Consider the following 71,320-nt stretch of genomic DNA (forward strand, 5'->3'; position numbering starts at 1 on the left):
CAGTGTAAAAACATGCACTCTCAAACAAAGTCACCCCTTTGTGCTGAATTTTGTATATCCCTTCATTATACATGAAAAGAAGATTGTGGTTTTATTGATAGAAGTTGGTAAATTTGATGGAGATAAACATTGTGAATCATAAAAACCAACATATTTGTTATCAACAAACCATCGATGATCACATGTCTATTCATTTAAGCATTGAAAGATATCACAATAACTAGGTACATCAAATATCCTAAGACAATAAGACTAATAAAGAGGCTAAGATAGGGTGGAGAATCATAATAAAGGAATGACAATAAGGATAAGGTGGGAAATGACATGGAAATAATGATAGCCACGGTAACATACAACTCTATAGTCTTGTCAAACAAAGATATAGATTTAGTCTCGACTGATATTGCCAAATATGGAATGAAATGAATGAATAGTAACGGAAAAGCATAGAATCTAATAGGTGTGTTATCACTGAGTATTTTTGGTATTCTTCTTCAACAAACAAACCTAAAAAAATCAAAGTGCGACCTAAAAAGAGAGATAATAGAATCTAATAGATGTGTTATCACCTACTACTTTTGGAATTCTTCTTCTACACACACAACTAAAAAACCAAGGTGTAAGGGAGGGCACGTGGATTTAAGCGGTTGGTTCAATGTGATGTGCTCTAGCTGATGATGGATCTTAATCATTTTAAAGACAACTCTTGTATAGTCCCGAACCAGATAAACACCAGAAACTCCTCTATAGATAACTAATTGAGTTTTCTTGAGAACCTTTACCATGTTTAATTAAAGTGGCTTTTCAACCTTGGGTAGTCGATGAACTTGTAGCAAATTACGAGCAATGCCACTGGCGGTGCCTTCTAGTAGAGATGAAAACGGTACGGATATTTTCCGACCGTATTCGAGACCGAATTCGTTTAGAGAGGTTTAGATCTGTGCGTATCCGAGTCCGAATGTTTAACATTCGATACCGTATCCGTATCCGAATATTTAAATCGTATATTTATGATGTCGACATCCAATTATATTTTATCCGACATAATTGATATTATCCGTATTCGAATCCGAATCCGACCAAAAATATAAAAACAAATATAATATCGGTGATATCCGTTCGTATTTTCATCCCTACTTCTAGGAGACTGCACTAGGCCTTCAGAGGCATAACAGGTGGCAACCTTTCACGGTTCCACTTCCCGCATGCCCAAATCGGATGATCCGAGCCGCCCATTCGAGATCGACGGTCAGGCTTAGGCTCCTATCTCCAATTTCAGTTTCAGGAGAAAGGATATGCCCCCACACGTCATTGCAGCCAAAAACCAAAGCCGGTGCAGACCAACGACTCGGCAGAAGTCAGAAGCGAGCGAGCGGCACGCTGCACGCTGCACGCGCGGCAGGCAGTACCTCCAGCCCACCACCACCATTTCTCCCCGTGCGCGCGCGCGTGAGGCGCTGCTCCTTTTCTTTGCATGTGAAGGGGTGAGAGAGGGGGGGACTGAGTGGGAGAAGGGGAGCAATGCCGATCGTGTCCGAGTGCGGGCGACGGGGCGGCGGCGGCGGCGGCGGCGGCTGCTCCAGCTTCGGCCATCGGGGCCAGTGCAGCGCGCCGGCGACAAGCTACGGGTCGTTGTCGTCAGCGCGGCGGGGAAGTGACAGCAGAGCGGGGGTGCTGCAGTGCGGTGAGGTGGAGAGCGATGAGGAGGTGCAGAGCTCGTACAAGGGGCCCTTCGACACCATGGACGCGCTCCAGGACGCACTGCCAAACAAAAGGTCAGTCCAATCCGCCAAAGCTCGCGCCTTTGTCAATCTTGTTCCGGTAATCCGTAATCGTTCTGGATTTGATTTGTTATGGATTTTGAGGTGGATTATGTTGGCCTTTACCACTTCTTGTGCCATAAGGTGCACTGCAGATAGCAAGGGGCATGTACTCTCTCCCTTTAGAAGTTTAGTGTTATATGGAGTGATGTAGGTGTAAAAGTAGTTCTTTTTTTTCGATTCTGTACTCTGTAGTGTGCGTCTCTGGAGGATGTCCAGGGGTTTTGTTTGACTCGAAGAGTGCAGTGGAATTTGTATTGGTTGTGAAATTTTGTGGCATTTTGAGGTGTATCTGAAGCAATCTGTGGTCGAAGTGTTCTGTCAAAAAATCTGGGGATTTCTCTGGTGATCACCCCGTGCAAAGTGGTGGGGGCACTCGGTCTGGATCCTTTTGGTGGCTGCAATGTGCATACCAGCATAAGCGTTGTAGAGGAACTGCGACTCATGATTGTCTTAAAAGTTTATTTCTTGATCGCTCTGGTTGGTGGGTGCTATGGTACAGAGGCTGGACAAGGACAGTAGTGGATTTAGTATGTTTGTCTGGCTGCTCAATTGCATCTGACATAGGTGGGCCGCTTGTGGAGTTTTCATTTCTTAGTATGCCTATGGGTGCCATTGCCAGTGCCATAAAGATTTCTTAGTATGTTGGGAAGATTGGAATTTTGTTTAGAGCTGGTTATGGTTCTTCCATGTAAATTATGAGTAACTTTTTATGTGAAAAGTTATCATTTTCACTGAAGCCTTGCTCTTGGGTCTTGGCCATGCGTTTTGCTTGCGACAGTTTAGTTCCAGTGTGGAGCTCCTTGCAAATTTTCATACATTTGTATGATTTTGTCACAGTTCATGAATGCCTGAACATATGCCGATAAAATATTTTTTGCAGATATACTTCAGCCTTTGTGGTTTCTGATTTATTAGTAGTATAGGATAGATATGCCAAGAACCCAAAGGTCTTGAGTTGATGTTCAAATGTTCAATTATGATGAAGTTGGTTAGAATTGCTTAATAAGACTGATAGTCAAATGGACATGTGGCTGAGCTTTGGTTTCTGTTTGCTGTGTGTTTCTTGAATCTTTATTGAGCATTTTCATGTACATATGACTTGATATGGTGTTGTTCTATTTTTTTGTTTTCTCAGTATTATCTCTGCAGTCTTTAGTAACTGGAGACACCTTCCACATTACATAACAATGAGCTTCTTTGATCATTTTCAAAGACAACTGCAGCTTGCACGCCTTCTTTGCAGTTTTGCTTTTAGTAGGCTGTTGTGTATATGACCATGTTAATAGTGTAATAGACAGGTCTTATGCAATGTTTTTATATAGAGCAAAGTGAATTGTTATTCTTACTAAAAGCTGATGAGAAGGTTTGAAGTTTTTAGGGTTTAATAGCATAAGATAGTCACCACTCAGCGGTATCAGTGATCCTATATAGCTTCTTGAATTGATGTGCGAAGCTAAGTGCAAAAGTTGTAATGGTATAGAACGCTCATTTGGTTATAAGTGATAACAGTCTTTTTGCCAAGTGTGTTTAAACATAACTCTTTTTTTATCTAGCATGTATTTAATAATGTGGGCACATGATCAAAGGGGCATAACTCACATGCATTTGTTAGCTAGCTTTCAGAGTACAATTTATATATGGTATTAAGTATTTAGATACTTGTCTTATTTCTTGTCGCTACTCGTGCACATGCTATCTTTAAATATTTCTTTCTCGTAAACTGACTGGAAATTTTTTGTCTCTGTTCAGTGCTAGATCCTATATGGCTGCGTATTCAGATAATTTACTGTATATATACTTCTCTAGTTGTTTTCTGAGAGAACTACTTCTCTAGTTGTTCTAATCAATTTGAATTCTTACCTACAATAGGAAAGGAGTATTCAAGTTGTACAATGGCAAAACGAATTCTGTGGCAGATGCTGCTCAACCGTCAAAAGGCATTGCTAATCCTGTGAATCCATCCCCTAAGAAGCGTAAGGGTTTTCTTCCATTCGGTTTCAGCTGGACCAAGCCTTGGAGCAAAGGGTCAAGGAGCAGACGTGGTGCAACCAGCAGCTCAAAGAACTTCAGGAAGACGCTGTCTGCAGCTCTTACAGGCAGCAGTAGGGATGGTGGCAACGAGCACCAGGACAACCAAGAACCTGCTCGCCATTGCCTGCGTCTGCATAGGAGGCCCAACACACCTGCCGTCTCTGCTTCCCCACCTGGAGCTGGTACCCTTCGGTCTCAGGTGATCTCAGTGCAGATGCGGTCTGTCTCAGTGGCTGGTGTGGAGGACGTGGCGGAGTCGAACAGCGCCTCAGTGCAGAAGCGCAGGAAGAGCTTGCAGTAGTCACGGTCTCGTCTGTCCAGTTGCTCCACCCACTGGTGCCTGCTTTCAGACGGCGGAATCCAGTTGCCGGTGCTCCCAGATTCAGTGCGATGGATGCTTTGTAATGTTAAGGTTGAAGCTGCAATTGTGTATAGTGGTGCTAACTGCTAGGTTTCTTAATTACCCTTTATATATTATACATATATAGAATTATGGACTAATAATAGATATGCTGAACTTGGGAAAGTGATGCGTGATCTTATAGTTAGAGTACTTGCGTTGCTTGTTCTGATTGCCTTATCCGATGTTATTCTTGGGGACTTGGGGTTATGCTCCTGGCGGTTTGGTTGATTCAACCGTACGCAGGAATTGCAGAGCCTGAGCTTGGTACGTCCTGTTACTTAGGGAGCAACCTATTTAAAGTGGTCTATTAGTGTTGCCATTTCGTCATCACCAACCATTCCGAAGTCTGAACCTCTGTTCCCCTTTAAAAAAACGGTCAGAGCCTGTCAACTTAGAGCATGCATCTCGAGTCGACTACTAGATTATTTATATTTTGTGGTGTTAGGTAATTCAGGGTATCGCAGGTCAAAACGTGGAACTGCATCTGGTTGTTTTCCCTATATTCGCTTAAGCTTATCTATCAAAATCAGCTAGTCATAAAATAGTGTTTTTTTCCACAACAAATCAACATCAGCATCAAAATGTAGAGCCAGCCAAAAAAGCTAGAGTAAGTTAGAAGAGGTTGTTTTGGGTGCATAGACATGTGCTACATGATCATGCATTTTTAGGGGGTGCATTTGCATCCTCTAAGTCAAATGTAGCTTCGCCCTTGGGTGTCAGATTTTATGATCGCCTCTAATTGTAAGAGAGTAGCCGCTTCTAGTTAGGATCTGACATTCAATGGCAAGGAGGATGGCAAAGCAACGAGGAGGTTAGGATATGTGGTTGTCTCCCATCAAAAGAAATATCGGAATGGTGATGGTTTGTAACACACTACATTTAGGGTGGAAATGGGGTTCTCTTTCAAGGTTGCTAGAATTAATTGATAGTGGAGTTATGAAAGCTAGTCTGCCGAGAACTAAAAACTGCAAAAGTGGCAGTCATTTTGGCTCTTCAGATATGTATATAGACAGCATATAACTATAGGCACGTAGCAAAAACTATGTACTTTGTTCAATCAAAAATAAAAGCAAAAACTATACACCAAAAAACCCAAAAAAACTTATTTGGAGTAGGGGTATTTAGGATGCGATAGGTAGTTAGCTAAAGATGCTTAAGCGCAAAGGTGTGTGATCTTATAATTAGGTTGTATTGGCATGTGTATTTAAGTTGTTCCGTCCACCACAAAAATACACTACATGTATTTAAATTGTTGTAAATATTATGGCATTTGTTTTTTTTCCTTCAACTTGAAAGTCAAACATATCTTGACAATCTTTGATACACAATGTGTATCATCATTGAACTCTTGCTGCTTTAACCTGAACTAGGTTTATGGTCATGTGTTGCAACAACTGAACAAAGACTAAAGATACATTAAACCCAATGGTCCATGACACGCTCATGTTATTGAAAGAGACTTACAAATGGTGAAAGCATTTCCATGCGCCTATATTTTTAATATGGAACGGATAGGTGACTTAGGATGCTTCAAACCATAGAAGTGGTGGTCATCAAGGAAAAAAATTTGTGTCCGTGAAGAGCCTAACAGATTACATGCTCAAGGCTCGAGAAAGCCAAATTGGTTTAGTGCTCGGCTTAACTCACATCGATCATCAAGTAAAATTCCAATGGGTGGCTAAGGAAAAAAAACTGAAGACTGCAAATGCATGTCGCCATGTCCCATAATTTATCAGTAGACAGCATGTGAATAATAGTTATTGAAAGGAGATTTATGTTCAAAATGCAGTACAGAGTTACTTTTCCAATACCTTAAAAAAAAATTTCCAACGAGGATATTTGCTAAATATATAATAAAAATAAAACATTAAACATGCCAATACCAGATTTAAATCATATTGTAAGTTTATTGTATTTTGGGAAAGTACCATTGGTATTTCCAGGTACTTTTATTTTATTTATTTTACTGGTCATTTAATTGAGAAAGATTATTTATAAAAAATAAAAATTATTCTTTAGAGTGTAGTGGTAATTGGCTATTTGCACTCTCTCTATCTACCTTGAATCGAACTGGGAGCAGAGATTTGTCTTTCTATAGCTAGTGATCAAGGTATTAAAAAGTGCTACTCAAGACCTGACCCTACGTTGATATCTAATACTTTAAAACTACTTGGTTTTCTTCATCTTGATAACCAGTGTAATAAACTGATGAAAATGTAGGGATTGACGGGTCATCACATGAAGCTTGTAAAGTTGGGTGTGACCAGAAGGTGAACGCGATGCCAGTATGTGTTCAGAATCCCTTGTTTTGTTTGTGGAATGAGATAATCCATCGTCATCTCACTCTTTTTTTTTGTTTGGTTTACGAAATAAAATAAGTTGACCTATCATCACCTTATTGTAGGTATTGTCGTACATTTATTATCTTGCAGCATGATTGGCGAAAGCTACCACCATGAACCAATGCCGCAAGCTCTGTCCTAGTAACTAGCGGCAAGCGAAATGTGGCATTCATGGCTTTCAACTGGGTGTCACATCCTCTTGCATCCTATTTTTCGTAAAACATGTAATATTATCTTGAGCACACATTTGCGTCGTCATCAAGAAACTCCTCGTGCTACACGAGTGCAGTCCTTTACCAAGGACTATTTAGAGGGGTGGATTGGCCGGTCATTTGGTTGTTGTTTGGAGCTAAGAAAAATTGTTAGTGAGTTGAGGCTTATCTATTTGAGCTCTAGACACCAAAAGTACTTAAGAAAGATTAGGTGATTAGTGTTAGTTCTTAGTCTAATTAGGCATCCAATTAGCACTTGTTCTAGGCTTAGACTTAGTGCTTAGTGATGTTTGTTGAAGTGTTCCAAATTCAACGTGATGCTTTCTCTATGAATAGCATATGTGCGTGAAGGAATTGCATGCACATTGTATGGCTATGGTTGGCAAAAGAAATGTGGTTGCATGACATTCGCAAGGACATGGTCTTCAAAAGAGATGCGTGATCTTCGTCACACTCCTTGCGCACAGCCATGGAGTAATATTGTTGGATGACATGCATAGACTATGAATAGTCATTTACTCAGAATAGAGTTCCACCAAGATGACAATATATTTCATTCTCTTGTAAGCCACCGTATGATGTTGTAACTTGTAACCCGACACTTGAAAATAGTGAGAAGAGTTGTTGGCTGGCGCCCTGGTTTTTCCCCTTCGCATTGGAGGAGTTTTCCACGTAAATCGTGTGTCTCCACTGTGATTGATTTCGTTTACTTCATATTTCTATACGTCGATTCTCACAAGTGGTATCGGAGCTTTGGTTGCTGTTAGGGTTCATGTCGACGTCGATGAAGTTCGATCTTCCGCTGTTGAACTACGACACGCGGTTCTCGCTATGGCAAGTCAAGATGCGGGGGATTCTGGCGCAGACTCATGACTATGATGAGGCGCTGGATAATTTCGGCAAGAGGAAGGCCGAGTGGACTCCTGAGGAGACCCACAAGGATCAGAAGGCGCTCGCACTAATCCAGCAATATCTTCATAATGATATTTTGCAGGAGTGTTTGAAGGAGAAAACTTCTACAGAACTATGGCTGAAACTGGAATCGATCTGTATGTCCAAGGATCTAACCAGTAAGATGCAGATGAAGATGAAGTTGTTCACTCTAAAGATGAAGGAGGAGGATTCGGTGATGACCCACATCGCTGAATTCAAGAAGATCGTGGCTGATCTATTGTCGATGGAGGTGAAGTATGATGATGAGGACTTATGTCTTTTACTTCTATGTTTATTGCCAAATTCGTATGCAAATTTCCGTGACACCATACTTTTAAGTCGTGATGAACTAACCCTAAAGGAAGTTTATGAGGCTCTCTAGTCTAGGGAGAAGATGAAAGGCATGGTGCAGTATGACGGGTCGTCGTCCTCTAAGGGCGAAGCTTTGCATGTGAGAGGTAGATCTGAGCATAGATACTCCAATGACAGTCGTGACAAGAGCTACGATGGAAGAGGCCGTTCAAAGTCCAAGCCGCCTGGTAATAAAAAATTCTGTGTTTACTGCAAGTTGAAAAATTATAATGTTGAGAACTGCAGAAAACTAAATAATAAGGAGAAGAAAAACAACAAGTCGGCTGGTAAGGTCTCTGTTGTTGTTGCTGCTGCTTCTGATGATGATTCTGGAGATTGTCTGATAGTATTTGCTGGTTGTGTTGCAAGTCATGATGAATGGATTCTTGATTCCGCATGTTCATTTCATATTTGCACTAACAGAAATTGGTTTAGTTCATATGAGCCTGTGCAGAAAGGGAATGTTGTGCGGATGGGAGATGATAACGAGATCGTGGGAATAGGATCAGTTCAGATCAAGACTGATGATGGCATGACACGCACACTGAAGAATGTCAGGTATATTCCAAGGATGTCTAGAAATCTTATCTCATTAAGCACGCTAGATGCAGAAGGTTACAAATATTCCGGTTCAAATGGCGTTCTAAAGGTTCTCTTGTTTGCCTAAAAGGTGATGTGAATTCTGCACATTTATATGTCCTTAGAGGGTGTACTTTACCTGGTTCTGATTCTATTGCTTCCGCTGTTACTAATGATGAACCTAGTAAGATTAACCTTTGGCATATGCGTTTGGGACATATGAGTAAACTTGGTATGGCAGAATTGGTGAAGAGAAACTTGTTGAAGGGCTGCACTCCGAGTAACATGAAGTTTTGTGAGCATTGTATTTTTGGGAAGCATAAAAGGGTACACTTTAACACTTCGGTTCACACCACAAAAGGTACACTTGATTATGTTCATACTGATTTGTGGGGTCCTTCTAAGAAGCCCTCACTTGGTGGTGCTCGTTACATGCTTACAATTATTGATGATTACTCTAGAAGGGTTTGGCCTTATTTTCTGAAACATAAAGATGATACTTTTGATGCTTTTAAGAACTGAAAAGTAATGATAGAAAGGCAAACTGAAAGGAAGGTAAAATTGCTTCGTACCGATAATGGTGGAGAATTTTGTTCGCATGCCTTTAATGATTATTGCAGACAGGAAGGTATTGTTCGGCATCACACCATACCCCATACTCCACAACAGAATGGTGTGGCTGAACGTATGAACAGAACCATCATATCCAAGGCCTGTTGCATGTTGTCTAATGCCAGGATGAGCAAGCGGTTTTGGGCTGAAGCTACAAATACTGCCTGTTACTTGATAAACAGGTCGCCTTATATTCCACTTAATAAGAAAACTCTTAATGAGGTATGGTCTGGTACACCTGCAGATTATTCACAGTTGAAAGTTTTTGGATGCACTGCTTATGCTCATGTTGATAATGGAAAGTTAGAGCCTAGAGCTGTTAAGTGTATTTTTCTTGGTTATAGCTCGGGAGTCAAGGGTTATAAACTGTGGAATCCCGATACAGGAAAAACTTTTATGAGCAGAAGTGTTGTTTTCAACGAATCTGTGATGTTTACTGACAGTTTGCCCTCAGATCATGCTCTAGAAACAGAGCTGCAGTGTATGCGCATGCAGGTGGAGCATGTTGATGATGATACAGGTGTGCAGGTGGAGCCTATTGATGAGAATGATGACCATGCTAATGATGTTGCTGATGATGATGCTCATGATGATGTTCAGCAAACTCCTCCTATTTTGCAGCAAGAGGAGGATTTACCTATTGCTCAACGCAAGTCAAAAAGGACAGTTGTACCTCCCAAACGTCTCATTGAAGAATGTAATTTGTCTTACTATGCTTTGAGTTGTGCTGAACAGGTGGAGAATGTTCATGAGCCTGCAACCTACAAAGAGGCTATTCGTTGTGGTGATAGTGAGAATTGGATTTCTGCTATGCATGAGGAGATGCAGTCTCTTGAGAAGAACAGTACATGGGAGGTAGTACCTTTGCCTAAGAAAAAGAAGACCATCAACTGCAAATGGATCTTCAAGAGAAAGGAGGGTTTATCTCCAAGTGAGCCTCCAAAGTACAAGGCAAGGTTAGTAGCCAAAGGATATAGTCAAATTCTGGGTGTTGACTATAATGATGTATTCTCTCTAGTGGTAAAACATAGTTCAATTCGTACTTTCCTAAGTATTGTTGCTTCACATGATCTTGAGCCTGAGCAGTTAGATGTGAAGACTGCGTTTTTGCATGGAGAGCTTGAGGAGGACATATACATGGACCAACAGGAAGGGTTCATAGTGCCTGGCAAGGAGAAATATGTGTGCAAGTTGAAGCGATCCTTGTATGGTTTGAAACAGTCCCCTCGTCAGTGGAACAAGAGGTTTGATTCATTTATGTTGTCACACAGTTTTAAAAGATCTAAATATGATAGCTGTGTATACATCAAGCATGTTAATGGATCACCTATATATTAGTTGTTATATGTTGATGATATGTTGATTGCTGCCAAGAGTAAGATTAAAATCACTAAGTTAAAGAAGTTATTGAGTAGTGAGTTTGATATGAAAGATCTTGGTAGTGCTAAGAAAATTCTTGGTATGGAAATTAGTAGAGACAGAAAATCTGGTTTGCTATTTCTAAGTCAACAAAATTATATCAAGAAAGTTCTTCAGCGTTTCAACATGCAGAATGCTAAGGCTGTTAGTACCTCTATTGCACCTCACTTTAAGTTGCCAGCTGCTCAGTGTCCTAGTACAGATGCAGAGAGTGATTACACGTCAAGGGTTCCTTATTCTAGTGCTGCTGGGTCTTTGATGTATGCCATGGTTTGCTCTCGTCTAGATTTATCATATGCTATGAGTCTTGTTAGCAGATATATATCTAATCCTGGTAAAGAACATTGGAGGACAGTTCAGTGGATTTTCAGGTACCTCAGAGGCACAGCAGATTCCAGTTTGAAGTTTGGAAGAACTGATAAGGGTCTCATTGGTTATGTGGATTCAGATTATGCTGCTGATCTGGACAGGCGAAGAACACTTACAGGTTATGTGTTTACTGTTGGCAGTTGTGCTGTGAGTTGGAGGGCTACTTTACAGTCTGTTGTTGCTTTGTCTACTACTGAAGCAGAATATATGGCTATTTGTGAAGCGTGCAAGGAATTAATTTGGCTAAAAGGTTTGTACGCTGAGCTGTGTGGAGTTGAATCTTGCATAAGTTTGCATTGTGATAGTCAAAGTGCAATTTACCTCACTAAAGATCAGATGTTCCATGAGAGAACTAAGCACATAGATATCAAGTATCAATTTGTGCATGATGTGATTGAAGAAGGTAAGCTGAAGGTATGCAAGATCAGTACTCATGATAATCCTGCTGATATGATGACTAAACCTGTCCCTGTTGCTAAGTTTGAGCTGTGCTCAAGCTTAGTTGGTTTAGTGGATTAGCCTAAGAGGCTATTTGGCGCCAGCAATATTTTTCTCTGTTATGTTCAAGATGAAGGTGTTGATTTATGATACAAGATGAATTTGTCTCAAGGTGGAGTTTGTTGAAGTGTTCCAAATTCAACATGATGCTTTCTCTATGAATAGCATACGTGCGTGAAGGAATTGCATGCACATATGCTATTCATAAATTTGGAACACTTCAACAAAGGTATACCTCTTGGGTACTTGATGTTTGCGGGCACCATTACAGTACATGGAGGAGCTTTTAATCTTGCGAGATTACAGCAACTGTGTTTGTGATGTGTATATGGACTATGTACCAACTACCAAAGAACCCTGACATTTTTGCCAAAAAGCTTGATAGTTAAAACTTCCCCAAGAAAGCTACATGAAAATCCGTTACCGTGTGCTGTTTGTAATAATAAGGTGGTTTGATTCCTCCAAGATGATAAAGTAGATTTTTTCTATTATCTAAAAAAAAATTGAAATCCACTTGCACCTGGCAAAAACAAATCATGCAGACTCAGGGACTCACGGCACAGAAACCTCGAACGCAGTGAGTAATTATTCTGCATCGAACAAAGTTCCGGGCCAAATTTTAGATGGACTGAATACTGCTCAGCATGGGCCCAAGTAAAATGAAAGGGGGAGAAAAAAAACTTCTGATAGAAAAGCACCCATGCTGCATTATTGAAGGACCGTCAGAATTTAGCCCATGTAAACGTTTTTTTATTGAGAAAGAGGAAGAGGGGTGTGGGGGGAAGGAACTGGTGGTGGGAAGAGCAGCAGCAGTGGAGGACTGGAGCCCAGCCCATTGGCAACAGTGGACGACAAGGACGATAATAGTGGGCCCGTTTGCCGTGGTGAGACACAGACACAGACACTGCTTCTTCGGCTCGGCCAGCAGAACCCCTGCCGACGGTTTCCTGTGCGCTACCGCTACCATCATCTCCGACTCCGACGCTGGCCTACCACGGCAGGGCGAGCTCTAGCTCCTCGACTCGCCCGTCGTCCGTCCTCGGGTTCACGAGGATCGCGTTGCGCTGCCGCTGCACCGCCCCGTCCTCCCTCCTCGTCCTTGGACCTTGGCCCACGCATCAATCAGTCACCGCCACGCTCGGCCCCAGCAGAGCATCCTGCGCTGCAACCTCACCTCGCATCGCATCATTTACGACGCCTCCCTGACGACACGCTACGGCCCCGACGCGTCCGTCCATGGGGCTCGGCGACATCCGCACAACACGAGCACATGCCCGCTCTCCAGATGCCCCAGGGGCCACCACGGAATGGCAGCGGCAGCCGGCAGCCGTACGGCTCGGAGGAAAAGATCGCAGCAAATCCTGTGGTAAACTCTGCTCTTCGCTCGCCAATCTATGATCCCAGGAGAGAAAAAAAAAAGAGGGACTTCACCGGTTACAGAGGTCAGTAAAAAAAAGCAGGAGCTAGTGGCGGCTATATGCAGATCAAGAAAGTCACCTCCCATGATTCCAACACGGCAAAAGTCACACAAAAGATCATCAGGCACACAACTGTGAGAGATGACCAATACAGCCTCCTAACAAGTTAGAGACCACCAAGGAAAAATGGGGGGTGATAAAAAAAAGAAAGATGAGGAAGAAGCTCTACTGCTGCTCTAGAGGCACATGACTTTTTTTACAGTTAACCAACACCCTACTGAGTTCCCCATGTTAATCTCCTCCTGCATCCCGCAAAATGTCAGTCAGCTACTCCCACTACTCCCTGCATCCTTCAACTCCCCAGACCTCTCTCTCTTCCCTACTCCATGTTCTGCGAGATGGCCTCGCCGAACTTGAGGAACAGCTCGGCGTCCGAGGTGCTGGTCGAGTTGGCGCAGGAGAGAGCGCCGGTGCCCCGCAGGCTGACGTACTCGTTGATGTAGCTTGGCACGGCTGGCGACGGCTGCGGCAGCTGGTGCGCCGACGGCTTTGGCGGCGGGTCCGGGTTCACCAGGCAGTCCAGGACGCGCACCACCTCGTGCATCGTCGGTCGGTCCGAGGGTTGCCGCTTGGTGCAAAGGAGCGCCAGCTGGAACAGCTTCTTCACCTCGCCGAGGTCCTTGCAGGTGTCCCCGATGTCAGGGTCCACGGTATCCATGACCTCGTTGCTTGCCGTCTTCGATAGGATCTGCAATTGGAGGATACATTGATAACCTCATCAGAGTTAAGTACTGAAGTCTTTTTTTTCCTGTGTTTCAACAATATATGGAAAAAAAAGTTTCTTCCAAACAAGCAGCGCCACCAGCACATGTTATGATTTTATAAATGGATCAATTCTGGAACTACAAACTGACTCCTAATTTATCACACTGTTGCGCATACCTACTGTCAATTTTGAGTCATGTTCCACCTGTTTGAATCTGAGGTCACTTAAACTGTTGCGCATGGAAAGCTATAAGGCACATGATAAACCACTGACATCTTGTTAGTTCATTTTTTGCTTTCCATCTACATTATTTATGACAGGGGGACACCAACGGAAGGCTTTAGGGGACAGACACACAGCTACTTATAATGGAGCTTTCAGTCACCAAATCCAATGGATCAGCTCATCAGTCCACAGCTGGTCTACAGTGCAGATAGATCTACTCACATGCTAGGTTTCATGTCACTGGTCCCCTTGTAGGAACACAAGCCTAATGGTCATTGTTCAGCAATTATTGGGCACTATTGGAATCCAAAGCGATATAAGATGAAGGAAGCGACTTCTAATTGAATAAACGCAGGAGACTGAAGAATAGTTACCAAGTGATGGAGATTGCACTCGTTGTCCACTGGCTTCTTGCCAGTCAGCAGCTCCAGCAGAACAATGCCATAGCTGTAGACATCAGACTTTTCGTTGAGACGGGAAGTGCGGGCGTACTCAGGATCAATGTAGCCAATAGTTCCCATGACATAGGTTGATGTGTGAGTTTTTGAGACACATAAGCTCTTAGCAATTCCAAAGTCTGTAAGATGGGCCTCATAATCTTTGTCAAGGAGTATATTCTTTGATTTTACATCCCGATGAATTATCCGTGGACTGCAGTCATGGTGAAGGTAAGCAAGGCCTTGAGCTGCACCAAGAGCAATCCGTAGGCGAGTCTCCCAGTCAAGTTTTTTCTTCTTGGATGAACCTTCTGAAAGAAAATAGGTTTACATTAGTAGTTGCAGCCAATTATCCATGACCATTAAACAAACAAGCCTTTGTCAAAACATGAACTGTCATGAGAGCCCAACTGATGTTGTGTGACAGGTAAACAAACTAAGACTATTGAGATGAAACAAATAAAGACTATTGAAATGAAAAGCAGCATAGTGATGCTAGTTCCTGGTCGCTTTATAAACTGTTTTCATGATTCCTTGACCACAAAAAAAAAATGTCTGAACGAGTTTGGGAGCTGGACTTACCATGTAAAACATCCCATAAGCTGCCACATTCCATATAATCATAAAAGAGGAGGTTCCCAACAGGTGATAATGAGTACCCTTGAAGGCTGACTAGATTCCGGTGCTTGATGCTACCAACAGTCTCAAGCTCAGTTTCAAATTCCTTAAGGCTCTGTGGGTAGTGGGCATACAGCTTTTTTATTGCCACCGGTTTGCAATTCTTTAGGACACATTTATAAACTGTACTTGACGCCCCGTATCCAATGATGTATTTCTCACTCAAGTTCTCAGTCATCCTCATTATGTCATCGTATACATGAAGGGCCATGTTCATATGAAGGATCACCAGCTTGGGGGGAGCATTTCTCACTGCAAACAGAATGGATATCAATTACAGGATATCAATGTTGTTTCTAGCATCAACTGTTAGAGACCACTTATATAATATAACTTAAACTACTGGGTTGAATCCAGATAATATTATTATTTGACAAAAATTATTAGTACATCAACATTACAAGATAAGATACTAAATAAGGTGGGTGGACAATCATATTATTGTAAGAGGAGATTCCAAAGTTAGTAAATGCATTACCTGGCTTGCTTACAGTGACATCTTTAAAAGCAGGTGGACGATGTGGCCTGCAAACAGCTACTAAGATCATCAAGAGGATAACAAGTCCACCCACAGCAACACCAATTATGGCAGCCTTTGAGATAGGCGCTGAAATCCAGGGGAAGAAAAGATGTTGGTTTATAATGTATTGATAAAATTCAGGTAAAATAAATAGATGAATGCAACACTCTTCTTACGTTTCTCGTGGTGGCCAGTGGAACGACACGACGAACCAAGCCAGTATCCACAGAGTCCAGGATTACCTAAAAAGCTGAAGAAATAACAAGATCGCTAAACTACTATTTCCAAGTATAAGCAAAAAGATAGTCATGATGGAAATCATGGACACAATACCTGTCAGGTGAAAACCGTGTGAAGTTGTTGTCAGCAGGGACAACACCAGCCAAATTATTGTACGACACATTTCTGTCCAAAGATGCAAAAGGCCAACGTTAGAAAAATACAAAATTTTGTCCATCCTTCTAATATTCAGGTTATGAAATTACAAGATATTGAGGCTGAAGCAGTTCATCAGAGACGACAGATCACCAGTTATATTGTTATTTTCCAGTTTTCTACAAGAGTAAATGATGATTCAGAACAAAGCTGCACTTGAGAAACCAAACTTACAGACTAAAAACTTGGATATAACTTACAGCAACATCAGGTTTTGCAGCATTTCAAGTTCTTGAGGAATCAGGCCACCAAGGTGATTATAGGATAAATCACTAGAAACAAGAGTCAAGTCATTCAGAATATAATGCAAGGAATATTGGATAAAAGGATTCACATAAATAAGGTCAAGTACTTACATCTCCATGACACTCCTCAAATTACCAAACTCCGCGGGGATGAATCCAACTAGACCATTCTTGCTCAAGTTACTAGAGAAACATGTTTAATGTCAGGACATGAAGCAGGAAACATAACAAGAAACCGTAGCTCAAAAAACTTACAGTCTCAATAGATGCTCTAGGCTGCCAATTGATGATGGAATTGGACCAGTCATCATGTTACAGGATAAATCCCTGGAACATATATCTATGTTATATATAGCATTAGCATGAAATGGATACTCTTGATACATGTGAGCTGATGAAGGCTTACAGCGTGTCCAAATTGTTGATCCTTGATAACTCAATAGGAATAGAGCCACTTATGAAGTTTGATGACAGATTTCTAAAGAAACAAAGGAAAAGGATGAATGTGAGTTACAAATCAATATGAGCAAAACAGCACATCAGTACAAAAAATTGGAAATGCGTTCAACTCAATTTAGCACAGCATGGAGGCTCAAAATTTATTCGAACTTACAAATAGGTCATGCTTTCAAGTTTCCGCAACGAACGAGGAATGGTCCCATTTAACTTGTTGCCATAAGCATTGCTGTTAAATAAAATTAGCATGTTATATAGATACTTGCAACATTGCACATGACCTGCAAACTTTCAGAAATAATTTGTGCTTACAAGCTATTGAGATTCACACATGAACTTAGGTTGTCAGGAATTGGTCCTTCCAGGTGGTTATTCGCAAGGTTCCTGTGAAACAAGTAGAATCAGCTATGTTCATGCAATGTAGTTTTCTGGAGGGCAAGAAAACACTGGTTCACGTGACAAGTAATAAAAGGGTGCCTGAAAAGTACTTACAGGTCAAACAAGCCTGTTAGCCTTCCAAGCTCTGGTGGAATTGACCCAGTAAGTTGATTATCGTTCAGTTCTCTGAATTTAAATAGTTATGTCAAAGATAGATCAATGGTCAACCTGAATCTTGATATCCATAACAGAAGAAATACTAAAACTTACAGGTAATGAAGTGTTGACATATTTCCTAACTCTGGTGGTATCGACCCAGTTAACTTATTGCCTTGGATGTACCTATGAAGTTTTAACATGTATAAAGACGTAACTTAGAAATATGTACACATCAAACTTTCTAGGGCTGAATTGTATCGGTTAAAACTAAGATCTTGAAAATCCATGATCCAGATTTAGGGGGATAAGAGTTCTTACAGCTTCTCAGTGTATGTCAAGTTGCCTAGTATTGATGGTATAGGACCAGATAATTGGTTGTAACTCAGATCTCTGATAGAGTAAAAGTTACATGAATTAGCGATCATATTTCTTTCAGTACCGGTAATGAGAAAGCAATGTCTCATTTGTGGATTAGTCAATTATCTACAGTAACTGTAGAATTCACTGAAGGACTTACAGAACAGCGAGAGCCTGCATAAGACCAATTACTGAAGGAATTGGACCGGTGAACTTGTTCCCTTGCAAGGATCTAATAAAGGGTACATGCATCTTTGCAGGTAAGCTTATATATATATTAGGCATGTAATTACATCATTTTCAGTGAAAAGAAACAGGCAAACAGCACATACAGTGTAGCCACTTGTAGGAAACCAATGTTGAATGGGATTGGTCCAGTAAAGCGGTTGTAAGACAAATCCCTACCAATATAAAATGTTAGGAAAATGATATATATAAAAAGTGAAATCAATTATTTAAGGAGTGGCAAGAATGCATATACGTACAAGACTTGAAAACTTGTACAGTTCCCAATGGTGTCTGGTATCACCCCGGTCAAGCTATTGTTCTTCACATCACTGATAAAATTAGTGGGAAGTTTAAAACCAGATTGAAAAAAAAAACTTGCAGCAAACTAGGCAAGCAGTGTACTTACAAGTACCAAAGGCCAGTCAGCTGGCACATATCAGGAGAGAGGCTTCCTTCTAAATGATTGCCCCGTAAGCCCCTAGTAATTATAGTTACTAATTTAGCCACAAAACTTAGAAGAAATTACTTGATGATTCAGTAACAACTTATGTGTTTGAATGCCATTTCACAAGAATATCCAAACGACAAAGACGTAATAATGCTGCCCAACTTTTACTGAGCAGCCAAGCCCTCGACTAAATATATAGTAGCAATGTATGTACAGTACAAGCAGTTCAGCACTAGTACAAACTTTTCCAACCTCAAGGATGACTTACAGATATTGAAGAACCTCATTCCAGTAGATAAGCCTTGGTATCTCCCCAGTCAGTTTGTTTTGTGCCAAATCCCTGGAGTGCGCATCACATTAGAAATTCTGAACCATCCTAGTCGATCCACCTTACAAGAATCATGTAGTAGTAGTAGCTTACAAAATCTTCAAATTTGGGAGCTGTGACAATGTTGATGGGATCGCACCAATCAGCTGGTTGTTCTTCAATATCCTAGAAATCACAAACAGAACCACAAAGTCTGTAAAAACTTCCAAGCCCCAAATGCCATGTATTTCTATGGATTTCAGAGGGAAGAGCCTCACAAGTTCTCCAGGTGCTTCAGCTTTGATATAGAAAATGGTATGTCGCCATCCAAGTTGTTGAAAGAAAAGTCCCTAAACAAAAAGGTAAAGTTTGAATAAAAGCACTACCACCACAACCGCAATTAAACAAGGGTTACTCAAAGTTCAACTTACAGCGTCCTAAGTGATGAACAATCACCAATCTCATCAGGGATCTGCCCGGATAGCCCATTTGACTTCAGATCGCTGAATGTGAATGCAAAGGAGACCAGCTAACACAGGTCAGGAGAACTAAAATCCAATCCACAGCAGTCGTTTGGAGAAATAAGAAATCAACCGTACATGGAGACGAGGCTCTTGAGGCTGCCGACGGCTGGAGAGATCTCGCCCTCAAGGTTGAGGCCAGAGAGGTTGCTGCATTGCATTGGCGCCAACCCGCATCAGTAGCCAAACATCGCAATCGTTGGGAAAGCAGCAAAGTTCAATGGACGCTCTTCTTACAGCGCAGCGACGGCGAATGTGACGTTGTCGCACAGGACGCCGCGCCAGGAGCAGTAGTCGTCGCCGGCCCAATCGTACAGTACGTTGCCGACGTTGCGGAAGGACTTCTTGATCTCCACCAGCGTCGCCCCTGGAAGATGCAGAACTAGCCGCATTATTAGCAGAAGAAAAATAAACGCAGACACAGACAGATTACAGACTGGTAGAAATCCAAACAGGCCATTGGGCAAATGAAATATCCGCAGAAAGGGAGTCGGATAACAAGATAGTTGGATTCTGGCTAGTGTTTTCATGCAGGAAAGCAAAGGAACTGGGGAACGTCAGATTTGGAAAGCCCAAATATGACACGATGGTGAAATATGAAGTTACTGGGATTCATTCAGATAGGAAACAGGATCATACTCCGGAATAGCAACCAAACACAGCTAAAACACACAAAAATAGAACAGACTAAACAAAAGAGACCAAGCTTCCAGCATGAAGGGTCAAATAAAGAAACAAGAATCGATGCTCAAGCGATTTTTAATAATAATGCTCTGAGCATTTGCTCCAATAAGCAGCACAAGAACGCACAAAAGGCACATGTAAAAAACAAAACTGAACATGATTGAAGAGAAAAAAGATCACATTTGGAAACATGGGCAGACTAGTTACAAAAGCTCCTAGGCAAGGAAGAAGAGAAGAATAGAAGATGATGAGATGAGAAGAGGCACAGCTCACAAGGATTAGTTAAGTGTTAGACTCGGGTTACGGGCTTATACGGCAATAAAAAATGGGAATGGAACACTAGCGAATCACCATGCCTCCAAAAGCGCGTACTTGCAGCGCTAATAAAATACTAATCCTAACAAACCCAACCCCCTGAATCTTTGCTCCCCAGTAGGCAACCACCAGAGAGGGCTCCTCCCAGAGAAGAAAGAAATAAAGAGAATGGAAATAGAAACCAAAAAAGAAACAGATCACCAACCATCGTCGGCGACGGCGACGGCGACGAGGAGGAGGGCGACGAGAGCACGGGCGGCCGTCGTCGTCATGGCCACTGAGCTGCGGACAGGCATCGGGGGAGTGACATTACAGGGAGAAGAGGACAGCGACGATGGAGCGCGAAGCGTGCTGCAGCGAGCCTGCCTCCTCTGCCTGCCCTGCCTTAATGGGGGCAGAGCTTGGTTGGTTTCGTGGGTTCTCGCGCTCGGCTTTGCGCACTTGCGCCGCTGGTTCTCAGTGACAGCGAGTAGCTGTATGGCTGGGCGATAGGCGATAGAGTGGCAGGGCAGCAGGGGCTATGGCTATGGGCTATGGGGGGCTATGGAGGAGTAGGAGCTCGGACTAGTTTGGAGTTTTGAGAGGAAAGAGAATGGCTGTTTAGGGCGCTAGAGAGCGGTTTCTTGTGATGACTGATGAGAGAGATTGGGAGAAGGACACTGAGAGGTCACATCAACGATCTACAGTGCTTTTCTCTCTCCATCTGGTTGGCCTAGAGCAGTAGAACTCGAGTAAGGCGTTCCCAAAATTTTTCGAGATTTCTTGTCACATCGAATCTTACAGCACATGTATGAAGCATTAAATATAGACGAAAATAAAAACTAATTCTGTAGTTTACCTGTAAATCGCGAGACGAATCTTTTGATCCTAGTTAGTCTATGATTGGATAATATTTGCCACAAACAAACGAAAGTGCTACAGTAGCGAAATCTAAAATTTTTCTCAATCTAAACAAGGCCTAAACAGATCGAGGAGTATGGCACAGCTGACAAGTGGGGCCCTGCGAGTTTGGATTGGGTATTTTCTATTTTTTTCAAAATATGCGCTATAGCATTTAATAAATATTATCTAATTATAAATTAACTAAACATAAAAAGTTTGTCTTGTAAATTATAAACAAATTATATAATTAGTTATTTTTTTTGTTTATATTTAGTGCTCCATATTGTACTGCATGCGACCAAGAATTTTATAAAATTTTACAAATTTTTTAGAACCAAGGCATTGTTTAGTTCCTGAAAAGTTTTGCAAAATTTTTCAAATTTCACATCACATCGAATCTTTAGACGTATGCATTGAGTATTAAATATAGATGAAAATTAAAACTAATTGCACAGTTTGGTCGGAATTGACGAGACGAATCTTTTAAACCTAGTTAGTCTATAATTGGACAATATTTATCAAATACAAACGAAAGTGCTACTATTTCTATTTTGCAAAAAAAATTGGAAGTAAACATGCTTAGCCGTGAGTCTGCAGGGGGGCAACTCAAGGTGGACCACCACACTTTCGATACCTGTGTTTGCCGTCTGATAATGATAAGCTGCCTGAGTTTGTTCCAAGATAAAAACATTTTTTTATATTAGAAAAGTTCGCCTGAGCTTAAGGTTAGGTTAGTTTCACTAGAATCTGGACTTGCTTGTTTGGGATCAAAGTTTGTCTACTAAGGTCTTGTTTACATGAAAAAGAAATTAGATATTCACACGGTAGCACTTTTATTTATATTTGATAAACATTGTCCAATCATAGACTAACTAGACTTAAAATATTCGTCTCGCGATTTACAAGTAAATATACAATTAGTTATTTTTTTTATTTATTTTTAATATTACATGCATGTGCCGTAAGATTCAATATGCTTATAAACTTTCGGAAAATTTCACAAACAAAAGTTTGGAGCCAAATACAAGAGATTGCTAAGTTTTGGTAATAAAACAAATAAATACCTACAATCATATCTGCTAGTTTTTAGCTTAGCATATTTCGGAGCCAACCAAGCAGTATCTCATAAGTTTCTAAGACATGCTCCTCCGGTCCTGTTATGAGTGTCTTTTTTATTTTCTAAGAAATTAGACATTTTTTATTTTGATCAACATATATCTATTGATTAATTTTTTGGTGCATCATTAGTATCATTAGATAAATTGTTAGATATATTTTCATAATAAACATACAATCTATGTCCTGAAAAGAATACAACTATGATATGCCTGCCAGTTAAAGTGTGTCACGTTTGACCAAGTTTTTAGTAAATAGTATTCACATTTATTGCTTCAAATCAATTTGTTAATTATTTCTTTAATTAATCCAATAGTTTTTATTTTGATATTATAAATATTTATAATTTTTTATCTATAATTAGTCAAACTTGGTATACTCAAATATGACACTGTTCTAGTATTTATATAGGTTCAATAAAACTAAACAAATTGACTTGTTCTATATCTAGAATTGCATTCTTTGTGATGATAAAGTAGACTATTATTCCACACAAAGGTATTTTCACATGAAAAAAGTAAAAAACAGTACTAGGTCTATACTGAACTTTTAATTGAAAGTTTCCAACTACAACCGCCAAGAGGTTGGAGATGGCAAATGACCGTTTGATAGGAAGAAGCCAAATCTCAACATTCTAATCCGCCTCTATTGTTAGCATCTTACTATTACATCCATGAATCTAAATAAATCCTTAAACATGAATGGATTTAAACAAGATGTTATAGATGTCAACCATTCTACAACTGCATTTGTGCACTTATGATTCATCGGGCTTTTGTGGCGAGTAAAACGACGTATGGTAGCACGACTGCAATGAGTTTTGCATAGAACTAAATGGGTGTTGAAGCTTAGGCATAAGAACCAAGGTTGCAAACCATCAGCCATCCCCTAAAAATGGTATTGCTAGACACATGGTGCTTGAAATAATGAATCGCACACTTAGCTTATAGCTTGTAAAATGAGCGGTCATGCGAAATCTTGCTTAAGAGCAATTCTAAAAGACTCTATATTCTTCTCAATTATTAGGAATAGATATTTTGATGGAAAACTTCTCTCTAACGGTTTCTTTAATCGAATACAGAAAAAACCGCCAACAATGGATTAAAAAATATAGACAACAGTTTTATTTAAATAACTCTCCAAATGATGATTTAGAGAGATAGTTTCATGAATACTCTTAGAGATGCTTTAAGACCCTTAAACTTAAGGTCCGTACTAAATTAGCGACAAGTCATTTTTCTTTCTCGTTTCAAAATAAATTAGGAGCAGACAAAAAATATAATTTTTTTCACCTGCTTCAGCTCATCTACACTTCGGTAGCAAGAAAGTCCAAATTGTTTAGACTTTAGAGGCATAGCATAGAGAACCTTAATCGGTGAAACTTATGTTGTCAAAAAAAAAAAATCGGTGAAACTTAAGGCCTGGTTCAGTTCGCGAATTTTTTTGGATTTCACTACTGTAGCACTTTCGTTTGTTTGTGGCAAATATTATCCAATCATAGACTAACTAGGGTTAAAAGATTCGTCTCGCGATTTACAGCCAAACTGTGTAATTAGTTTTTACTTTCGTTTATATTTAATGCTTCATGCATGTGCCGCAAGATTTGATGTGACGGGGAATCTTAAAAAATTTTGAAAACTGAACAAGCCATTAGAAGTGACATGGTATTAACCGTGCTGTGGGTGTGCGTCCGTGATCACGAGTGCCTGCCTAGCACACCGGCGGCGACAGACATGTGGGGGCAACGTTTACTATACCCCACACGTCAGCGCTGCATGATTGATGAGCCCAACACGAAACGTGATCACGTGATGTTTATCAGGATTCTGCAGGAAAATGTCAGGCGGCATTGCTTGCTTTCCCTTCTTTATCTCTATAGCTTTTGCCTCCTTTTTTTTCTCATGCCCTTTAGATTTATCCGTTCCTTCCCCGTTCATTCATTCTCCTCTTTTACCCTGCTTAAAAGGATCATCATCCTCCAAAACCAAAACCCTCCGTCCGAGCAAACCGCCGGGCGCAGACACTGTCACTGCCGCGAATGCTGCAACAGTAGACAAGAGCATCGGATCGGCAGGCAGCAGGCTGGAGATACTGTGATGGAGGCTGCGACAGTGGAGGCCGGCCGTAGAGGTGGTAAATGGATGTGCTGGCGCACAGTGGAGACAGAAGGGTAGACGGGATACTACTGTACCCGGTGGATCAGCAGTGCGGAGGCTGGCGTTTCGGCCGGGGATGGCAGCGGCGTTGCTCGGCACGTGATGGTGTCTGTCGACTGCTGGGGAATGGAGATGATGAAGCTCGCGCTCTCGGTCTCGGACATGTGGCCATGGGCCATGGCCCCATGACTCCCTCCTCGGCTCCCCGCTGCTGGCACCCTGGCGTCGTCCATCGCAGTCGCGAAACGCGGTGTGGAGATGGTTGAGCAGTGTTCATCAGTTCGACCTCGCAGGTCGTTGCTCCGCTCGATCGGCTTCCACAACAGACGGAGCACTGGGCAGCAGGGGGTCGAGCACGTCCGATCATGACGGCCAGGAGCCCGAGACGAAGAGAAGCGTGGGTTTTCTAAGGAACCAATACAATGGCCAATTGGCCACCTCTTAATCTCCATCCATCTCTCGCGATGCTACTGATCCGCCTCGTTCATTTGTCTGATAAGTTATAGTAGAAAGTATTGTTAGCTAATTTATAAAGAGAGAAAATTACTGCTGAAAATAGTGCATATTTTTATATTTTTTCTGATACTCGACAGATACACTATTTATTCAGCCGTTAGATCATCTTTAAATCCAATTGTGTATGTTTTTACTCTAAACGTTAGATCATAATAAAACTAATGGTGCATATTCTTATCTTTTTCTGATACACTCTATTTATTCTCAACCACTAGATCATCATAAAATCCAACCGTGCATGTCCTTTTTTGGATGCTCTATTTATTCTCTATCTACTATCGACGTTATAGCATTATAGAGTCCAAAAGCGCATATTCTTTGTTTCAAAAAAAAGTGCATATTCTTTTTTCCGTTTCCAACTAATCTCGTCATTTCTAGGCCCTCTAGGCAAACGTAGTGGCTCTTTTTATAATATATATACCGAGGACTTGTTTGAATATATCTCTATCTATCTCAATTTACGTGTGTTAGAGTGAAATTTATACTAACTTAAAGCATCTTCAACAGTTTTTAAATTGTAATTGGCAAATCAATGAGTTTTCGACTGGCTAAAAAATATTAGGAGCATATTTGTTGGTTTCCTCCAATAATTTCTAAAATCTTGCTCTTAAAATATAAAGAATAATTTTATATCAAGAATCTTAAATTATTATGAATCACCCTAACCGCCTGTATACTTTCTTTCTCTCGAACGTTTAGGCCATGTTTAGATGCTTCCAAAATTCCAAAAGTTTACGAGATTTCTCATTACATCGAATCTTTGAACATATGCATGAAGCATTAAATATAAATAAAAAATAACTAATTACACAGTTTACTTATAAATCGCGAGACGAATCTTTCGAACCTAGTTAGTCCATGGTTGAACAATGTTTGTCAAATATAAATAAAAGTGTTACAGTATTAAACTTTTTTTTAAAAAAATACATCTAAACAAGGCCTTACACCAAGAGGCAAGAGCCCTATCCTACGCATTATTTCCACCACGTTCTTCCACCTCCAAATCAGCGGATCGATACGCGCACAATGTTTCCACGTGCCATTGGATTGTCTTTCTAAGTGCAAAGAGATTGAGCGTTGAGATAGAATTGTTGGAGAGCGTTTTTTTTATCCTGCCAAAAAAATCTATATCGATATCGAAAACGGGTTTTGGAAATTCTTCAAAATGCTCTTACACCCCAGATCAAAATGAACACACGTGAAGCGAACTGATCATAGATCCATATACTCGTATTTTTTCTTTTTTCTAGATTTATTCAAGGATTTAACGACGCTATACTTTTAGTGGTAGACGATGTGCCTATCAACAGGGAGACGCCTTTGATGACTTCGTCAATCTTGAGATTTGCCGGTTCAACTTGGTTCTTCGGAGGTGCTCATAGAGGTATGATGTGCGTACGTGTGTTTATATGAGTGAGTATACGCTCATATTTATGAACGTCTGCGTGTGTAATTGGATTTCGAAAAAAATGAACACACGTGAAGTAAGATGAAAACGAGAGTACCATAGAAGCCTTTAAGGTCCTGTTTAGATGCGAAAAGTTTTTGGATTTTGACACTGTAACAATTTCGTTTTTATTTGACAAATATTGTCCAATCATGAAGTAACTAGATTTAAAAGATTCGTCTCGCGATTTACAGACAAACTGTGTAATTATTTTTTGTTTTCATCTATATTTAATACTCCATGCATATATCATAAGATTTGATGTGACGGGATCCTAAAAAGTTTTTGGTTTTTGGGTGAGCTAAACAAGCCCTAAGATAAAGAAGAGTTTTCCCTTGAAAATAAAAAAAAATGAAGAGTGCTTTCTGAGCACGTCAATCTACCCCCGATAATCCTCGCATACCCCGGCGCCGCGCACCCACGTCGCACGGCACGGCGCTACATTCGGCGGCTGGCTTTCGCCTGCTGCTCCAGCCGCCGCTTCACCCTGCTCCTGCACTGCACCGTTCGGCGCGCTCGTTGCCCGCAGCGATGGCGCCGCTCCGGTGCAACAGTACAGTAAAACTGGATCCGCTGGTCACTTGGTGCTCAGACTCAGAGGGGCCGCGTGGGTGGAAAGGCTGCATGCATGGGCCGGCCCCCCTCTGGGCGCTGCTGCCGTGCGCCGTGCGCGGGCCCGTCTCGGCGTCACGACAAGAGCCCTTTTTTGCGTGGGTTGCTGCTCCAGCTGCGTGGCGGTACGAGTATTTTGGGCGCGTCATGCATGCATGCTTCATTAGTTCAACTGTTCATTCATTCATCAGCGGAAGCTTTTTGTGCTGCAAGTCTGCAACCCTTCTTCCTTCCGGTTCGTCTGCCACGCGACGCAGGCCCAAGTGCCGAGTGACGAGCGAGATCCTGGGACACAGTATAGACACTGACAGAGCTTTGCCCCTGATGGTGCAGGAACAGTTAGAGCGCAGCACTTGACGCCGGGTTGTGAGTGAGCCGTGACCATGGCACGCACGGGGCGCCGACGACGATTTTTTTGAGCTGCGACTGGCCCGTATGCAATGCTGATGGGCATGCAATAGCTAGCTTCTCATGCTGCCTCTCGCCAGCCTTGCTGCGTGGTGCGCACGGGTCACGACCGCTGATGCTGCGGGCGTGGGCGTGCCGGGGGCAGGCCTGGGCCGGGTTATTCCCGACCCAGTCCCATCGCCGGAACTGAATGGCTGTACAGTGCCACTGGCCACACACATACACACCTCAGCAATGACAGTGACAGCAAAGCAGCACCACCTGGCTGGCGACAGTAGAGTACGTACTTTTTTTTTGAGAAACAGTAGAGTACGTACTTTCACGAAAAAAAGTAGAGTACGTACTTTTTTTTTTGAGAAACAGTAGAGTACGTACATACGTGCTGTAGCTGTGAGTACGTTTAGGGTTTAAAGTAGGCCTTGTTTAGATACACAAAAAAACCCAAAACTTTACAAGATTCTCCATCACATCGAATCTTGCTGCACATGCATGAAGTATTAAATATAAATAAAAAGAATAACTAATTGTACAGTTTACCTGTAAATCACGAGACGAATCTTTTAAGCCTAATTACTCTATAATTAGACAATGTTTATCAAATAAAAATGAAAATGCTACAGTATCAAAATCCAAAAACTTTTTCATCTCGCGATGGAAAATGCTACAGATGGAAAAAAAATTTGGATTTCGCTACTGTAGCACTTTTGTTTGTTTGTGACAAATATTGTCCAATTATGGACTAACTAGAGTCAAAAGAATCGTCTCGCGATTTACAGATAAACTGTGCAATTAGTTTTTATTTTAATCTATATTTAATATTTCATGCATGTGTTGAAAGAATTGATGTGACGGGAAATCTTGGAAACTTTTTTGTTTTCGAGGTGAACTAAACAAGGCCTAAACAAGCCGTACTATTATTACGCGCGGGATGGACCACCGGCCGGGCGGGGCAGAGATTCTCCGCGGTACGAGCGGTAGTGGCATCTCTGTGGCCGTTTCCCCCCTCACCCGTGTCACGCAAAACGCCTTGCCATCGCTTAGCACTCTAGTTTACACTACTGTACGTACTGCCACGTACAACAAGGCCACTGGGCTGGGCATGGCCACTGTTCGGATTCTCGCCGTGCCGCATCGGAAGGCAGCCTTTGATTAATAGGAGCCTTGGCGTGCAGCATTCAAGATGAAGCTCGTGCTGCGCAGCTACCACGTCTACCCATCCACTGATCCACATTATGGCCTTGTTTAGTTTCAAAAATTTTGACAAAAATAAATATCGTATCATTTTTATTTGTATATTTGATAAATATTATTTAATTATAGAGTAACTAAGTTTAGAAGATTCGTCTCCCAAATTACAGACAAAATGTATAGTTAATTATTTTTTATATAAATTTAATAATCCATATATGACGAGGAATCTAAAATTTAATTTTTTTTTTTGAAAAACTAAACAAGGACACATGTATATGCGTAGAGTAATTGCGTATCGGTATGCCTGTCCGAATCCGACGGCCCGTGCACGCCGTACCGGCCGTACTCCGCAGGTGCCTGATCCATCCACTACGGTCATTGGCGAAAAGCATTTGCCATCGTACTACATGGTTGATGGATCATTAGCGTACCGACGAATCCTACGGCTGCGTGGTGCGCCGAGTACGTAGCTTTTCCACCACATACGACGACCGCGAGGAGGCAGAGGGAGGAGGCACGCTTGGTGCCACGTGACCATCCATCTATCAGCCCTGTTTTGTTTGTTGTTTTTTTCTCCTGCGATGGCGCAGCCTTGTTTACTTGCAAAATATTATGCAAAATATAAATAGTATTAATTTTATTTGTATTTTATAAATATTATTCAATTATAAACTAACTAGTCTTAAAAGATTCGTATCATCAATTCCTATCAAACTGTGTAATTAATTTTTATTTTCGTCTGTATTTAATACTTCATACCGCGGGTGCGCTCCGCAAGTGTGCCCCTGCCCGCGCTGCCCCGCTGCGCGCGCGCCTGGTTTTGCGTGGGCACGGCAGGTCCCTTTTCAGGCAGGGGTGGGCACGGGCGCTGGGACTCTGGCAGCACGCAGCGAGCGGCCCGGCCTCTCCTCCCTCCATTCATTACGATTACGAGAGCCAGAGCCCAGAGGCCAGTGACGCTGACGCAGAGTGTTCGGCATTGGTGAGGCGAGGGCCGAGGGCAGGATGATGCTCGCGCCCGGCGCCGTGGATGCACCATGACCCACCCCCACTGGCGCTTCCCTCGCTTCGGCTTCGCAGTTTGTTTTGGCTCCGCATGGTACCGGCCTGTGCATGCATGCATGGTCTCTGACACGGGACATGAGGTGCGTATCGAGAACGTGCCCATGCGCATCGGCTCCACTCCAGCTGTCGTCGTCTCCCATTCCGGGGAGGGAGCGGGTGTGACGACGGCGTGGAGCCATCCTGGCGGTTTGCGGGGCCGGCGGTGTGGCAGACGGCGCATGTGCTCCCCTGCCGGTGCAGCTGCATATGGGGGCCATGGCCAACCCTAATCTCCCATTCTCTCCACTCTCGTAGCGGTCATCAGGTCACGAGGTTCTACTGTACAGTACTAATCCGGATTAGGGCTGTCCGTGTCGGGAGCAGCAGCAACCTGATCGTGATTGATTGCCTGAGTAGTACTCCACTAGACGTCTAGACATAATAAAGAAATTAAGAAAAGGCTAGGAGTACTATTATACTACTGATCCCTACGTGTACTATTCAGGAGGTGTGTCACTGTTGTGTGTCTTATGATTCGCTCCTGCGAGTGACGCAGCCTTTTCCGGGGGGCCATTAGCATGTGGATTGCGAGGAAAGCAAGCCTGCCTGGGAAGCAAATGCGCAAATCCACCAGCGTGCTGCTGCCTCGCATATTCCATCACGCGCTTGATTTTAAAAAGACTCGCCGGGGATGGTATTTCCGGGCGCCTAATCATGCCGCTTTCGCACAAATGAACGAAGGAGCACACGCCTAGTAGTACGCCTCCCGTGCCGTACAGCAATCTCGAGAGATTCGTTTCAGAGCACTCCTCCTACAGTACTGTACATATCTGGCCACGCAAACCCACCGGTCCGTCGTCCAAGCACGAACTTGTTGAGCAGGGAAGTGCCGTCCAGTTCGTCGCTTTAGACCGAACTGTCATGTATACGTACAGTGCTGTGCACCGGAGGAGTATAACGCAATAGAAAAGGTCACGTCTAGAAGCTGGCTGGGCGGACGTCCGGTCCGGACGACTTGTACACTCGGCACGGCACTGCATGACCACGAGCCATTGCTAGCTGCAAGCTGCATGCAGCACGCGCACGCACCCACCTCGGATGATGAGGGATGGCGGATGGCCTGATCTCCTCCCAACTGTCCGGCCTTGGTACTTGCAATGCATATGGCACTGGCACACAGGCATGCATGCATGCATGAGCAGGAACGCAGCGTCGGGTCAACTCACCCAGCCTCAACCCTATTCCGTTTTGCGCGTCTCGCAGATTCGCCAGGCCGGCAGAGCACAACGTACTCCTTGTGCGAAGAGCCGCGCCACGCTGCGTTTACTGGTGCTGCTGGTGCGCCATTCAGTTGGCATAGCGCCCATGCCATGCAGCATGCAGATGCGCAGCGTGTCCGGATGCTGCTGTTTTCCCGTACGTCACATCATCACAAAAATGTTGGTTCCTGCAGTACTGTCATTTTTTATTTTTTATTTTCTGATGTTCCAAGCTTTAGCCAACGTATAAATAATTGTTGGGGGTACATTATGCATACTTTACATGTTGTTGGTACTATAACGGAATAGGCGTGCTGTACTATGCAGGAGCACGTAATAATACGTCGGCTCCATCAGCACAGCATGCACTACCGTCTACCGGTAGTACAGAGCTCAAGCGACTGCGGCCGTCTCGACACGTCGTCGTCGGCTGTACGTCGGTGCATGTACAGTGCGTTACCGCATGTACACATGCATGCTTGTCCGTGACAACTTCCCGGTCAAGATCCGCGACCAAATCATCTTCATAATATACTGTACTGGAGTACTACCAGCAAGCCCGTACAACGATACAAGTACCGTAATGTCCACAACGCCTACTTCGCCGTGGTGCCATCGATCCAACCATGGTCCATGGTTGTCGCCTCAACGCCTCCGGACGACCCGACGGAACTCACTCAGAGGCTTCTCGTGCCGCCGTAAATTAGGTTTTGTTTCTTTCGCGAAATTTTTTGACTTTGGTTATTGTAATATTTTTATTTATATTTAATAACTATTATTTAATTCTATACTAACTAAATTTTAAAAAATTATCTCATAGATTATAGATAAACTCTATATTTAGTTTGTTTATATATATATATATATATATATATATATATATATATATATATATATATATATATATATATATATATATATATATATTACCGGTCTGGTACTATTTGGCATGGACAGGCATAAATGGCACGTCTAATAAATTCGCCTGTCTGTAGCCTGTATCGACGTCCGCCGAGGGCCCGAGCTTGAGAGCCAAAAGGGGCAGACAGTACCGGACGCGCAGTTAATACGTACACAGTATGGTAGTAGAGCTACCAAAGCGACGACAGACGAGGCAGGCAGGGCAGCACAAGACTTTTATAATGCTTTGCTCCATTCGGGCCGGCCGGCGGGTCCTCTACTTGTACGTATACGTACGTAGAGTATAGCCAGTGCATCATCACGGATCGCTGCTGGAGCTACTAGCTAGCGACGCTGCGACGCACAGGTACTGGGACGAACTGTTGGTGCACCACCGTCTGGCACTGGCACAGCACGCGCTCGATCGTTCCTTCCATCCACCGATCTGCGCTGCTGTAGCGTGGCGAGTGCCCTCGTCGATCGATCGAGCCCGGACAGGCGCATTTGCTCCGCGGCCACGCGCCCATGCATGCCGGCCCCTCGCAGCGCCCGCGCCCGCGCGCGCGCGCTCCTCCCGTCACGGCGTGGGTGTCTCCTGTCTCGTTGGTTCCAGTTGCAGGGATCGATGCACTGCACGCACGCAGCTCTTCAACGCCTGCGATCGAGCAGTAAAAACGTAGCGGTGCCAGGCACGGCGGAGGCTCGGGCTCGGAACCACGGGGGCGGATGGGTGTCGCACTGTACTGTACATGTGCGGTGCTGCAGGGCGGCATGGCCGCATGGGCTCGAGATGGGCGAGCGCCCGGCTCCCACTACTACCACCAAGCAGAAGCAGGAGTTCCGTGGCGGGCGCTCGGGTGATGGCTCGAACCGTGCGTTCTGATGGAGCGGAACTCGCGGTGTACCGCACGGTGGCCGGACGGCGGACGGGTCGATCGAGGTGGAGGCGATCGGGCTTCCGCCACGGTAAAAAAAGAGAGAGGAGAAATCGCAGTGACGTACGCACGCACGCACGCCTTAGCAGCCAGGTACGGGAATATGGGCACGTTCCCCGTTCCGGGAACTTCGTCCCGAAACGTGGAACGGGAACATCATGGAACGTCGTTCCCAAATATGGTGGAACGCGAATCATATGCAGAAGCAATCATAGAAACGTCAGTCCAAGTGACTATGGAACTTCGTGGTGTGTGTGCATACTGCGCTATGCCCGTCCGTGAGCGGCCGGCGGCGGCGACCGGCAAAAAATATAGTTGGTGATTGACTCATTGGCTTGGACCTACAACGAGCCTTATGGTTGGAGTTGGACAGCCCAAAATAAAACAAAATATACAACAGTAAACTATACCACGCTAGGTCGAACTCATTTAGTTCAAAACAATACGTAAAACTACTTGAGCCAACCACCACGTCCCAGACACACGTTCCTTTGGAAAGTGGAACGCGTTCCGCAACTTAAAGGAACGAGACGAAGCTGTATACCCTCTACGTTCCAGAGTTTATGAGAATATCGTACCACGTACTACGAACCCTATGTTCCAGGAACTTGGCCGCTAAGACGCACGCACATAGACCGACGAGTTACAGTTGTAAAGGCTGTGTGCAACACTGCAACTCAGCGGCGGTAACTAATGCGTAGCAGCCCAGTAGTAAAAAGACGAGCCGTTGGAGCGCGCCCAGCTGTAGTCTTGTTTGTCAACGTCTCCCGGCTCCCGCCGCAGCAGCGAGAGGAGGGTCCCGGTCCCGGCCGGGCGGGCGGCGAGCGGCGACAAGACGTCGGGCGCCAAAAGGCGTCGCCAACGCCATGCCGTCCGGCGGAGCCCGTGCCGCGCGCGGGTCCCGCGCGTCGGTGGGCGGGCACACGCAAAGCGCTTCCCTGCTGCTGCGCCTGCGCTGCGCATCCATCCGTCTCTCACCCGTCGCTCTCGCATCTTTTTGGCCCGTCCGGTCCTTCCGTCCCCTCCCCTCCCCTCCCCTCCCCGTCGGCAAAAAGACACGAGACGAGAGCCGAGACGAGCCGACGACGGCCTGGCCTCACGGCCACGGCCGTGCCGCCGTAGGCTCGCTCGCCCGCCACGGATCCGAGGGCTTTCTTTCTGCGCGCGGCGCGGGCGACACGCGGTCACTTGGAGCGGCCGCACTCGCAGAGACACAGGCTCTCAATGCCGCCGTGGGCATGCACTGCTCCTGCTCGGTCCCGCGCCGGTTCTGGAGCGGCGACACGTCGTGACCGGCCACTTTACCGTTTGTGGCCAGGTGAAAGGGCCAGGCGCCGAGAGCAGGCGAGGCGAGGCGAAGCCTGCTTTTCTCTGAGGCGTGCACCACTGCAGTGCAGCGCGCTCGGCAGGGGGCAGCAGGCAAGCTCGCTCGCTCGCTCCCCGGCCTCGGGAAGGCCCTCTCGTGCTCGCCCAGTTCCGTGGCTGCCTCTGGTGCCTGCCTGCCATAAACGGACGCTCGTAGCCTTTGTGGTAGAGGAAACCCATTTCTGTCACCCACATACTGGGCGACGTGCTCTCCCGACTCGTATCATGAGCGCACTATAGTGGTATATACTACTACTATGGTCTTGTTTAGTTCGCAAAATTTTTCAAGATTTCCCGTCACATCGAATCTTGCGGCACATGCATGGAGCATTAAATATAGACGAAAACAAAAACTATTTGCACAGTTTACCTGTAAACCGCGAGACGAATCTTTTGAGCCTAGTTAGTCTATGATTGGACAATGTTTGTCAAATAAAAACGAAAGTGCTACAGTGCCCTTTTTCGTAAGTTTTTGCGAACTGAACAAGGCCTATGTGTTGACTACTAGAATAATACGAGCTCAAGATATTTATAAAAACTCTTGCAGTATCACTGCAGAAACCGTACTGACGGCCATGAAGTTCGAAATCCTACCTGGATCAATGGATTAGCATCGTGTCACGCTGCCAATGATTAGCTCGTACGAAAAAAGACATCGCGGTATGGATGGGGTATCGCGCCTTTGCGCAGGGACGGAACTACTAGTACGACTGTAATTTCCAACGGCACGGCAGCACCTGTCGTCCACTCCACACTCCACAGTCCCCCACAAACCTCTCATCGGGGGACTCCCTGATCCACCGGCCTCCTGCCCATCCAGAAAGCGCCGCATCATTGCTGCCGCGGATACGCTGCCACTCGATTGCCTGCCCTGTGCGGTGCGGCTGTGCCTCCCCCTTCCAGCTCCAAGCACTCTTTGCTTTTTTCCCACACCGGAAGCCACCACCAAGCCAAAGCCGTCGCTGTTTCGGCTGGCGACGCTGCACGAGCTCTGGAGGCCAATCATTTCCGCCCGACGCCCGACGTGCTCTCTCGCCTCTCGGGACCGGTATTGGCGCGCAGGAGGAAGCAGACGCGTCCAGGGCGGGGAGGGAGGGGCCGGCGACGTGTGCGTAGTAGGCTCTCGTTCCCGGCTTCTGCGGCGGTGGACGGTGTCCTCGGCGTGTAGGTACATCCACGGTGGCACGCTCTGTATCATTGCGGATCCGGGAGAAGCCGCCGACGTCGCTTTTTTTTTTTTGTCATGATCGCCATTTTTCTGGTGGCTGAGCATCGTCGTTTGCCATTCACAACTTGCAAAATGGTCGCTGTGATTTGTGTGTTTTTTCTTCGAAAATGCAAGCAGAACGGTGCTAATGATGCAGTTGACAAATTTATGGTTAAACTCCACAATATATCTCGGCCCATTTTTTTTGTACAGACCAGGTTGCTGAGCCGTGGCCCGTGAAGAGCCCGATAGGACAATATAAAGGCCAGGCTGCTGAGCCGTGAAGAGCCCAGTAGGTCAACAATTGTAGCAAACTGGGCCTGTGAATGAGGGTCTAAGTCCGCCATTATTCTACTCGAAGCACGGCCCACGCGACGGAAGAGAGGCCGTCGACAGCTCTCAGAAGCCACGGGCCGGCGCGTTCAGCCGCCGGGCTTGGCCAAATTCCTTGTCACCACAAAGTCTTGACGGCAGAAACAGAAGCAGACATAGATTTTGAGAGCCCAAAACACTGAGACCACCACTTGCTATGGTTACTTTCCCCGAGCATGATTTTTCGTCGTATATCTTCTAAGGACCCTATTGCTACCATACATCTGCAACCCACGTAATGTACATTACACTGTTGTATGAAGATTACTATGCAATACAATTCCTAGATCCCCTCTTCACAACAAACAGATGGTTGTGGCGTTTCAAGGGGCACACTTCCAGCGTCCACGGTGACGAATTGTTGCTCTTGTGAAGTAATATATCTGGACTACAACAAATTCAAGCCTCCTTCCTAGTTATCCTGTCAGCAGTACCAACAGCAGCAAAAAAAAAAAGGGTTAACAGTTAAAACAATAGGAGTTTTCCGAACAGTAGGAACACACAGAAGTTTTCACACCTGAAGCAATAGATTCCAAGAGCATCCTTGATTTCATGCACAACCGAGACGGCAAGGTGTAGGTAAAGACCCACTGTAACCAGAAAAATGGAACAGTGATATGTAAACGCTGAGTGTGACCAGATAACCAAGCAGAAACATCGCCATAAAAGGGCAATAGTCCCAGAAGATGGAGCTTAACACACTGCAGACTTTGAGATGCAAAGTTACATGCTACGAACATGAGAATGTCACATGCGTAGATGTTGGTCTCCCTGATCATACCCAGTATAACAGCAATACAAGAAAAAAGTACAGTTTTATGGTGCTAGTGATCCATTGCTAGGAAATGAATAAAGACTCAGACTAAATATTAGAGAATGTACTATCTGAAACAGCATTTTATAAATCTACACGAGCTCTTTAGGCCCACAAAGCATGATACTATTGAATATAATGCACAAACTGAATGTTAGTGCCTAGGAAAGATTCCATAGAAATGATCATAAGATGCAAGTATGAAACTGAATGCTCAGGTTCACCTGTATATGCACAATAAAGAAGCAGCAGCACAAGCTCATCAACCAAAGGAGTCCTGCCAGTAAGGAGATCGAATCATTTAGTGTAAACACAAAAGAGCTGTCCTTCAGATGTTACCAGTACTAGGTGGAATAAACACATTAAGAGCTTACCCATTGTTGATCTTTGCAATGAGAGCATTTGCAATCGGAAAACAAAGAAACACCAGAGACTGAGACAAGAGATTTTAGTCAGTACTTAAAAAGTGGCCTACACTTGGCATCTAAAGATGAGAAGACAGGATACTTCAAAGGCATATACCATGAACATCCCAGATTTTAGACCTTTGGGCTCGTCACACAAATGAGCAAGTATCATTCTTCCCTGCTCATAGATGATTATTCACATTATAAGATGATGAGCAGTATTTGTAGATATAAACAAAATGAGTGATAGTGCGTTAGTGTTGCACTGAGTTTGTCCCTTCAGAAAACCACACATTACTAAATACATCATGCAACCGCTGAAATTAAGTCCAGTCTAATCTGTTGTTCATATGAGTCATCAGGTGCACTGCTTGACTCATGCATTCCAATCAATCCTAAGGCTTCTGTATATGCTGTTATTTTATATTCTGCCAAGTTGCATGTGCTGTTATTTTATATTCTGCCAGCAGTACTAATGAGACTGAGATGACTTTTGTGTGACCTGGGTCCTGGGTAGTGGCGAGGTTGCTATTTCGAATCAATCCCGCCTTACAAAATTAAATCCTACAGCAAATTAAATTTTCGAAGCCTAAATATAAAACTATTTATTATTGATGCTTTATATGTATACCCTCTTTTTCCGTTTTTGTTGGTGGCACATGTTGGGTTTCATCCTTCTACTTACTTGGGACTAAAAGGGTTCATTCTTGCCACTGTTGTTGTAGATATAAAATTCTGTTGTGTTGAGCAAGCTAAAGGGGAAAAAGTCCAAATCCCCCCCCCCTGCCCCAAATAATAATAATAATAATAATAATAATAATAACGCCCTAAAGTATTTGGTCCAATTCACTCCCTCCAACTATTTCAGTTGGGAGCTAAAAAAAACTATTTCCGTTGGTCCAATTTACATTTTCCTTTTTTGTTTCTCGTATGTACAAATTGTGTTTAAGTTTCAGATTTTGTAAGGTGATGGAGGACATATATTTTGTGCTAGAAAAATACATTATTCATTTTTCATAATTATGCTTCGTACAATATTGTATCTCTAGGGGTAATTTATTATTAAATTTCCTAAACTATCAAAATAGTGGCCAAAAATTAAGATATATTTTTCTAACATAATTTATGATGTCCTCTATCACCTCACAAAATTTGACATTAAAACTCCACTTATATGTGGAGAAACAAAAATAAGAAATCCTGCTAAGGGGTAAACTAAACCAACTGAAATACTTGGAGGGAGTAAATTGAACTAAATGTTAGTTTAGGGGGTTACCGGGACATAGGCCAAACTTGGGGGAGAGTAATTTGGACTTTTTTCTAAGCTAAATAATCTAAGAACAAAAAATAACAGCAATGAAACTTACCACCAAATATCCAAAATTAAAGCCAGTTCCAATTACGAGCAAATGTGGTTGGTTCCTCATTATACTTGAAGGAGAAAGATAAGACCTGCATAACAAACAACAGGGGCCTAAGTGAAATGATATATATTTCCGAAGCTCTATCCTATACAATAAACAATGATACATTTTTCAGTTGGCATACCAGATAGCAACTCCAGCTAACAGTGTAATAAAAGGAAGGATCTGCAGCCAAGTATAAAAAACGTAAGAAAACAAACGTTAATATGAAATAACAGCACATGCAACCTGAGACTGACAAACACAAGATAGTTAAAGCGGCCATAATATTAAAACAATAGCTGAGTTCTCACATTGACAACTTAGATGCTCTGTGTGTGGGTGTGTGTGTGTGTGGGGGGGTGTGTGGGGGGGGGGGGGGGGGGCTATAAATGCTCTGGAGGGAACTAGATATCTATAGATTTTTCAGCACTGGCAGTGCTAACATATATAAACTTCATGATAATAAGTTATATTAGTGGGAGCAAAGTAGAAAAATGTATGCAAAAGAACACACATTTGTTTTTATAAAACTAATCCTTCCTTGCTTAGGGCTTAATATTTTCAGATGGATGATCGATTACTATTTCCAGAAGCACAGTAGGAAGCCAATATACTGTTAAAATTGCATCGTTAACAAATTCTATTTGCCCGCATATGGGGAAAGTCAAAAGCTTACCATGGCTAATGCTAATGCCATGCTTCCTTTTCGCGTCTCAACTACCTCTTGGACATTGCTGACACTGGACAACAAAAGAATCACTTCTAAGCAAAGATTGATCATATGCAACACAGTTCCATCAATTAACTATCATTCTTGTTCCACATTGTGGTAAATTTTATTGAAATCACTAGCAAATGAAGTGAGGATTTATGAAAATGGAAGATATTGCAAGCAGTTCTGGAGAACGAATACAAAGGACAGTAACATATTGGAACCAATCATTAGCAAATATGAGACACGTATCACAGTCACATTTATCAATTATCATTATTCATTTGTCCTGAGGTGAATGTCCCAAAGTCACTAGTTACATTTATCAATTCAAGAAACTGGATGAATCGGCAATTGTGTGTAGTTCCATAATAGTTCTGGATGCTCAATACAAAGAGCAATTAGGGAGTAGAGGAAATGGAAGAGAAGCTTACTTGGATCTAACAGTAGGTATAACAGCACATACAATCATAAGAATCAGCACAAGAACATACAAGGGGATTTTGATTTCTGAAACAAGCAAAAGGAAGAACTTTAGAAATAATTACAGTAATAATTATGTGAGGCCGTGAGCATTGCGCTTCTGGCAAACAGACTCAGTTGACTAAAGAAACATATATCGCAATGTAGTAAAGATCACAGAAATACTTATATACTTGCAGTCAAATATCATGCCAATAAGGCATAAAGGAAAAAATAATGCTGTGTTCACATAAAACGGTGACATCATCTCATAGTCCCAAGAGCACATACCGGAAAGAAATGGAAGTGGAATCCAACCCAAAAAGGGTAGTGATTTCCGAAAATCCTGTGCCCACCATTCAGCGCCTAGATTAAGAGAACAAACAACATGAATTGTAATAAACGTTCTGATTTTAGAACAATCAAGAATGTAACAGAGATTTGAAGAAAAAAGTTAATGCATATCAAGATTTGCTTATAGGGGAAATTACCAGTAAGAAATGTAAACAAATGGGATACATAGATCAGCATCAGGCCCTCCGTTGGTCCATTTATTGTAGGAAGAATGAGTGTATTTGTAAAGAAGCTGGTGACACAAGTGTAAATACCGATAAATAGCAGACAGACCTTAGTTAATATCAAAGGATAAACATTAAGAACATCAGTCCAACAATACAAGATGTAAAACTAATGACTGAAACCTATAAATTTTCTTGTGTAAAGTCATTTGCAACAACAGAAGACACAAGTTCAAGCAGTACATTGGTAAACACCAGCTGCCTCATAGGCTGTCTCATGAAATGCCACATCAGATTTTGTTATGATGTGGAGGAGAGGGGAGGAGGTGAGAGAAAGAGGTATTGTTAAATCTAGGACTATGATACTACTTGTGTACTATTGTTGAAGTTGTTATTGGTATGCAACTCAAAACATTATTTTCTTCCACACATAAAGTAATGATTGTAAAATTCTACAAGTCTACGAGACCACTTATTGTCTGTTAAATTGTCTCAAGATCCACCTATAAAGCGACACCAAAGTACTTTCCCTAACTAAAAAGAGGCAATCGTATAAATACACAAAAATGAGCAGCCATTCGCATTAGCGCCTTACCCCACTGACAGTCTAGCGCCTTAGCACTTTTTTAGACACTGTCATACTTGTTAAGAAAATGGGGGAAAACACCAAGTCACCAATGTGTTCCCTAGATATTGTGGAAGACTGGAAGTAACCATGAAGCAATCCACATTACAGCTATTTTGTCACAGTTTATCATATTACATTCCATGGCACATTAAACAATAACACGCAAAAGAAATTCACCAACATTCAAACTAGATAACGTTGAGATAATTTAATGCCACAATAGGTACACAGCCTATAAGCCTAAGCTTTTCTATAATGAGCACTGTTAAATCTAATCATTTGACCGAGTCATCAGAAATTCAGAACACATAGTAACATTTGGGGCGGAAAACCAAATTTTGCTCAAATTAGAGTATGTACACACCAAATGGGTTTCAAGGGTCTTACTGTTCCCAGGTTGCAAGATAGAACGGGACAGCAGCAACCACCCAGAACCAGAATGTCCATCCTCCACACATCAAGGTGCTTCCAAGAGCCAAAGCTTCAAACTAACAACAAATCAGAGAAACATCTCAAAGGTCAAGGGAGGAAAAGGTGTAAGGGCTTAGAAAATCCTTACAGCACAGGCAAGTGCATCACATCCTGTAAAATGGCAGTTTAGAGATGTAAGATACCATGCTAATAGAGATAGGAAAAGGGAAAATGAGGGCTACAAAGTACCATGATCAAAAAGTTCTCCAAGAGGGCTTGATGAGCTAGTACGCCTCGCTTGTTTACCATCAACAGCATCAAAAGTCTAGCATGGAGGCAATATTACACCGTCAAGACAAGATGCTATAAGACAATATAGTTTATCAAACTATCAAATTTATGAGCAAGCTGGCATCGTAGTCACCAGTTTAATCAGACATCCAGTGAACCATTACGCATACCAGCAGATAGCAAAATAGAAAAAATAAAATTCTGGACTTCTTTTTAATGTCAATAAGGAGATACTATGTCAAAATACATTCTAACCAATATGTAACATGAACAGACTAGAGTTTGCCAAGTTTTTTTTATCTCAAGATTTAATATAGTGCCATAGTTGTTTGCAAAACAGGTTTTAAATTTTGGATGATGCATGGTACCAATAGTGCAAAGTAAATTGTACCAGTCTAATAAAATACAGAAAGGGCACATGGTTAATGCTAATTAGTACATCGAGAGTGCCAAAAGAGTCTCTTATTTAACTGCATGAAACATGTTTCATTGTCTTTTCCGACAGTGACAATTAATTTTCACCATTCCAAATCATGTTTAAATTGAATTGAGCCCTTATGAATTTTCTAGACCTACAACTAAGCTACAAAGATTGTTCTGCAAAAGCTGACATGGAACTCATTTTTAAACCACCTAGAACAATAAAGCACACCTCTTTCCACATAAGTTAGCCATAAATCCTAAATTTTAAAGTTAACACTGACACAATCCCCTTGTTTCCCTGGGTTCTCTCTCTTGGGAGGAAACTAAATCCCAAGAAAAGTATGGCATTCAAAAACTCTTAAATTGAAATACTCTTGCTTGCCAATGTGGGGGCAAAGGAAGCAGAAAAAAAAGACTTAATTGTCCATTTAGAATTCATGATTAGTTAGTTTCACAAACCTGGTACAAGAAGAGGAGTAATCCATGGGCAAGATGAACCCACCTAGGGGGAGCAGTGTCAAGGCGAGGCGAATATATCTGCATAAGTGATCACCATAGCAACAACTTAAAAAAATATGGGTTATATCATGATATAGAATGCATCAAAAGAAGCACAGGTTAACAGCTTCACAAAATTGCAACTTGTTCAAGCAAGAAAAACACTTACATAGCCAAGCAGCGCTGATAGAACTAGAAACGAAAATCCTGTAAGTGTGATCTGAAATGTCGGAAAGCATAACCATTTACTGTACCAGATGAGATGAATCCAACGAAGAATTGACAATGCGGTCATCGATCTCTTACCATGTTTGGTCTATTTGTGAATCCAGACATGCAAATGAAGAAAATTATAAGTTAGCACAGAAGTTTTGATAGGGAAAGAACAAAGCGTAACATGAAACTTGATGCCTGAACTGTGCTAACGCTTGATTTAGAACAGGGGGTCAGAGCCTAGGTGTTGCAATGGGGATTCTCTGTGTTCGGCGATCAAGCCATGATCTTGTACATAAACTCTCTCTTCTTGCTTAATTGAAAGGCAGTGCTCCTGCCAATTCGTTAAGCTTGATAGCCAAAAAGACAGATCTCTGCAAATGAAGCCTAAGAGCACTGTTTGCTCTCCAGGCCACAATTGCTTGGTTGTAGAAGAAAACCATAGAGTCAAAACTCATTGTTCACATGTGGAGTAAGCTTACACCAGGAGAAGGTGAGCATTTTGAGAAGTTATTACTTCCACAGCATGAACTTGAGAAACCTTAAAAAGCCTCCTCTCACCGCCCAAACATAATTAGGAAAATTTCTACATTAGCCCACCAAAATATAATTGATCCATGAACAGGAGTAGTGACACCACATGTGCATTTCCAACATGCACCAGGGGGACAAGAAAACACTTATCAGCAGGTGGGCGCATGTAATTTATTATTGCTTTGTGGCATAGATTCCAACGGCTACTGAAAAATGGAAACAGTAAAATACCATAGCAAGCTAACACACATACAACTACCTGTAAAGCCATTCAGTTTTAGATAGGAACCCGATGTCAGTCGTATTAAGCCCTTAATCTTAAGGGCCTCCTTATACCTTCTGAAATATTCCCTCCCATAGACCATACTGATCTTGTGCGGAATAACCTACGCAGCATTGTGCACAACTGCACATCTCTAAATTCAAATATTCCACAATAGCAGCCAAACACAAACAACTAACCCTTCTCGGGAGGTCGTACAAAGCAACTATTCAACTACTTGTTACTGCCCTTAGCCCCTTACAGATTGGGGAATGGGCAGACGCAGCAACTACTCAACCACTACAAGTAAGAAGCCACGCAGGTAGAAGGAGACCAATCGAACACCCAAACAGGATTTGGAACTAGTCACAGAGCAAACAACTCATTACCAGGGATTGCACGCACGCGCGGACTAACCAACTAGTAGAACAATAGTAGGTCGTGAACTGGAGCGCACGCTCACACGCAGCACAAAGAGCGGGGATGGAGACTACTCACGGCATCCAGAGCGGGAAGAGGGTGACGCATCGGCTCCAGAAGGGCTGGAGCACGTACTTGGCCACCACCGAGCGGTCCTCCCCGCTGTACCTGTACCGCTTCAGCGTCTCGACGCCGTGCGCGCCGATAAACCCCATCCTGCTCGGTCGGGTTCACCGCCGGGCCAGTCGGGGGCGGAGCGGGGGGTGCTCGGAGATGGAGGGGACCGGGTGGTCGAGAAGCTCTGGAAGGGCCGAGAAGGGGACGCGATTGCGGCGGGGGCTGGAGAGCGGTGGGGTGGCGGCGGTGGTTCCGCGAGCGGGCGAGAAGGCGAGGAGGAGCGGATCTTGCCCAAGGCAACGCGTGGTATATTCGTCACGCGTCCGTGTATGGCGTGGGGCCCGTGCGTTTTGAGTATGAGACTGGGAACCTTTTGGGTCCGACGGGCAGACGACACCTGTCTGTCTCCTACTCAAAAAAAAAAAAAAACTGAGCAACGTGGATATCGGCAGTCGGATTTTTTTTAAAAAAAATTGAACCTATTTTAATTAATATTTTAAAATGGTATATAATTTATTTTTTAAATTCGACGCTGTATGCGTTTGCCTAACGGTGCTGCCACGCAAGCATCACGAATCCGATGTGATATGGACGTTCCTATTCCACATTCTTTTTTTTGAAACACCATTCCACCATTCTTTTTGCATTGTAAAATGATTTTGTAGTATCAGTCCCTTCGCTCAACAGCAAGGAGCCAAAACTCTTTCCCAATTCCCAATTATAAAATTCACATAATCCTATGTATTTTTTGCAGCTAGCCAAAACTCATGGAGTAGTACATGGATGGAAAACTCATGTTACGCCGGAAAAGCTTGAGTTGCATTATATACATGGGCCTTGTTTAGTTCCGAAAAGTAAAAAATTTTCGGTACTGTAGCACTTTCGTTTGTTTGTGACAAATATTATCCAATCATCGACTAACTAGGATCAAAAGATTCGTTTCATGATTTACAGCTAAACTGTGTAATTAGTTTTTGTTTTCGTCTATATTTAATGTTTCATGTGCCACAAGATTCGATGTGACAGAAAATCTTGGAAACTTTTTGGTTTTCAGGTTGAACTAAACAAGGCCATGGATGGAAAGCTTGAATGGATCTCTGTCCTTGTGCTCTTATCAAACATTTCAGGGTGCCAAACAGGAGTAGTACAGGTCTATACAATTCCTCTTTCTTCGCAATGTGATAATCCCTTCAAGGCCTTGTTTAGTTCCAAAATTTTTTAAAAAATCGACATTGAAACACTTTCGTTTGTATTTGACAAATATTGTCCAATCATGGACTAATTAGGCTCAAAAGATTCGTCTCCCAATTTCGATCAAACTGTGCAATTAGTTTTGATTTTCGTCTATATTTAATACTCCATGCATGTGTCTAAAGATTCGATGTGACGAGGAATCTAAAAAATTTTGCAAAATTTTTTGAAAACGAAACAAAGCCCAAGTTTTAGGCTGCTAAACTAGAGTAGGGGGGGTGTTTAGTTCCACCTCTTAAATCTTAGCTGCTGTCACATCAAACGTTTGACACATGTATGAAGTATTAAATATAGATTATTTACGAAACTAAATGCATATATTGATACAAATTTATTAAGGCTAATTAGTCCATGATTTGACAATGTGGTGCTATAGTAAATATGTGCTAATGATAGATTAATTAGGCTTAATAAATTCGTCATGCGGATTACTAAGAACTTCTGTAATTTATTTTTTTATTAGAACACCCCATGCGATACTCCATCTAAACACCTCATAAACTTGAGTCCCTGCATCAAAACACTCCCTAATATAGAGAAAAGTGTTAAGCATCAGGTGTATGCTGATAATTCTATTAAATATAATGAACATTAAAAGCCATTGTCTATTGATCCTTGACAACATTGTTTATCATAGCCAATTTATCCTGAACAAAGCTGTGTACAGGAGCTAACTTCGTAGTTTCTGATGACCACAAATGGATGACAACATAATGATCGCCATATTGTATGATTAGAATGTACTTGACTACAGTCAGCCCAAGTACTAAGATGAATATCACGAGCATTTTTTGAATATTATCAGCATAAAAATTTCTAAATAAAAGAACAAACAAAGAATTACCCAGTCAGCTCAGATACTTGGCTGCTTGCTGTTGTTACTCGTTTATAAGTATGCCTTGTACTTCTGTTTGAGGCCTTGTTTAGTTCACCCCAAAATTTAAAAACTTTTCAAGATTCCCTATCACATCAAATTTTGTGGCACATACATGAAACACTAAATATAGACGAAAATAAAAACTAATTACATAATTTACGAGACGAATCTTTTGAACCTAGTTAGTCTATAGTTGGATAATAATGGTCAAATAAAAACAATACTGCTACAGTATCAAAATCCCAAAACTTTTCACAACTAAACAAGGTCTGAGGTGTTAGGCCCTAATTCAATAACTTGATGGCCTCATTTAGTTTTCCAGCCTAACACCAACACTTCATGCGAGCATTTCAGTTAGCATATGGACAAAACTCTTCTGATTGATGGAAATAGAAAATTTACTAGATGTACACATCGTTTTCACTCTTGACATAGTAAGTTTATTCCATTTGTGTTTTAAGTCTAGCGAGCTCCTTATAAACATCTACCCTTCATCTGAAGTAAAGAAGTCAACAGACTGATCTGATGGCTTGATCAACTTATTGCCAAGTGAAATCGTATTTCCAATTAATAGCCATAGATAACAATTGAACTCATGGCATAGCTCTCTGTTTGTTCATAAGTTCAGTTTCTGTTTTTCGCATAGGTAATTTATTTCCAATAATTTATAGCTGACTCAGTTCTCTATTGAGGCATGACCTGTATGGAAATTTAACATGCACACCCTCTAAAGGAAGTATGGCTCTAATTACTCAACTTCATGAACAAACATTCATTCTGTGTAAGCACTCGGTTTGAGTTCTTCTGTTTCTTCAAGTGAGTGTCAGATCGCCCGGTTTAGTTTCCAAAAATTTACTTTTGGTTCTATTACATTAAATCTTTAGACGCATGCATAAAACATTAAATATAGATAAAAATAACTAATTACATAGTTTGTATGTAATTTGTAAGACGAGTCTTTTGAGTCTAATTAGTCTATGATTAACACTAATACCAAATAAAACAAAAATACTATAATAGTTAAATCAAAAAAAAATCGTGAACTACAAGGCCTTAATCAACTGTGCCTTGCCTCCTGCAGCATTGTCGTCCTTCAGTCGCTTCTCAGCCACATAGACCATGGCTATGATTATGGATCTTCTAGTGTTGCTTAGGCCTTGTTTAGTTCTAAAAAAGTTTTTGGATTTGGCTACTGTAGTATTTCTGTTTTATTTGATAATTAGTATCCAATCATGAACTAATTAGGCTTAAAAATTTTCAAGATTCTCCGTCACATCGAATCTTTGTACACATGCATGAAGCATTAAATATAGACAAAAATAAAAACTAATTGCACAGTTTGTCTATAATTTGCGAGATAAATGTTTTGAGCCTAGTTATTACGTAATTGGATAATAATTGTCACAAACAAACAAAAATACTACGGTAGTCAAAGTCAAAAATTTTTTGCCCGAAGCCTCTTTCTGGGCGGCCGGTCATGCTGGTATCCTCATGTTTTGGATGCCTTGATGATGGAGGCATTGGCCTGCCATGATGGCATGCTGCTAGCGAAGGATAGAGCGGTAATGAAGCTGATAGTGGAAACGGATAGCCAAGAGCTGGTTAGCTTGTGGGCTCGAAGCCACAATCAAAGATCATGCTTAGGCCTTGTTTTAATCTGATGTATGCTAGTCGTTTGTGTAAGTAGCTCATAAGGTAGCTCAGCAGGCTACAGATGATTACATATTACTCCCTCCGTCCCAAATTATAAATTATTTTCTAAAAATCTTGGAGAGTTAAAGTTTTTCAAGTTTGACCAAATTTATATAGCAAAATAATAACATTTTTGGTATCAACCAAGTATCATTAGATTCTTTGTTAGTTATATTTTCATAATGTACCTATTTTATGACATAAATCTTTATATTTTCTCTCTATATTTTTGGTCAAACTTGAAAATGCTTTAACTCTCCAAGATTCTTAGAATGACTTATAATTTGGAACGGAGGGAGTAGATGAGTGGCATGTTGTCCCAACGTGTATTATAAATCTGTTGGCTGAGGCCGGTTCACCCCAAAGTCTAAAAACTTTTCAAGATTTCTCGTTACATCGAATCTTACGGCACATGTGTAAAATATTAAATATAAATAAAAAATAACTAATTATATAGTTTATTTGTAATTTACGAGATAAATCTTTTGAGTTTAGTTAGTCTATGTTTGTACAATAATTATCAAATAAGGCCCTGTTTAGATTGCTGATGAAAATTTTTTGGGTGTCACATCGGATGTGTCGGAAGGATGTCGGGAGGGGTTTTTAAAAACTAATAAAAAAACAAATTACATAGCTCGTCAGGAAACTGTAAGACAAATCTATTAAGCATAATTAATCTGTCATTAGCACATGTGGGTTACTGTAGCACTTAAGGCTAATCATGGAGTAACTAGACTTAAAAGATTCGTCTCGTGATTTTCAACCAAACTGTGTAATTAGTTTATTTTTTATGTAAATTTAATGTTTCATACATGTGTTCAAAGATTCGATGGGATAGATGAAAAAATTTTGGATGGCAAACTAAACAGGGTCTAAAAATGAAAGTGCCATGGTACCTAAAATACTTTTTACTTTCTCAGCTAGCCCTCCAGGAATAGGAGATTGTTGGTGAACATGAACACGGCGTGGCAAGGAAGCCGCAAGGGAGCATGAGCAAGATCTGCTGCATCTGCCATTGCCTGAGCTCGCTGGAGGTCGCTGGCCCCTTTGCCATCACGCCACGCCTCACGCTGACCGACCAAGTGACCACTACTCCGTCGAGACCGTCCCTTTCTTTCTCCCTGTTCCGAAGGCCAGTCCTCCGTTGCGCAGCGGGCAGCGCGTTTGTGCGCACCAGCACCACTGGCAGGCTTGGCCCTCCCAGCCCCCCAGCCCACGCGCGCAGGCGCAGCGCGCAGGTGCCAGCGTGCCAGCCTGCTTGCCTGCCTGCCCCGAGCGCCTGCGCAGCTGCTCCCGCTGCTGCCCCTGCTGTCTCCTGTCTGCTGCTGATGCCGGCCGCTGCACTGTCTGCAGGACGCTGCAGCTGTGCAGCGCAGCGCACGCAGATTCTGCAGCGCGCACTCTGCTCTGCGCCTGACCTGAACACTGACCGAAGTGACCCATCCTCTGCGCCGACTGCACCACCCACACCACCTCCTCAGGCCTCAGCTCATCAGAGCTCAGAGCACAGTCCCAGCCAAATCGCACGCCTGCCGCCTGTGCCTGACACCGCCATTGCATGATGGCGGATGATGATACTAGCACGTCTTCCCGTTCCCAGAGCCCTGCCTGACACCAGCACAAACCTGGAGACTACTAGTATTGGAGTGCCCTCCATTTCATTTCCATTCATTTCCCTAGCAAAGGAAAAAAGAAGCGAAGCTGCTCGTCGTCGGCGCCGTCGTCCTCTGTGTCTCGTCCTTGCGGGGGCAAAGCGGGCTCGAGGCCGGAGATGATGCTGAGCGGGCACGGCGGCGGGAGGCGCCTGTTCACGGCGTCGCAGTGGCAGGAGCTTGAGCACCAGGCGCTCATCTTCAAGTACATGGCCTCCGGCGCGCCCGTGCCGCACGACCTCGTCCTGCCGCTCCGCCTCGCCACCGGCGTCGACACCGCGCCTTCCCTCGCCTTCCCGCCTCAGCCTTCGCCGTCGCGTACGCCGCCCTCGTCCATGCGCGCTCCTCTCCTCCTCCTCCTCCTCGAGTTGTCGCCTCATGTTTTACTCTGATCGTGGCTACTACAGTAGTCGTCATCGCTCGCTGATGAGTTTATTTGTACGTGCCCGTGCAGTGGCGTACTGGGGCTGCTACGGCGCCGGGGCGCCGTTCGGCCGCAAGGCGGAGGACCCGGAGCCGGGGCGGTGCCGGCGGACGGACGGCAAGAAGTGGCGGTGCTCCAGGGAGGCCCACGGCGAGTCCAAGTACTGCGAGAAGCACATCCACCGCGGGAAGAGCCGTTCAAGAAAGCCTGTGGAAGTGACCTCCCCCGCCGCCGCGGCGTACCGCCCGTCCGCGCTCTCCATCTCGCCGCCTCGCGCGGCCGACGCGCCGCCGCCGAGCCTAGCCCACCCGCACCAGCATCTCCGCCACGGCGCCGCCTCCGCAGCAGCTGCTGCCCGCGGCGCCCCGGGTCAGGCCACCGCTGGCGCGCTCCAGCTCCACCTCGACGCGAGCCTGCACGCGGCGTCGCCGCCGCCGTCCTACCACAGGTATGCTCACTCCCACGCTCACTACACACCGCCGCCATCGCTCTTCCCGGGCGGCGGCGGTGGCTACGACTACGGGCAATCCAAGGAGCTTCGGGAAGCGGAGCTCAGGCGGCGGCACTTCCACGCGCTCGGGGCCGACCTGAGCCTCGACAAGCCGCTGGCCGCCACCGCCGCCGGCTCCGCGGCCGCGGAGAAGCCACTGCGGCGTTTCTTCGACGAGTGGCCGCGGGAGAGCGGCGACACGAGGCCGTCGTCGTGGGCGGGGGCGGAGGACGCGACGCAGCTCTCCATCTCCATCCCCGCGGCCTCGCCCTCCGACCTCGCTGCCTCCGCTGCCGCGCGATACCACAACGGTGAGCCGTCCGGCGAGCGAAAGACTCCACTTTTACTGGTTCCTTAGTTGTGTGCTAAGTACAATCAGTTTGCTGATTGGTGTTGCCGCTTGATTTCTTTCGTTTCACGCAGGGGAGTGATCGGTGCATTTCCTAGCTGCAAGCCGGCAACGGCGAGCAGTGATGGGTGCAAGAGATGATTGGTGTTGCCTTTGGGGGGCGACGGCACAAAGCCTGAACATCGAGTGAAGCAGTACTAGGACCTATGATTTGAGCTTCCTTTGTTCCTTTGCAGCTGTACTACGTTACGTACCAAATGTTTTAGCTCGTTTTGTATGACATTTTCGTTCAGGTTGCTCCTATTGCTACGCTACCTCTGTGGCTTTGTGTGCTTTCAGTCTGTGATGCAAACCTTTGCGGTGAAATTTTTTGCAAAATATTAATATAGCAATTTCGTTTATATTTGATAATTATTGTCTAAATATGAACTAACTAAGCTTAAAAAATTTGTATATCAAATTATAAGTAAATTGTCAAATTAGTTATTTGTTTTATCTATATTTAATACTATATATATGCCTAAAAAGTAAAATGTATAATCAGTTATTTATTTTATTTATATTTAATGCTGTAAAATATAATATAATAACATAAATCTTCGTCGTTTTGCAAAATACTTCCGAAACTACGGGCCCACTGATTCCTCTGCGTCTCTGCCGTTGATCGTTCGTTTGTCACATCATGTATTCGTCCTCACACGCCGCGATCTCTGCCACAGGACTCGGGAAAACACAGTGACCACGTTGATTCAGCTCATGGCCTATTGGTTCAGGCCTTTAATTATTATATAGTCATGAATTAACTAGATAAAAAAATTCGTCTAGTAAATTATAAATTAGTATATTTAATATTTTCTACATATACCATAAAATTCGATTTAATTGAGAACCTTAAAAAGGTTTTGGGTTTACTTTTCTACAAAACTTAAAGACTTTTTAAGATTTCTCGTCACATTGAATCTTACGACACATATATGAAACACTAAATATAGATAAAAAATAACTAATTATATAATTTATTTGTTATTTGTAAAACAAATTTTTTAAACTTAATTAGTCTATGATTAAACAATAATTACTAAATAAAAATAAAAGTACTATAGTATTAAAAAATTTTCATCTCCTCAACTAAACAATACCTCTCACATGGACATGGATCTATGGATTAGCGGTCGCCCGCTGGTTTGAAAGGTCACGATTTTGTCTGATATTTTGGTTACCGTGTAAACTTGGCTGCCACAGCTGTTGTTTTGCTTCGGTCTTGTTTTTAGTTTCGAAAACTTTTTGGTTTTCGAAACTGTAGCACTTTCGTTTTTGTTTAACAAACATTGTTCAATCATGGAGTAAGTAGGCTTAAAAGATTCATCTCACGATTTATAAGTAAACTCTGCAATTAGTTTTTATTTTTGTCTATATTTAGTGCTTCATGTATATGCCGTAAGATTCGATGTGACGGAGAATTTTGAAAAGTTTTTAGTTTTTTGGTGAACTAAACAAGGCCTCCTTGGCTTGTCGCTCTCACTGTGGGGAAGGTGTGGCGTGTGGCGGCCATTTTTTCTGGCACACAGTTGAGGTGCTGCTGAGCCTACGGCGTGGCTGACCCAGGAATGTAACCAAACACGCACTAGGTGCCAATGGTCTTGTTTAGTTTTTAAAAAAAATTGCAAAAGTTTTTTGATTCTTAATTACATTGAATCTTGCGGCACATATATAAATTGTCTGCTAGATATTTAAATGTTAGTTTTAAATTGGACTCTACATTTTTATTACTAAAAGCAAGGTGTAACAATAATATTATAGTCATACTGCCATTTTAAATAACATGGCTTGCCAACTCTTCTAGCCACTTTGATCAAGCACCGGAAATGATCAAGTTGCCTCTCTTTCCTGCCTTCTTCCTCCTTGTTCTCTTCTTTCAAACATGATTCCTCCTTGCTAGGTGCGGGCTGACGGCAACACCGGCACGATGGTGACTGAACCCACCCACACCAAATGCACCCTTAAATCATAGCATCCGTTAGCCACATCACCAAAAACTAGGATTACCTCTAAAAGATTGCTACATGGTACCTGTGTCATCTCATGCAATGCTATATAGAAATCTTTATGATGTGTGTGTGTGAAGGGGGGGGGGGGGGGGGGGGAGGGAGGGGAGAAAGGTTTGAAAAGATGTCCATTTCATCATGAGCAAAAGATTTAAGACTATAAGACAATTATCCACTATTGTGTGATCTAATATTGCCATGCAACTCACAAACTTTCTTTTACTGGTTGAAATTGGGGATAATTGAATTACTAAGGAAGATGACAAAAACTCATTGTATGGTTGACTGTTCAATCATCTCATGAATACATGACACTATATGAGAGATGAGACCATTTATGAGACAACAACAGCATGCTTGCCCATTAAGTAGTGCAACATGCAATCCGCAGTCAAAGTGGCCAATCTAATAGTTGGAAGCACAAAATTTGCAGCAAAACCAAAAGAAAACATATAAGGAAGATAAACAAAAAAAAGAAAAAAAGGAAATGAATAGGTAGTGAATGAAGGAATAATGGGTGGAATTCAGAATTGGAGGAGCTCACCTATGGTGAGGAGGGTTGGAACATTCGTCGGTGCAAGGGCGATGTGGGATGTTCGAGTAGCAAGGCTTGGCATAGGTGGCAGTGGTACGGTGACTTCACGATGGCAGGAGAGGCTAATAGCTAGGCTGGGCTACCGCCGAAGGTCGCTCTTGTGGACGCGAGAGCAAGGAAAGATGGGAACAAGGCAACTTGGTTATTTCCAACCGTCCCTGCTGGCCAAAGGAGCTAGCTATCCACGTCATTAAAAAAGACAATGTTGTTGTAACTTGTTCTCTCTCCAATAATTAAAATGTACGGTGCACTCTAAGAACAACTCTAAAAATGACACCTCAGCTAGCTCATACAATCCTAGCTTTCAACATGCTGCCTACATGAAAGAAAAAGAAAAAGAAAAAAGGAGAGGGGGTGGGAGAGGAAGAAGAGCTAACTCTTAATTGTTCAGGCTAGGCTTAGATAGATTAAGAGGTATGCTTTGTGGGACCCATCGACTGCTGATTTGTCTCCCATACTCATTCTCTTTCTTCTTCTCATGTTAGCTAGTGAAGACTAAGTTGTGGTGACGGTGGTGTCCCGGTGGAAGGGCATGGAGAAATGGCAACTCCAATGACCTATTGCAAGGGGGACGATTTGCCGTGGAGGGCCCTGAGGAGCGCCTTGGGTGGAGGATGGAGTGTTTGCTTCTGCACGCTACGGTTTGGCATGGAAGGAGCACGCGGGGTTATAGCCTTGTGCAAAGTGGAGGGTGCACACGATGATGGCTATGACCCAGCACGACGGCGGCTGGTTCGTTTTGTACTTCACTAAGACTAAGGTTGGCTAGGGAAAAAAAATCAAAGATGTGGGGCTCATGGTAGAGTTAGTGGACATTGTCTTATGTCTTCTAAATCATGTGGCACATTATGAATTGTTAGTGCACTTAACTATAGGAGACTCTTAAAAATATGAGAAAGCAGATGCCCTAAACTAAAGTTCAGTCACTTAAATTTAAGTCTTGATTAGTTCACCCAAAAACCAAAAACTTTTCAAGACTCCCCATCACATTGAATCTTGCGGCACATGCATGGAGCATTAAATATAGACGAAAACAAAAACTAATTACACACGCGAGATGAATCTTTTGAGTCTAGTTAGTTCATGATTGAACAAAGTTTGTCAAATAAAAATGAAAGTGTTATAGTACTCTAACTCAAAAAATTTTGGTAACTAAACAAAGCCTAAGTGTCCGTAGCCTGCGGATCAGCCTTGCTGCATGGCGCATGCAGATGCAGATGCAGGGAGCCAAGTCGAGTCACCGCACTCCGCTGCTCCGCAACCGGCAGGGCAAGGAGGCCGATCGAGGAGCCGTTCAACACGGATTCTGAAGACGAAGTCACCACGGCGCGCTCGCGCTTGTCGTGGCGCGGCTCTGGTGGCGTCTGCGCCGGGGAAAGCAGCAAGCAGCAGACTGCAGACGACGGTGGCCTCCCTGCCTCGCGCAGGTGAGGCATTATTCTACTGTCTGATGACAGGTGAGTGTGTGTGATGCCGGCCGTCAGTCAGGTGGGCTCGGCCGTGAACCAGCGGCCAGCGCGTCTCTCTGGGCCTGGCCTGCTGCTCGTGTTGACGGTTGACTGTACTTTTTTTCAAAGCAAAAAACATTTTTTTTTAAAAAAGCAAGACTGTTGACTGTACTCGCCGCGGCAAAATGTGGTACTGGGCCTGTGCCATCGCGCAGTTTAATAGGACGATTTAAGTAGGCCACTACGAATATTAGCGCTACGTTTTCGAAAAAAGAAGAAGAATATTTCCGCTACGGGTATTTCGGCTCTGGTGGCATCTAATTCTCTATTTGAGTGATTCTACTTAATTCTGTTGGGGAGTAGAGCGGAGAGCAGGTGATAATCTCTATTATAATTGAAATCTTCTACAGGCAAATCCCACCTGTAAGATCAACGACTCACAGCACATATCCTACAGATTTAACGGCTCAGATTAGAAGTATGATCACGACCTTACACATCCTCAGCCACACGTCAATTACTTGTGCGGCTCCGCCCTCTCGTCTCGTCTCCTCGCATCATCTCTACTATAATTGAAATCTTCTCCAGGCAAGGCATTCTGCCTGACGAGGCCAGTCTTCTTCGTTGTCGTTCCAGACTAGGGTTTGGGTGAATGGCACGACGGCTACACTGGTCACCTGGCCTAGGGCTGCTCGTGTTGTATACAACCGCCAGCTCGAGCGCATCTGCGCCCTTGGCCGCTTCCCCACCTCAACTGCGGCCATCGCCGACCTTGACCCCGATGGCGTCGGCATCGGTTCCGCGCCGCCACTCACCTCTTGGCCGTCCCTGTCATCGCGATGAAGAACGATGGCCCAAGCTATCCTCTGGCTGTTCCTCCCTCTTGATCTGATCTGCAATGGACCAACTTTCTGTTCCTCGCCAACGACACAGGCGCTTGGTGTGAGGCAATGATGTCAATTGGTGTCAATCATCCACTAGGTATGTCGCCCTTTTCCTTTCTTTGGTGCTGTGTCGAACTGACCAACCCAAGCTTTATGCATCTGGAACTGTCCAGTAACTAGCATTGGTAATATATACATTTTTTATTTCTTAGCAAAAATTTCCATAGTGAATGGTGATTGAAATGATGACTTTCATTGTGTTCTGCTCTATTCTTTCATAACGATCAGTGATCATCTATTGGGCTTAATTATCTGAAGTAGCTAAACACTGCAGTACCTGCTGGGATTGGGTAGAGTAGGAAGGAGAAAATGCCGCCACAAATTGACAAAAAGGTTACCAAGTTTACATTTGTGTTTGTATTCTAGCTGTTTGCTTCATCTCTATCATCTAATTAACAATAAAGATGCACACATCTTCACACATTAATTTCTGTGCATTTTGTAAATTCAAGGTTAAACTTTATTTTCAATTATTTCATGTTTGCAAAAAAGGGTTTAATCTAATGATTTGATTATTCAAAATGCCTTGATGATTCATTTGCTGCCTTAGTGACCCACCGTTAGGAAAGTTTTTTTTTGATAGACAATGGTTGAAGACAATAATGTCCCGATAGATGCATTGTACTGTAGGAAATTTCAGTCAGATAGCTTAGGGCATCTTGTTTCAGTGAGGAAAGATGCATATAAAAATTAAAGAGCTGCTACGAAAGCTCTTTCTCTCCAGTAATATCTATTGGAAGCTGATTTATTTGATAATATGTGACATCATTACTTTATGTTGTTTTGGATTCAATGTTTGCGCATGGTCACTAGACCAGTCTAGCACTTGGACCTGCAAAGGTAACCACCTGTTGTCGGATTTGTTACATTACCATTTGACGATTGAATTTTTAAGTTTTCACACATTCTCAGTAGCTGATGGTGCACACGGGTGGGTTGGATCAATGGGGCCTTGTCAGTTTCATGAACATCAACTTTCTGACCCAGTGACATCAGTGGTGAGCTCTTTGTATTATGTACCATGCATTGTCGTGTACACCATATTCTCTATCCAATTGGATCCCCAAAAAAATTGAGATCTTAGAGCAACTCCAACCTAAGTCCCTAAATTAAGTCCTTAACTTTTATTTAAAAGCTATGATAAAAAAAGTAGGGGCTCAAATTAAGACCCAACTCCAATGGAAAACAGATCAAGTTCTTATCTCACATATTCTTGTCTTGATTTATGGGTGGAGAGAGGAAAGTAGGTGGGATCTATTGGATAGGGGGTTCTAGATGTGAGAGGCTGAAACTATAATTTGGGAGTGCATGGAAAATGGGAGTCCAAGTAGGAGGTGGGTTGGAGTTGATTTTTTTGGATCAAATCCCTATATTTAGAATATGGACTTGTTTAGGAGGTGGCTTGGAGTTGCTCTTATGATAGAATCCTTTGCTACAGCGATGCTTTGCACGGAGTGGAGAAGACGGAAGAGCATGTTGAAGCTGGATGAAAGGATGGTGATGAGATTAATTCCTTGGGTAGCTACAATCTTTGTACTTTCATGTTGAACATGTTTGCTCTCAAATTTGCGAGCACAGACAGGTGCTCTATTTAAAAGGAAGATTAATTTAAATCAATTGTGTTGGTTTTTATGTGGGATTTTGTCATCGTCGTCGTCGTTGTTGTTGTAACATTAAAGATAAATATAATGAGCAAGAGATCTGTGCACGCATTAACTCTAAGACCTGTTATCCTCCTTCATGTTTCACTTCCAAGAAACATATTATCTTTTTGCATGGACTCAATTATATGGAGTGGTTTTTTTTCCGCTAACACCAAATTTTGAAGTTTGAGTTGATTTAAGAGATCCAATTTCTTTCCTCTTGAATTTTAGAAGAGTCTTAAATTGCGACAATAACTTATATGGAAATAGTTTTGACAAAGCACAATTAGCAACTAAGTATTTTAAAATTGATAGAATAATTTTGAATTTTATATAACCCGTAGCGTTAGCACGAGCATTATACTAGTTGATATTAAAAAGTAACTCTGATGATGAATTAAATAGGGAGTAGTAAGGAGCTTTTTTTAGTTCTTACTCCGTAGCTCTTAGTGTAAATTAAGATGTGACTCTTGTCTACCTCCCATTAAAACCTTTGTATAATTTTGTTGTTTTATTGGGACCAATGAGAACGTCTCCTTAGACCTTGTTTAGTTCTGAAAAGATTTCGGATTTCGGTAGCACTTTCGTTTGTTTGTGACAAATATTATCCAATTATAGACTAACTACAATTAAAAGATTTGTCTCGCGATTTACAAGCAAACTGTGTAATTAGTTTTTGTTTTCGTCTATATATAAAACTTCATGCATGTACCGCAAGATTCGATGTGATAGGAATCTTGAAAACTTTTTAGTTTTCGGGGTGAACTAAACAAGGCCTTAGTGTTTTATGCCTAAATCTTGTTACTATTGCATTACCCTCGCATGTTCTAGCTCTTGATGACTTGATCCGTTCACATATGTTCTTTTGTGCAACACTATCTGATGTCATATTTTTAAATAGAAGATCCCAATATATATCAGCATCGCATGGCTGTCTCTCGTCTTGGGTGATTTGTCAAATCAACAAGCGGCAGAGGGCATTCCTCTGGGCGGGGACGGATACCGTTGCGAGCGACAAATGCAAAGTCGCTTGGACAAAGGTTTGTAGGATGACTAGCTACGGTAGCTTAGGGATCCTAGACATGCGCTTCTTCGGGTTTGTGTTGTGACTACGCTGGGAATGACTCAGCAGATCAGCGCAGGAAAGCTGTTGGGCTACCTTGCCTCACGAACGGAGAAAGCTGTGTTCGCGATGGCAGCAGTGAGCATGTCGGTGGTGCTAGGGCGATGGGAGAGCTGCAAGCTTTGGACCGATAACTGGTCGCAGGTCGGCCTACTTTCTCGCTTTGCGTCGGACCTATTCACAACAATCTCTCATTCTGGCAAGAGGAAATCAGTCAAGGATCAGATCTCTCATAACCGCTAGGCCAGAGACATTGTGGGCACGCCGACGACGCAGGTGCTATGTCAATACCTGCATGTGTAGAGGATCATCTGCGACGTCGTGCTCATCCCATTGTAACTTGACCGATGGTCCTTGGATGGCAAGTATTCTGCCTCCTCAACCTACCGGGTGTTCTGTAACACCCCAGGTGTTTGTCACTTGCTAAGTACTAGGTTTGAGCTCAAACATGACAAGTTCAATGGTAATATAGAGGTCAAAGTCAATCTATGAAAGTAAACCCCAACTTGGGCTTGGTGGATGCAACCTTGCTTGCATATATGCCTTTTTAAAAGGTATGCTTGGATGATGCTAATGGAACCTTTTTCATGTGTCTTATATCCATATCAATCTATGTTGGTCTCTGGAAAAGTTTGGTGAAGTTTGGAATCAAGAAGTCACATGAAATGATAAGTTATATCCTTGCCGGAATGACTCTATTAAGGAAATAGAATCATGGGTCACCAACCAAACCTTGAAAACTTGCTCATATGACACTAGATGAATTATACAACAAAAGTCGTGAAGGGTTCATGTTGAGCTTATGTCAAGAAAATGCTTCAATTGGCCTAAAATCCTATTTGGAGCTTTATCGGGTTACTACTTTGACCAAAGTGAAAGGTTGACCTCTGTTCCAGTTATGAGGTTTGACCCTAAATGAAAGTTGTAGTATTGCTTCTGTAGAACAAACTTTATTTAAGGATCAAGAGCTAGTTTGGTACCTATCCTAATCAAATTGAGCTCTCAAGAATCAATTCAGTGCTGATTTGCTACCTCCATATTTTGGCTAAGTCCCTGAAAGTGACAGCAGTGAGTTAGCTCCTTCATGACATTATATTATCCAAATTCATATGGTAACTCAATTATATTCCTTAATATGAGTTGGAGTACTCTTCTTGATGAAAGCAATGGGTCAAGTATCATCAATTTTGGAGTTCAGTTGGATATCTAAAAATAGCTCCCAAAACAGTAAAAGGTTATTTTATCGCTAAACGGACGTATACCCGTTGGCATGTCGCGTTCTCGTGTTTTTGTTAAGCAACTCAAGTTGGTCCAAAAATGAAAGTTGTGGATAATTGTTTGGAGAAGAGCATGCAAAAAGTTGCATCAAGTTTGACATGGTTTGGACCATTAATTCTTGGTTTTTCTAATCACCATCAATACGTTGACACTCGTGACTTGGCATCTAATTATCTCCTAATCTGTAAGCCTAATGACCATGACACTTAAACGAAAAATGTAGAGCAGTACGAGTTTGACAAACTTCGTTTTTGGCCCATGACTCAAATCGGCCAAGAAATGGCCCAAAATCGCCTCCCACGCCGGCCACTTCGCTGCCCGCCACGTGCTCGACGAAATGCCGACGCGTCCTCCATGCACCAGAGCGCGCTCCACCATTGCTGAGTGCTGCTGCCGCGTGCCTCTGCCTCCCTGCTCGCAATGTGGACGCCAGACGCTTTCCCCTTGCTCTTCTTTGCAGTCCACGCACCCATCTCCTCCCCTGGCTCGCTCTCTCCACCCCCAGCGCCTGCAGAGCGGAGCCACCATGGCTGCCGGCGCTCTGCTCTGTGCCCTTGCTGCCCAACTGCAGATGCTGCTGCGCCCCTCTGTGCTGCTGCTTCGACCGCAAGGACATGGCCAGGGCGTGGCCATGCCTTCCCTTGCAGCAACCGTCGGCCGGCCGGAATCCTCCTCCATCTCCCGGGTTCGGTCTCTGTTCATCTCCCGGGTTCGGTCTCTGTTAGAAGAAAGGACCTCGTGTTCGAATAAGAAACAACCCAGGGTTCCAGATGCGAAGCCAAGACTCATATGAATAGTGTTTGTGGTCTGTTGCGTGATTCTTGGAAACTCCAGGGTCCCCGGTGAAAGATCTGCTTTCCTTTTTCCTTTGTTTTTGCAGATTTCTTGGATGAACTTTGGAAATGCATAGAAATTCGTAGAAAAGTCGTAAAATAGCAAATGTGGACTTTTTGGAATCCTTGTGAAATTCTCTATGCAGTAGATCTATAATATGGCATGGTTTAGTTTGACGTTTTAGTCATAAAAATAGATTTATGCAGTTAGGTTTTAATTGCTTGTTATATTTGTCTTTTTCATAAATGCTGTAGTATTGCTCGAATAAATGTGAAAATATTGTGACATGCTTTTCATATGATATTTGATGTCTGGCATTTGTTTCATGAATTTAGGATTGATAGATTAAGAGTTATGAAAATAACAAATGCCCTGTGTTGCTTTGCTCCTATTGTGAGTAGGTCTGCATGTTTGTATTGTTTGGCTTAGTTAAGTTGTGAATCAGGCCTTGATAAAAATATATGAGTTGTAGTACTTTTCATAAGCTTTCCAGAAATATAAGTAGCACAATTTTTGGTTAAGCACATGTTTAGTTATAGTAGTTTAAAGTACTGTTCCAGTTTCTGTCTAAACCCAGACAGGGTTGCATTGTTTGTAATGTAAGACCTTTTTAGTTGTAGATTTAGCTGTACATGTTTATAACAAAGTTGTTCACAATTAATTAAGGTTTCTAGAAAGTATATAACCATAATTTATGGACATGTGAAACTCAAGTTATGGGTGTTTAATGTAGCATGACAGATTCTGTCTGTGTTTTGGACAGAGTTATCTTCATGGGATTAATTGACCTTGTTAACTGTAGATTCATATTTAGATGATAATAAGAAAGTTGTAGGTAACTTTATAAGCTTTCCAAAAATATAAGAATTATGTTTGCTGGAGGTCTACAACTCTAGTTATGCTGCTTTGAATTGCCTATCAGTTTTCTGTGTAATTGTACCCCTACTGTTTGGCAGCATGAGCAGTTTTATTTATGCAATTAATTCCATGATACAAAGGATGTTTGCTGTGAAACATGTATATATAAAAGATGTAGATAACTTATTAATATATCTTGTGGTAAAGTTTCATATCATTTAGCTAAGTGGTTTGTGAGTTACAGTAGTATGAATTTCATCCTTTGAAATGCTTGTTCTCTGGAAGTTCCTGGACCAGATTATATGGTTATGCATGTTTGACTTGGTTAACTTGTTAATCATACTGAGATGATTAAATATGAATTGTAGATAATTTTATATTCTTTCCAGAATGTCCTATTGCATAGTTTTTGGAGTTGTGTAACTCCAGTTGTGATTTAATTACTGAGTTGTTGCATGTATGTCCAGAATTGCTGAAATACACGAATGCTTAATTGCTTTACTTGGTGTGTGCTAACTATGATGCATGACTTTAGTGTTGATTAAGTAATACACTTGTAAACTTGTTAAACTTGTGTCATGATTTATATGTTTGCTCTATATAATTGGTTGTGTGATGTTAGCTAAATAACTTTAGATGCCTCTGTCTTGCATACTTTTATGTAATGCATGTTGTGTCACTATTCTGCATATTCATGCACTTGCATCTTGCATCTCATCTAGGTGCGCTAGATGAATGACGTGAAGGTCATGATGTGGAAACAAACCCGAAGATGGTGTTGGGTGGACCCATCCCGAAGGTGGAAGGTCTAAGCAAGTGTTGTGACCTTAGATGTCCCCAAGACGGAGCAACTAACTGAATTGACTCAGTGTTAATCCCAGGCAAGCCCCGGAGCATTATAAGTCTCCCACTACTTTTGAATGCAGTTGAGAATATATGTTATATATGTATTGTTGCATTAAGTATAGGAGTTGGGTGAAACCCTTGCTGCATATAACACTCCTTGTCCAGCAAATATACCTATAACCCTATGTAGATTCAGGATCGAATCTAAATGCTTAGCTATGCTTAGACCGGTAGAAGCCAGGTGATGTCCCGTCACCTGGGCGAGATAGGTGGACACCTGAAAAGGTTGGCTATATATGCTATCATGAAAATAACCAAGTGATGAGGATGAATAATTGGAGACCGGGCGGGACGATGGTAGAGAAGTAACAAGACATGGAGGTCTTGGGTGCCTATCTATCCCCGCCTGTGTCGATTAAGGACCGATCGTTGACGGCCCTCTTGTCATGTTGAACGCATGCCCCACACTTAGCTGGAAGGATAAGTCGTTCCGACCGCGAAGCCTGAACACTATCCGGGCCGGGAGTCGAGCCGCCATGCGCTGTATTGGTGATGGTTGAGGAGAACGACGAGGGCGCGGCGCGCAACCTTGGTATACCTTGGATACCTCGGTCGCCGGAACGGTCCTCGGATACTGGCGGTGCCTGCCGAACCCGCGAATTGGTCCTGGATAGTGCAATATGGTGACCTGTAGCTCACTTTGGCCGGTGAGTGTGGTTTGTGTGGGGAATAAATCGCCAGCTGGTCAGAAATCGATTCGAATCGCCATCGCTCCTGGATAGTGAGCACTTGACTTGAGCCACGTCATCGTAGTAATGTTTATGGAACACTTGGATGGTTATGGTATGATGATGTTAGAAATGCCACATCAAATATGGGTACTACTGTTGTATCTTAATCAAGTGATTGCTCTAGTACAGGTGCTAATATAGATGACAGGTAATGATTATCAACTTGAGCTAAATACCTGAAAGGTTACTTAGTTGCAACTTAAGCTTTTTATGCAAAAAGTGTTGTCAAGCTAGCCCCACCAATAAAGCCTTGCATACTCCTTGGTGTCATATTATTTCTGGTTTATGACGGGTAAGTCTAGCTGAGTACCTTCTCGTACTCAGGGTTTATTCCCACTTGTTGCAGGTTGTGATGTGTCATGGCTACTGCAAGAGTTGGATGACTCCTACCATATTAGAGGAGTAAGATCATGGGCATGATCCTTCTTAGTTACCTCATCTATGTTGCTTTTGTTGGAGTTGACCTGGATACTGGCATGTATTTGAAATAGGGGCAATATTAGTTTCAAATTACTTTGCTTCCGCTACTTTTCAACTCAAGTTGTAATAACTACCTTGAACTCCGATGTATATCAAACTACTTGTGAAATGGATGTAACATGTGACTTGTTATGTTGAATCACTACGATCTTGGCTTGTAAGATGGTTGGTTTGAAATCCCTCGTGATTTCACGGACTACCGGGTTTATGAGAGTTCGATTACGGTAAAGCAACTGCTTTGGCGGGAGTTTTTCGTAGTTGATCTCTTGTAAATTGGGCGGTTCTGTTACATGTTCTTCCGTGGGTGCGCGTTGCTGCTACACATGGCCGAGCTCTGGAAGACGAAGGCGCCAACCAAAGTAAAACTTTTCTTCTGGTTCATGCTACACCGTTGGCTTTGAACAGTAGAGCGGCACAAAAAGGCATGGTTTATAGGATGATGATGTGTGTGCCCTCTGTGGCCAGAAACCCAAAAACGGACGATCATATGTTTTCAGTTTGCATCACTGCTCTCTAGTTGTGGTATCGTCTGCTGGCGTGCGGTTGGTCTAGCCGTGCTAGTGTGATCGAGGTGAGGACATCGCATCTTGGTGGCTGGAATGATGACTCGGGATTAACGGTGTAGCGAGGCTGGCCTTTGACACTCTTTGGTTGTTGGTATGTTGGAGTATCTGAAAAGAAAGGAACAATCGCACCTTTAGGGGTCTGTGCTGGTGTCCTTGGGTATGTTCAATGCTGTGCCACGGAGGCAGAGGAGTGGGTGTCGGCGGGCTTTCATACGCTAGCTGCAGCATGCACGTTGTGGTCGTGAAATTTGGTGACTATGTAATATACATACTATGAACCCACAGTAGCTATAGGTTTTGGTTTGTGGGTGCGTTCGCTAGGTCCCTCACCTTTGTGACCATCAAGTTGTTTTGTCTTTATTCCTCCTCTTAATGAAAAATAAGTGAACAGACCGATCGTTAAAAAGAAGATCTAGATCAATTTACTAGTGCATGTCTTGAAATGATCTAAACATAATAGTTTACCTGCAAATATAGGTTGTAGATTTTTTTTCTTCCGTCGCTTCTCATAGAGAAACATGGCACACTTCATGAGGTAGTTGTCGACTATTCGACCAACAGATCGAGCAGCCACACCTTACCGCACACAACGCCAATCACCCTAACACAAACGCTCTTAGGTCTCGTCGTGGCTGAAAGTACTGTTCGTTGATTTATTATAAGAGAAAAATATTATTAACTCGTAAAAAAATACGGCTTATAAAATAAACAAACGGATTTATGTGCACCCATTCTACACGAACGATTAAAGAAAAGAGCAAGACAGGAATGATGTAATCCCTCTTGCTCTTGGATCCGGCCTCTCCAGTACCATAGAAAATGATTCATCCAAGGTAGCCCATGTATGTCGGCGACCTTACCCACCACAGCTCGTACCGCTCCCTCCGCGGCCATGCCGTCATTACGCCGAGGGGCAAGGGTCAACTGCAGCAGTGCGGCGCCTGGAGAGGTATGCTTTTTTCTCCTTAGGTGTGTGCTCGTAAGAAAAAGAACTGAACTATATATCTCTATCGACCTTCCACGCCTCACGTGCTACTACCGAATAATACAAAGGGTAGATTTTTTAGCTGATGTTAATTTTGATTTGTTATGAGAAAAAAAAATATTTTTCTTTCACTGAAAAAACATGGCTGATAAGTTGTAATAAGGAGGTGGCTTTGCTTGAAAGAGGTACCAAAATACAGAACGACTACTTCGCGCGTAAAAATAGTGTGGGGTCACTCACACGGGGAAGGAAGGCCTCCGTGCTTTTGTGCTGGGGTGATGAGCTTATTTCTCTTTTGGCCTTGTTTAGTTTTTTAAAAAATTTACAAAAAGTTTCTGATTCCCCATTACATCGAATTTTACGGTACATGCATTGAGCATTAAATATAGATAAAAATAACAAGTAATTATACAGTTTACTGTAATTTGCGAAACGAATCTTTTGAGCCTAGTTAGTCCATAATTAGACAATATTTGTCAAATACAAACGAAAGTGTTACTATTCCTATTTTGCAAAATATTTTAGAAGTAAACAAGGCCTTTGTTTGGCATAGCCACTTTCAGTTCAGGGCCCTTGGCAAGTAAGATGACAAAGGCCCTTAAGCAATTTTCTTTGACCGCCCAATAAATGCTTTCAAACAATATATAACAAGGAAAATAAATATACACATAATTAAAAATTTAGAAAAATCTGTCATCATAATGAATTAATAATAAACTTGCATACGTGGTCGTGCGAGCAGCGAAACCATCATACCAATGCATATAGGAATTAAACTTCATATCATCGCTAGACACAAGTTGTTTTAACTTTAGAATGCAGGGCGCCAGATCACATACAAGATATGGAGGCCGTGATCCAATCCATATTGGAATCGAGCTAGTATATACCACCATTAAACATGAATTATTCTAACTTAGAGCAACTCCAAGAGAAGAGCTAGCTATTCATGTTATGTATTCTATATTTAGCTATTTTGGAAAAGAAAAGAGAGTACAACAGCTATTGTATTTGGTTTGCTAAAATAGTAAGTCATCTATTCTGGAGTTCTCGCATGGTAAATATAGTTTGCATGTCCCGCTAGCCATATGATTTGCCATATTAGAAAGACTGTTGAAGATTTTTGGTTTATTGTATGATTTTCTATTTTAGAGGTTGGCTAAATTTTGAATTTAGCCATCTATTTTTATCAACTCTTTTGAAGTTGCTCTTATATGAGTATAAATCATAAGTTTAGGTCGAACAAAAGAAATGAGATGGGTGCAAAAATAGAATGAAATTTTGACTTTTTAATATTAGATATAGATAAGTAAACAATAGCAAAAAAAAAACTAAGTAAATAAATAAGCGACACCTACCAACTCATGTCCTGTAGTTGCACTAAATGATGAAAGCTGTCCTAAATAAAAGCCCTAAAACAAAACAATCGGTTGAATGATGCGCCCTCACAGCTCTCATGTACCGTCATATTAAATACAAGATCTTTAACTATATATATATATATATACTTCTTTTAGCATAACATATATAATATATTCTTATGAGCACATGGGCCTTCGGGGGGTCACACTCACACCTAGTGCCCACCCTCTAAGACGGCCCTGGCCACTTTTGGTCTTTTTCTGGTTGGCTTCTTTATTTGATGAGCTATAGATAACAGTATTAGGGGCCACCTCTGTTTCTCTACTCCCTTTACAGTTCTGCTTATTTCTGTTCATTTTTTCCCTCCTTCTCCTTTCTTTCATTTTCCATTTTTATTCCTTTCCATCCTCTTGCCCTTTTTCGGTATACTCCTACAGATATTCCTTCTCCGATTTGTACGTCATCTCTTTTTGCAATTCGTAATAATAGGATCTGAATAACAAACCAATATTTGATTGTTTTGGTAGTGAAATTCATTGTTCCATAGTTGTCTCACCATAAAACTTTATATTTCGTAGCATATTCTATAAATACTTAAGTAATGAATATAATTTTTCTGTGGTATATTTTCTATTGTTCTAATTGTTATAACTTTTTGTGGATTACTTTGGTTCGAAAAGTCATTCCATTCTATATGATGTTGTGTATCATGATTTCATTTTATGAAATTTTGTTGAATAGCTCCACACCTCATTTTTATACTAATTATTATGAATGTTATGTTAATGTATCAATTGATTTCATAAAGCAAATAAAAAGGTGAGTAAACAAGGCGATGGACTACGTTCCTCAAACCAACGACCCCCCTTACTATTCCATAGGATATTTGATTGTTTCATAGCACTCTTTGTGAAATTAGTGTTTTGCGCTGTATTATGAAATGTCAAAGCTGTGAAAAGTTATTGTTTCATGATATTTTGATTTTTCCAGCAATCACATTTATTATTATTTGACATATTTTGTATTGTCACTGCAATAATTTGTAAACCAGTACTAACACAAAACACTCACATACATGCACTCACGCTCACCTCTAAACACATGTACACACGTCACTACAGGATTCAGACGTTTTGCCGGGAGCCGAATACTTCCGGCAAAAGCTACTTTACACTCGGCAAAGCCTTTGCCGGAAGTAGCACCCGGCAAAGACCCTCCGGCAAAAAAATTGGCCGGCAAAAATTTCTTTGCCGGAAGCTTTTTATTGGGCACCCGGCAAAGATTTTGCCGAGAGTAAACACAACCCCTGGCAAAGAAAAGTGACCGTCACGGCGCCGGCTCCGTTGGTCCTTTTTTTGCCGGGAGCTGTGTCAGAGACACCCGGCAAAGATTTTTTAATTTTTTTTCCAAATATTCTTTGCCGAGAACTTTCTGGGTAGGCTCTCGGCAAATGTTTTTTTTTATTTTTTTTCAATAATTTCTTTGCCGGGAGTCTTGTCCCTGACACCCGGCAAAGATTTTTATTTTATTTTTTAACAATTACTTTGCCGGGTGCCGTAGCCCTGGCACCCGGCAAAGCTGGGAACATGAACCTGGCCTATTCCCAGCTTTGCCGGGTGCCATGGCTAGGGCACCCGACAAAGCCTTTTTTATTTTTTTTTATTTTTATATTTTTATATTTTTTTGATTCTGTATTTACAAACATAATATAACACATATTTATATCAACAACAGAATATAGCACATCCATCTCATCACAAACTCTCGAGATTTATGAAATCACAAGAAGCATCTAGGTGTTAAGAGGAATGTCGTTTAGCACTCAAAGATAGCCTTAGTAAATTTCACATGCTCATCCAACCCTATGAACAGATGAACACACACCCTATTGGTATGAGCATCTTTGGAAAATACACTAACGACGTCACTACAAGTACATGCATCTGTTGAGTGGTACATCATCTACACTGAATGGAAATACAATCATTAAATCTAGTAATACACCTGGGAAAATGTGAAATGTGTCAAGTCAAAAACTTGAACCCCTGTGGAGAGGTTTCATCACAAGAAAGGCTCAGTTCATAGTAACAAAAATATTGTTTCGTGGTATATTTTGAATTGATCTACTAGTGATAACTCATTGTTAGTATATTTTTTATGCTTAAATGAATCGATCTGCAATTATACAGAATTTTGTGGGAGAAAATAAAAAACACATAAAAAGTGCGTGGCAGATGTGAACAAAGGAATATGCATAGTGGTAGTTTTCTTATACATAGGTTAATATTTAATTCAACTGGTTTACTGACAAGCCCGCTTGCATTTATACTGCGTGGGATCATTGGCAACTAATACCTCTGTTCGGTTGAGTTTATCAATTAAAATTAGCCTTATTTTTTAAAAATATTTAAACTTTTTTGTCCCATAAGAAATTAACATCAACATCATTAGGGAAAAAATAGTCAGCTATGCCCGTTAGGGGGTGTTTGGTTGGTGTTGTCAAAGTTTAACATGTAATATAGTATTTTCATTTTATTTGACAATTAGTGTCCAATTATGAACTATTTAGACTCAAAAGATTTGTCTTGCAAATTACTCTTTAGCCATGTTTTTAGTTTTATAAATAATCTATATTTAGTACTTCATATATGTGTCTAAATATTTTATGTGACGAGCGGTAAACTTTACCGTGTGAAACCAAACAACCCCTTAGACGTTACCGCCAGTCTAATCGACGAGGAAACTTACAAAGTTCCAAATTCATCTTTCTACAATGGCTTCCCCGCAAATTTTCTCTTCTAGAGCTCAACAAGAAAGATTCGAATTCTTGGTAGAGTAAAATTTGCCCCTAAGAGCCACATGCCTTGGCCTTGTTTAGTTTTCTTACGAAAAGTTGTTGAGCTACTGTAACACTTTCGTTTGTATGTGACAATTATTGTTTAAATATGGACTAACTAGGCTCAAAATATTTGTCTCGCAAATTACAGGTAACTATGCAAATAGTTATTTATTTTATCTACATTTAATGCTTCATGCATGTACCGCAAAATTTGATGTGATGAAAAATTTTGAAAAGTTTTTGAATTTTGGGTATAACTAAACAAGGCCACAATGTGGAGCATAAGATTCGCTCTGAGATTCATGTTCAAGGGGAGAGAGATAATTTTCTATTCTCTCTTCTGGTGGGTACGAATCTCAGTGTGAATCGTGTGGTCTATATAACGAGAAAAAAAAAAGAAAAAGAAACTGCGTTCTCGAATTCTTCGCTTCTCCTCTTGCCCGCTCTTGAGGCTCCAGTCTGATGTTTGCGATCGCAGTCGCCGTCTACCTCCGTGCCGGCCGGCCTTCGGCGTGACGCTGCTGAGGCCGTCCAAGTTCAAGGTACGGGCTTTCTTATCCTCTTTTCCTGTCACTGCTGCCTGCCTCCTTGTAAGATTTATCTGCCATGGATTATTCAACATCCATTTTCGCAAGAGATACACGTTTTTTACCTGTTCAGGGTTTATGGTTCGACTTGGCAGATCAATGAATCTAGCCCGCAATGACAAAACCTATAGCCGCATATGAGAAAATTGGCTATTCGCCATTGCAAACGAGTGGGCTTCGCAAATAGCCAATTATATATCAGCCGGGTATATAGACAGCCACAAAGGACAAGTGCAATAATTTTTGGAGAAACCCTAAGCACTTATTAGGGCGGTTACTAGTGTTGCGTAATGCTACAACAGGCCGTAATGAATGTTGATAGTTGGGGGCATCGATCCTGCAGCAACGACGTGGCTTGAATTGTACTGTATCCTCGCCTGCAAGTGGTTTTTCCCATTTAATAGACTTTGATATAGGTGATGCCCGTGATGCTATGTGCAGGCCCGTTACCAGCCAAGTACCAACATGTCATATAATGTACTAACAAATAAGAAAGGTGTGTGTTTATGAGCACGAAAGGTTTGCAGGCTCGTGCCTGTCGGTGTCGGTTAATGCTCAATTGTTCATCCATTGTTGTCAAGACTCAAGAAGATGAATTATTCGATGTCGAGGGTGTCATGGGGTTGCCGTATGGTTCTTTTAACTTCTATTTCAGTCATGTGTTCCATCTGCAGTTTGTCTATGTGAAGTGCAGTTTCACCCAGGGAACCCAGATGAGTTGATATGGACTTATACACTGTAAGATTTGATGCCCTCCGCTCTTCAAGTGTGCTCTTAGTTTAAAATTTTACATCTCTTGGCATGTAATGCCGAGTAAGATGTACTTGTTAAAGATTTTTTTCTTTTAGCAGTATGTAAGATTGCACTTAATTTTGTTACATAGATTTCAGAATTTGCAGAAATAGCTTTTGGACACTAGAATTTTGTTGGGGCGAACAAGGAAATTTGCATGAATATTTTCGGTGAACACCTTTTGCATCATAAATTCCTAGTCAAGTTTCTGTGTGGCATCCAAACAGGGCGATAATTGGGTGATAGCCAAAAATTTCCAAAGTCTGAGAATCCACTTCAGCCCAGATAACACCAGATTTTACTTGGCAAAATACTTCTTACCTCTTATATCTTCGATGACGTTTGAATCCACACAGGATGCTTGCTAGGAGTCTGGATTCTCAATAGGGATTTTAGAATCCAGATTTTAGATAACAAAAAATCTCTCCAGTTTGTTTCCTGGATTCTAGATGGAGATTATAGCTATTTGAATGCCTGCTTTCCTCTATGATGCCCTCAAATATATTTTTTCTGACACCTTGCAATTTTGCGTCAATTGCAAGCAAATGAGCATGCATGGTAAGCTCTGCTCTAGAATTGCAAGGTTTAGGCCGCACCAATGGCACCCTTGCAACATTAGGACTTTCGACGAAATCGCTGTTCTCCTTGTAACTGTTATGATTTTCATGGTCTCTAATGCACCACGATTATTTGCTTAAAATAAACACAGATTTGCAGAGCCAGGCTATCCCATGTTAGCCATGACTATAGACCGGATCATTGGAGTACAAACGGGGGATTAGGCCCTGTTTAGTTCCCCACTAGAAAAATTTTCATCCATCCCATCAAATCTTTGGACACATGCATAAAATATTAAATGTAGATAAAAAAATAAACTAATTACACAGTTTGGTT

General features: G+C 42.4%; 4 protein-coding genes across 6 annotated transcripts; 2 read left to right on the top strand and 2 right to left on the bottom strand.

The window, feature by feature from the left end:
- On the top strand, positions 1,465-4,391 carry LOC8077320. The gene is made up of 2 exons (XM_002436611.2): positions 1,465-1,775; positions 3,693-4,391. Exons 1-2 carry the CDS (start codon positions 1,522-1,524, stop codon positions 4,153-4,155), a joined length of 717 nt encoding a protein of 238 aa, XP_002436656.1. The 5' UTR covers positions 1,465-1,521; the 3' UTR covers positions 4,156-4,391.
- LOC8077321 (LRR receptor-like serine/threonine-protein kinase ERECTA) lies at positions 13,049-20,763 on the bottom strand. 3 transcript variants are annotated; one of them, XM_021448730.1, is made up of 27 exons: positions 20,355-20,763; positions 19,388-19,517; positions 19,229-19,300; positions 19,061-19,132; positions 18,908-18,979; positions 18,744-18,815; positions 18,591-18,662; positions 18,281-18,352; positions 18,132-18,203; positions 17,979-18,047; positions 17,807-17,878; positions 17,608-17,679; positions 17,401-17,472; positions 17,245-17,316; positions 17,065-17,136; positions 16,910-16,981; positions 16,703-16,774; positions 16,552-16,623; positions 16,408-16,479; positions 16,252-16,323; positions 16,102-16,170; positions 15,950-16,021; positions 15,793-15,866; positions 15,575-15,703; positions 15,001-15,348; positions 14,356-14,726; positions 13,049-13,738 (listed from the first exon to the last, which is right to left on the bottom strand). In XM_021448730.1, exons 1-27 carry the CDS (start codon positions 20,443-20,445, stop codon positions 13,370-13,372), a joined length of 2,946 nt encoding a protein of 981 aa, XP_021304405.1. In that variant the 5' UTR covers positions 20,446-20,763; the 3' UTR covers positions 13,049-13,369. The 3 variants fall into 3 exon arrangements, with proteins under 3 accessions (XP_021304405.1, XP_002438023.1, XP_021304406.1); XM_002437978.2 differs by having other exon boundaries at positions 14,356-14,729; positions 20,355-20,761; XM_021448731.1 differs by lacking the exon at positions 16,102-16,170 and having other exon boundaries at positions 14,356-14,729.
- Positions 35,652-43,992, bottom strand: LOC8070747 (choline/ethanolaminephosphotransferase 1). The gene is made up of 18 exons (XM_021450225.1): positions 43,637-43,992; positions 42,436-42,445; positions 42,299-42,349; positions 42,091-42,168; positions 41,167-41,242; positions 41,066-41,088; positions 40,894-40,994; positions 39,852-39,946; positions 39,652-39,726; positions 39,333-39,408; positions 38,863-38,926; positions 38,329-38,369; positions 38,148-38,232; positions 36,896-36,958; positions 36,748-36,806; positions 36,598-36,650; positions 36,077-36,149; positions 35,652-35,980 (listed from the first exon to the last, which is right to left on the bottom strand). The coding sequence occupies exons 1-18, from the start codon at positions 43,771-43,773 to the stop codon at positions 35,959-35,961; spliced, it is 1,182 nt and encodes a 393-aa protein (XP_021305900.1). The 5' UTR covers positions 43,774-43,992; the 3' UTR covers positions 35,652-35,958.
- On the top strand, positions 48,853-50,746 carry LOC8070748 (growth-regulating factor 2). The gene is made up of 3 exons (XM_002436612.2): positions 48,853-49,465; positions 49,602-50,372; positions 50,485-50,746. Exons 1-3 carry the CDS (start codon positions 49,267-49,269, stop codon positions 50,490-50,492), a joined length of 978 nt encoding a protein of 325 aa, XP_002436657.2. The 5' UTR covers positions 48,853-49,266; the 3' UTR covers positions 50,493-50,746.

Source organism: Sorghum bicolor, chromosome 10, assembly GCF_000003195.3.
Source record: "Sorghum bicolor cultivar BTx623 chromosome 10, Sorghum_bicolor_NCBIv3, whole genome shotgun sequence".
NCBI classification, from domain to species: Eukaryota; Viridiplantae; Streptophyta; class Magnoliopsida; order Poales; family Poaceae; genus Sorghum; species Sorghum bicolor.

Excerpts from the sequence above, each read along its gene's own strand:
- LOC8070747 (XM_021450225.1), bottom strand. The coding sequence starts at position 43,773 with ATGGGGTTTATCGGCGCGCACGGCGTCGAGACGCTGAAGCGGTACAGG. Across the intron at positions 42,169-42,298 it reads TATCAGCGCTGCTTGGCTAT|ATATATTCGCCTCGCCTTGA; the intron begins GTAAGTGTTTTT and ends TCACTTATGCAG. Across the intron at positions 36,959-38,147 it reads TTAATTTTGGATATTTGGTG|GGAAGAATGATACTTGCTCA; the intron begins GTAAGTTTCATT and ends ATCTATGAGCAG.
- LOC8070748 (XM_002436612.2), top strand. The coding sequence starts at position 49,267 with ATGATGCTGAGCGGGCACGGCGGCGGGAGGCGCCTGTTCACGGCGTCG. Across the intron at positions 49,466-49,601 it reads GCCTCAGCCTTCGCCGTCGC|TGGCGTACTGGGGCTGCTAC; the intron begins GTACGCCGCCCT and ends GTGCCCGTGCAG.
- LOC8077320 (XM_002436611.2), top strand. The coding sequence starts at position 1,522 with ATGCCGATCGTGTCCGAGTGCGGGCGACGGGGCGGCGGCGGCGGCGGC. Across the intron at positions 1,776-3,692 it reads GACGCACTGCCAAACAAAAG|GAAAGGAGTATTCAAGTTGT; the intron begins GTCAGTCCAATC and ends TACCTACAATAG.
- LOC8077321 (XM_002437978.2), bottom strand. The coding sequence starts at position 20,445 with ATGCCTGTCCGCAGCTCAGTGGCCATGACGACGACGGCCGCCCGTGCT. Across the intron at positions 19,133-19,228 it reads CTCAAGAGCCTCGTCTCCAT|CGATCTGAAGTCAAATGGGC; the intron begins GTACGGTTGATT and ends ATTCACATTCAG. Across the intron at positions 18,816-18,907 it reads CTGAAGCACCTGGAGAACTT|GATATTGAAGAACAACCAGC; the intron begins GTGAGGCTCTTC and ends TGTGATTTCTAG.